Source organism: Benincasa hispida, chromosome 12 (genome assembly GCF_027475165.1).
Source record: "Benincasa hispida cultivar pf3 chromosome 12, pf3_genome.v1.1, whole genome shotgun sequence".
NCBI classification, from domain to species: domain Eukaryota; kingdom Viridiplantae; phylum Streptophyta; class Magnoliopsida; order Cucurbitales; family Cucurbitaceae; genus Benincasa; species Benincasa hispida.
Genome location: NC_143489.1, coordinates 51,190,782 through 51,261,927, shown reverse-complemented (window position 1 = coordinate 51,261,927; position 71,146 = coordinate 51,190,782). Strand labels below are relative to the sequence as shown.

The following is a 71,146-nucleotide window of genomic DNA, read 5'->3' as shown; positions in this document are numbered from 1 at the left end:
AAATGTTCAAATTGACAAGAGGTAATTCGATTATATATGATGTGATCGGTGTGATGTATGAGATACATCAAGTGGAGGATTAATGTAAATGAGATTTACATTAAGGACCATGGAATAGAAAAAGAGCTATGGTTTATATGTTTAATGAGATGAAATATTAAAACTATAGGTTATAAATATAGTATGGTAAGTTGGTTATCATATATATTTATAATAATATTAATTATTGAATAATTATTTCTTTTTCTCTAATAACCAACTGAGTGGGGAGTTATTGGTGGTTTCATGGTAACTGTGAGATAAAAAAAATATTTTCCTAAATTTAGAAGTTGTTGTATTGAGATTTTCATTCTCGGAAAGTTCTCGCGGAAAGGTTGTCAAGTAAATACGATTTACTAAACGAAGGCTTGGAGAGACTAGACGATCGTGGAGTGTTTCTATACGATAGGCACTCAACTAGCCAATTAGCTAAATGATCGTGCAGCTTCTGCTAAACGATCGCATAGCTTCTATTAAACGATTGGGCATCGTCTATACGATAGACTTTGACATCTCCCACTTGCTCAATCGTTTACACGATTGTTCTCCTCCGGTCTCTTCCTCTAACCAAGTCCACACAGAGCCCACACTTCTGGATTCTCACACCGAGAATAGCAAGGTAGCCATTGTGGTGATGTCGTACTCAACTCGACATAATCAAGGTTCTGTGGAGGCCGTTCGTGGTGTTCGTGATCTTGGATATCGCGGTGTTTGAGTTCTTTGTTGATCGTGCTGTGTTGTGGTCGTGGTGAACGAGCATTCGTGAGTTGCAGTCTTGGACTCTGTTCGAGCATTCGTGATCAAGGGTGTTGAAGATAAGTCTTCAAAAGTTATGTGAATTCTATCCCTTGATCTTTAGAAAAGCATGCTGTAATTTCGATTTATGCATAGCCTGTTGTTTCCGTTTGTGTACTGTAATTGTTATTGTTCATATACAATTAAAATTTGGAACGATCCTTCCGCTGCTCATGGAAATCCTCTTGTCTGATTTCCTTCAGAGGTGAAGTGAAATTAGGTTGTTAAGTTGTTTTGTTAACAGTTGTCTGTCATGCACATATTATAGACCTAGAATAGTTTGGAGTTGGGACCATAGTTTGTATATGAGTTTGTTTACTGTTTGTATGTATAAGCTTGGCATCCGTTTAACCTATCTTGGCTAGTTTGTTTGAGGAGATAAAATTTTATTACTACTTATATGGTGCTTAAGATGTTGTACAAGTTGAGAGTTAATGATGGGCAGTTTATGTCATAAGACGGTTGGCATCAGATGTCTTCACATCTTCTCCTAAAATAGAAAGGAGTTTTAGGAGGGGGTGTGACAGAAAATGTCCATACTAATTTTAGTCTGTTTCTATATTCAATTTTTTTAACCAATTTTCAAAAGTTTTCATTATTTTCCCTTCTAAAACACTTTTTGGAAAAATATTTTGAATTTAAATATTTATGCTCCTCAAATTTGATTTTAAAGAAAAATGGGAAGTTTTCCTTTCTTACAAGCTTTTATTGTCCTTGAAAAATCTATATAATAATCCTTGGTTCTAAGCCTTTTTTCCATACCTCTTACTTGTTTTTCTTTTACTCTAAAGCAATTCCATGCACTTTATTTTTTATTCCCATGTCGAACAACTTAGCCTTCGAGCGATTAGTAATGATAGCTCATCAAATTATGAGTTCGAAATTTCTGACAACGGATTATCCCAACAGAATAATAGAATAATTCCAATCAACGACCTAAGATATTCTCGTCACCACACTCCTTTGACTGCAAAATCTTTGGAAGTGTTGAGGGCTCTATACAACAGCTCTCATTCTATTCATATGAGGATTCCCTTTCTAGAAGAGAGAGTTGATCGACCTCTTCTTGGTGAAGTAGCATTCTACATTGTTGCATTTAAGTTTGGAGTTCAACTTCCGCTCTTTTTTTTTTTTTTTGCAACAATTTCTAGTTTATGTAAAACTTGCTCCTGCCCAAATTATCCCTAACGAATGGAGCTCCATCTTTGGATGCTATATTTTGTGGGCAGAGCTTGTCAAATCCAAGCTAATGATTGTTGAAGACTTCATGTATTTACACTCATTCAAGGAATGCTATGTCGCCAACCAAACCTTTTATATTAGTCTTCATTACCAATCTAAGCCTATTGTGAAGACCTCTTCCTCAAGCAAGGATTGGCAACTTGAGTGACTCTTCGTTAGCGGTGTCTAGCTTATTCATTGTGAGCAAAATTTTGCCAAATTAATTCCAACCGAATTTCAAGATTGGGGTAAGTTTTCTCTCTCTTTAATAGATTCACCATCTTTGATTACCTTATAATATAAACTATTTTTTTAGATAAAAAGAAATCGGAGCCATCCATTATTGCCACCAACTTCTACCTATCAACACTGTCACTTTCTGATGATTACCAAAAAAACTCTTCACTCATAACACAGAAGACGTTAGCCAACAATAAGTTTCTCCCAGGTTAGTAACTCTTATCGTAGTGAAATTATTTAGTATTTTTATTTATATATTCTTGATCATATGAAATTGGCTTGTGTAGTCATAACTTTCCATCAAGATTTGCTCTATAGGAACCATCGTGAGGGTGTAACGTTCAAACTTGCTAGGTGGGAAACCTTTATGGGCTTCCTTCTCTGGTGCCACTGACCGTTCTTCTATCTTTTTCTTTTTGTTCTCATGTCGATCCTCATCTTCTCATCCTCTTGACCTTTGATGGTCCAGACGAGTAGTTTTCTCTTCCTAACCACCTCTCAAGCGAAGGAGCTCTCTGGCGCTCATGTACTTATGTGCCTGATAACGGGTAGAAATACACGTTATTACAACTCAAATAAGTAAAACAATGAGAGAATACGACGGTAAAAATAAGCAATATCATGTCCAAAAGCACTAAACTGAAGAAATTGCGATCGCATGCGCCTATCGCATAAAAGCAGTTAATTTACTTATTTTGTGCAGGAAAAATGCATTGGCGCAAGGGAAAATGTGATCCAAAGTAATTAGGCATTAGCGCGCTTGAATATTGCAATCGCAATGTCATGCGATCATGAAAAGTTGCTCAAAAAGTTGGCCGCATAAAGACTGCACATCAAGGTGACAGCATAATAAATCATGATGGGAGGGAAAGCTGATGACGGTCGAATCCGAATTTAGTTGACAAGCCGTTAAAGCCACACTGTAGCAAGTACACTCAACTTTTGGTGACCATTAATCGGCACTTCAGAGCGGTGGATTTAATGACCACCCATCATTGCAATCATTAGAAAGGAATGGTGTTTCACCTTGAGCTCTATAAATACCGAAGGCTACCATTATAACAACAAGATAGATATGGGGAGAGAGATAGAAGAAGTTTGAGAGTCGTTAGTCTGTTCATGTACATACCCATACTTATAGGACGAAGACGAGCAAGGAGACGAGGAGGTCAAGAGATCATTCCCGGACAGATCGAGAGACTGTCGGAGAGCGTTACAAAGGAGAAAGGGTCATCACTTGCGAGAGCAAGAATATATATCTAGACAGAGTTGGAGTGAAAAAAAACAATGTAAAAGGCCACAGGAAGCAAGACATTGCTTACCGGGCTTCTTATCTCTAAATTTCATTTGCTATTCTGTATTCAGCACTTTATTTATATAAAATGGAAATCTGATTTGAATCTATGTTCAATCTCTCCATACTTCACATTAGTAGCTAAATTTCTAAATGGGTTGAGAAGTACTTAGCTAGCATGACTTAAGATTTACATTTTATGTGATCATCTTGTCTTATGTATGCGTCATTTACCCTTTAGAGATACTTGAGAGAGTAGTCTAAAGATAGAATCTAGACTTGAGAGAGTCATATTAGAATCTAAGCTTAAGAGAGTCAGATTAGAACCGCATAAGCAAGAAACAGAAACTTAGACATAAGTTCTATTACTATTAACACATCGCATGCACCCTAGAAATAAGATATGATAGTATGCGGTCACCTTGTTTATGTGTGCATCATTCATCATCGCATAGACAAGAATAGAGACTTAGTCATAAGTCCTATCAACTTTTTCGTATACATCGCATGTGTCCTAGAAATAGGAATTATGGCATTTTGCATGGAGAGATGACGTATTGTCATTTGTGTGTAGCATGATCGCATAACTTGTGCATAATCTTAGGAAGTGTTAGCTAAACCCCTTCTGAACCACTTCATCGTATACTCATTGTAACTCTCGATTTCATCAACTTTGCGATCAAACTTCGTCGCATAGGAAATATTCTTAATCAAAACACCATCCAACTCATTTGTTTTCACCACCGCAAGAGAATCAAAGTAACTGTCGCATATTTACTCAATAGTCCATATGTTCGACCCTAGACTTACCAGGAAACCTAGTGAGACTTATACTTGGGTCTCATTATGAAAACTTGCATGTTCACCGCATAACACATCACTGCAAACTCACACCATAATCGCATCACAATTCACACGCATCAAGTTTTTGGCGCCGTTGCTGGGGATTACGATACATATTGCGCTAACAGTAAACCTTTTTTATTTTCTTTGTAGCCTTTGACCTCTATGCACTGCCATTCCTTTGTTAAGGGAAGAAACAGGCGTCGCATGAGCGAAGAACACACTCCTGAGCCCAACTACGACCCAGAGATCGAAAGAACGTTCCAAATAAGATAGAGAAACAACCACCGACAACAACAAGAAAGAATCCCAGAATGGCGAAACAACCGGAAGAAAGAATCGCAAATGCGAACAACATTATGGAAAATCCTATCCTCCTGGTGAATGACCGTAATAGACCCATCCGGGACTATGCGTCACCAACCTGTATGATTTCTCCCCAGGAATCATGAGGCCAGCTTTGGACGGATCAAGGTTTGAGATGAAGCCGATTATGTTACAGATGATCTAGATAGCCAGACAGTTTGGTGGATGGCGTGGCGAAGATCTACACGCCCATCTCTGGAGTTTCATTGAAATCTGTAACACTTTTGTGTTCCTGAATATCTCAGCTGAAGAAGTTCGACTCACGCTATTTCCATTTTCGTTATGCGATCAAGCAAGGAAATGGGCATATTCCCTCGAACCAGGGGAGATCACTTCGTGGGAACAGGTTGTCGAGAAGTTTATGAAGAAATATTTCTCTCCTACCGAGAATGAAAGAAGGAGGAAGTTAATCACAAATTTTGAACAGGAAGAAGACGAATCACTCAGCGACGCGTGGGCGAGGTTTAAGAGATTAGTGCGAGATTGTCCACACGACAGATTACCAGACTAGCTCCAGATGGAGATATTTTACCATGGATTGAATCCTGCATCGCAGACGGCTACCAATGCGGCAGCAGCAGGTGGTCTGCTTGATAAAACTTATGATGAGGCGAAGAATATCCTTGATTTCATATCAAAAAATCATGAAGATTGGCAGGAAAGCGATCACCGAGTAAAACCAAGAGAAGGTAACGCAACACGGTGCCATCGCATCTTTGCAAAATCAAATGAATGCGATGATTAATCTGTTGTAGGGCATCACAATCAACAACCCTGGAACGCAAAGAGAGCAAGTCAACACAATTGGACAGACGAGCACGAGTTGTGCTACATGTGAAGAATCGCATCCGATTGAAGAGTGTCCAGGGAACCCGCAGTCAATCTACTTTATAAAGAACAGCCCTTTCTCAAATACATACAACCCCGAGTGGAGAAACCACCCTAATTTTGCTTGGAAAAATACCCAACAACAAGGATATCAATCTATGGCGCAAAAAGAAGGACCGCCAGGATTTTTCCAACGAACTAACGGTCAACAGCAACAACAAGCCAGCAACTCGCAAGCACCGCCATCATCCTCTCTAGAGAACCTATTAAAGCAGTACATTGAAAAGAATGAGATGGTCCTTCAGAACCAAGTGACTTCCATCTGTAATCTAGAAATCCAAATAGGACAGATTGCGATAGAGCTGAAAAATAGACCGCAAGGGATGCTGTCGAGCTCAACTGAGCTCCCATGCAACCCGGGGAATACAAGGAAAGAGCAATGCCTAGCAGTCACCCTGCGAAATGGAAAGGCGGTGGTGGAAGAAATGAAAGAGCCTAATCCGAATGCGATGGAATCCAAGAACCCGTTGACGCAAAATGAATCAGAAGAGCCCGAGACGATTGAACCGAAAGTTGCATCCACCTAACCAGAAAAGGTACAGCTACCACCATTCCCGCAAAGAATGGAAAAGAAGCAAAATGATGAAGGAAAGATCGCTACAGTGGCATTGACGCAAAGATCAAACACTATAATCCCACCGAAGATGCGCGACCTAGGAAGCTTTACGATACCCTGCTCAATTGGAGGAGTCTACATCGATCAAGCACTATGCGATCTTGGGGTGAGTATAAATTTAAAGATAGAATCTAGACTTGAGAGAGCCAGATTAGAATCTAGGCTTGAAAGAGTTAGATTAGAACCGCATAAGCAAGAAATAGAAACTTAGACATAAGTTCTATTGCTATTAACACATCGCATGTGCCCTAGAAATAGGATATGATAGTATGCGGTCACCTTGTTTATGTGTGCATCATTCATCATCGCATAGACAAGAATAGAGACTTAGTCATAAGTCCTATCAACTTTTTCGTATACATCGCATGTGTCCTAGAAATAGGAATTATGGCATTTTGCATGGAGAGATGACGTATTGTCATTTGTGTGTAGCATGATCGCATAACTTGTGCATAATCTTAGGAAGTGTTAGCTAAACCCCTTCTGAACCACTTCATCGTATACTCATTGTAACTCTCGATTTCATCAACTTTGCGATCAAACTTCGTCGCATAGGAAATATTCTTAATCAAAACACCATCCAACTCATTTGTTTTCACCACCGCAAGAGAATCAAAGTAACTGTCGCATATTTACTCAATAGTCCATATGTTCGACCCTAGACTTACCAGGAAACCTAGTGAGACTTATACTTGGGTCTCATTATGAAAACTTGCATGTTCACCGCATAACACATCACTGCAAACTCACACCATAATCGCATCACAATTCACACGCATCAAGTTTTTGGCGCCGTTGCTGGGGATTACGATACATATTGCGCTAACAGTAAACCTTTTTTATTTTCTTTGTAGCCTTTGACCTCTATGCACTGCCATTCCTTTGATAAGGGAAGAAACAGGCGTCGCATGAGCGAAGAACACACTCCTGAGCCCAACTACGACCCAGAGATCGAAAGAACGTTCCAAATAAGATAGAGAAACAACCACCGACAACAACAAGAAAGAATCCCAGAATGGCGAAACAACCGGAAGAAAGAATCGCAAATGCGAACAACATTATGGAAAATCCTATCCTCCTGGTGAATGACCGTAATAGACCCATCCGGGACTATGCGTCACCAACCTGTATGATTTCTCCCCAGGAATCATGAGGCCAGCTTTGGACGAATCAAGGTTTGAGATGAAGCCGATTATGTTACAGATGATCTAGATAGCCAGACAGTTTGGTGGATGGCGTGGCGAAGATCTACACGCCCATCTCTGGAGTTTCATTGAAATCTGTAACACTTTTGTGTTCCTGAATATCTCAGCTGAAGAAGTTCGACTCACGCTATTTCCATTTTCGTTATGCGATCAAGCAAGGAAATGGGCATATTCCCTCGAACCAGGGGAGATCACTTCGTGGGAACAGGTTGTCGAGAAGTTTATGAAGAAATATTTCTCTCCTACCGAGAATGAAAGAAGGAGGAAGTTAATCACAAATTTTGAACAGGAAGAAGACGAATCACTCAGCGACGCGTGGGCGAGGTTTAAGAGATTAGTGCGAGATTGTCCACACGACAGATTACCAGACTAGCTCCAGATGGAGATATTTTACCATGGATTGAATCCTGCATCGCAGACGGCTACCAATGCGGCAGCAGCAGGTGGTCTGCTTGATAAAACTTATGATGAGGCGAAGAATATCCTTGATTTCATATCAAAAAATCATGAAGATTGGCAGGAAAGCGATCACCGAGTAAAACCAAGAGAAGGTAACGCAACACGGTGCCATCGCATCTTTGCAAAATCAAATGAATGCGATGATTAATCTGTTGTAGGGCATCACAATCAACAACCCTGGAACGCAAAGAGAGCAAGTCAACACAATTGGACAGACGAGCACGAGTTGTGCTACATGTGAAGAATCGCATCCGATTGAAGAGTGTCCAGGGAACCCGCAGTCAATCTACTTTATAAAGAACAGCCCTTTCTCAAATACATACAACCCCGAGTGGAGAAACCACCCTAATTTTGCTTGGAAAAATACCCAACAACAAGGATATCAATCTATGGCGCAAAAAGAAGGACCGCCAGGATTTTTCCAACGAACTAACGGTCAACAGCAACAACAAGCCAGCAGCTCGCAAGCACCGCCATCATCCTCTCTAGAGAACCTATTAAAGCAGTACATTGAAAAGAATGAGATGGTCCTTCAGAACCAAGTGACTTCCATCTGTAATCTAGAAATCCAAATAGGACAGATTGCGATAGAGCTGAAAAATAGACCGCAAGGGATGCTGTCGAGCTCAACTGAGCTCCCATGCAACCCGGGGAATACAAGGAAAGAGCAATGCCTAGCAGTCACCCTGCGAAATGGAAAGGCGGTGGTGGAAGAAATGAAAGAGCCTAATCCGAATGCGATGGAATCCAAGAACCCGTTGACGCAAAATGAATCAGAAGAGCCCGAGACGATTGAACCGAAAGTTGCATCCACCTAACCAGAAAAGGTACAGCTACCACCATTCCCGCAAAGAATGGAAAAGAAGCAAAATGATGAAGGAAAGATCGCTACAGTGGCATTGACGCAAAGATCAAACACTATAATCCCACCGAAGATGCGCGACCTAGGAAGCTTTACGATACCCTGCTCAATTGGAGGAGTCTACATCGATCAAGCACTATGCGATCTTGGGGTGAGTATAAATTTAAAGATAGAATCTAGACTTGAGAGAGCCAGATTAGAATCTAGGCTTGAAAGAGTTAGATTAGAACCGCATAAGCAAGAAATAGAAACTTAGACATAAGTTCTATTGCTATTAACACATCGCATGTGCCCTAGAAATAGGATATGATAGTATGCGGTCACCTTGTTTATGTGTGCATCATTCATCATCGCATAGACAAGAATAGAGACTTAGTCATAAGTCCTATCAACTTTTTCGTATACATCGCATGTGTCCTAGAAATAGGAATTATGGCATTTTGCATGGAGAGATGACGTATTGTCATTTGTGTGTAGCATGATCGCATAACTTGTGCATAATCTTAGGAAGTGTTAGCTAAACCCCTTCTGAACCACTTCATCGTATACTCATTGTAACTCTCGATTTCATCAACTTTGCGATCAAACTTCGTCGCATAGGAAATATTCTTAATCAAAACACCATCCAACTCATTTGTTTTCACCACCGCAAGAGAATCAAAGTAACTGTCGCATATTTACTCAATAGTCCATATGTTCGACCCTAGACTTACCAGGAAACCTAGTGAGACTTATACTTGGGTCTCATTATGAAAACTTGCATGTTCACTGCATAACACATCACCGCAAACTCACATCATAATTGCACCACAATTCACACACATCAGTGCCCTAGAAAGGAGTTCGACATAGATCCAGTTGCTTTCTTGCCTAAGGATCAGATGAACTTCTTGTCCTTAAAGGTTAGGTCTACCTTATCTAACAAATTATCAAGGTTTAGCCCCCGTGATCCTGTGCCTTCTTGATATCCTTAGTTGGTTCTAGATTCATCATAACTCAACTGTCCACGGTCGACTCTCTACTTCTTTGCCATCCTCGGTTTGCTTCCTTCGCCTTTGGTTGATGAGATCCAGTAAGTTGATACCTCCGTTAGATTTTTTTCGTTTGTTCCATCCTTCGAGCTTTTGTCCCCTCGCCCCTTCGAACCGGCGATCACCTCTGGTGTGTGTAAGATCTTCTGGGCTGACTCTTGGCTGTAGCATAATTTTGAACAGTAGAAGTTCAAGAATGGTGATCGACAGGAAGATGCTTCCTCAGGTTCAAATTGTTCGCTCGCCTTTGTTCCCTCCCAATACCAGCTTTTTTGATGCCTTTAGTCCAGGAACCTCAGATTCACCCACCCCTTCAATAGCAAGACCTTTACCCTTGACCATGTCTTGGACAACTGGGATGGTGCTTTGACCCAATAGATTGTGCTTTGGCATTCCAACGCATTTGTTTTCCTCAGGTGGATCCGTCTCATTCTGCCCGATGGCCTCAATGATTAGGTTTGGGTGTTTAAGCATCTCCATGATCTGGTTCAGGTTTTGATCTAAGCCATCAACTTTAGCAGCTAGAGTCGTGTACACATCAACAGGCTCATTCACAAGATGATGGGTTTCACCCCCTGAGTTTCTGGAACACATGTGGGTTGTCGCCTTAGTTAACGTTCATGGTCCAAATCATCCCCATCAGTTGGGAGAATCTCTCTGTTCACGTTGTTCCTTATGGTTCAAATACAAGATGTAGTTGTAGGGCCACAAGATTTTGGTATTTCTCTCCCCACGACGGTGCCAACTGTTGATACTGAAAATCACGCCAACCGTAAATTTGTATTTATTGAGGGAGATTAGCAAAATATCATACAAGATGAGCAAAGCTAAACATCGGTGTAGTGTTGAGCCAAATTCGCTCCGATACTCAAGTTAGAATCGAGTTTGAAAATAGTCAACTGGTAGAAAATAAGTATGGGTTTTTTGCTTTGCGTATCTTTCTTCGACCACAGCTTAAAGATTATATAGGTCAATCTCTTAGTAACTGATGCTGACATGACCTTTCCTCTTCCAGGCCCCTTTCGGACTTTCCTTCAGTTGTTATCCATTCTAACCATCATTGTTTGAGCTGTCGCACATCTCGACCATCAATGTGCTCGACCTTTGGATAAACCTTTGATGTTTGATTAATTATGTCCCTTTATTATAATCATTGCTATAACTCCTAGCTTGAGTTCTTGTCTTGGCTCGAGCTCCTTTCTTAGCTCGACCCCTTTTCTTTGTTGGGTCGAGGTCACTAGGGTCTCTCCATGGGTGGTCCTCTGAGCCACTCCCCATGGGTTCATTTAGCTCCTCTAGTACTTAAGCCTTTCTAAGCTCCTTGTACCTAGCTTAGGCTTCTCGAGGTTCAAGCCCTCATAGGCTTCTCTAGGCTCGAGTTCTCCTAAGCTACTCATGCCTAAGCTCAAGCTCTCCTAAGCTATTCATGCTTAGGCTTTTTTGAGCTCCTCTTGAGTTCTCTCTTAAGCTCATCTGAGCTTCTACTAGGCTCTTAAAGTTCTCTACTTGGCCCTCTAAGCTCTCTTAGGTTCTCTCCTTGGCACCTCTGAGCTCCTTTTGAGCTCTCTTCTAAGCTCATCTAAGCTTCTCTTAAGCTCTCTCCTTGGCTCCTCTAAGCTTGCATCATGGGTCCCACTAAGCTCTTCAAGCTCTCCCCATGTGTTCTTCTCTTGAGCACTCTCCTAGGTCCATATGAGCTTCTCTTAAACTCTCTCCTAGGCTCATATGAGCTCCTCTGAAACTCTCTCCTAGGCTCCTCTGAGCTTACTTCATGGGTCCCACTGAGCTCTTCAAGATCTCCCCCATGGGTGCTTCTCTTGAGTTCTCTTCTAGGCTCCCCTGAGCTTTTTTTGAGCTCTCTCTGAGGCTCATCTGAACTCCTATTAAGCTTATACCTTATGGGTCCCACTGAGTAGGCTGAATTTTACCTATAACATATACGATATATCACAATATGTAACATATATTAATACACCATTTTCAAAATAAACCATCTATTGCAGAACATATATGTCGAGATCACACATTCACAATTATAAACCTAAATTCTATCATAAATAATAATACTTTAAAAAATAGATTTGAATACATATCAAAAAGGATGCTGAATCGAGACTAGGACGCCAGATATCCACGAATCTGACTAGACGGTGTCAGATCCTCATAGATCTAAATGGGTGGCTGGATCTTGGTGCGGTGACACAAACAGAGGGAGGTGAACCACAAATAGGAGAGAGAAACAACAAGAATACAATCGGTGACTTACCTCGACGATCAACGGCATGCAGAAGTTGATGTTAAATAGTACATAAAATATCTATATTACTATTACATCATGAGTAAGATTAGATTGGTTGAATATCGATGTTAAATAGTACATAAAATCAATACATTAATGACTTACCAATAGGGTATGTTGTTTAAAAAGAAGAATACCTTAGAAAAATTTTAAATTGTACCCATAATTGTGCAGCTCATTCAAACGTCTAATCACAAGTTGTCACATGACAAATATTTTTACGTTATGCTCATTTAGTCTTTCTTTTTTCTTTTGTGATAGAAGAGAAGATGCATGGAGATGGACAATCAAGTATTAATCATTTTAAAATATTTTACAATGTCAATCTTTTTAGTTCTTATCATCTCGACAATCAATTTGTCAATTGATTAAATGAATTGCATATTTTGAAGAGGTCAAACAACACTACTTGTTTGCTTGTCTTTGTTTTGTTTGGTTTTGTTTTTTCAAAATTTTATTATGTTTAACCAAAAATGCATATCCCAATAATATTTTTTTTTTTTTCACTTATTCCTTGTAAACCAATGATTGTAAAATCACACTATTTCATCAAAATTCTATCGAAAGTTATTTCACGAGCCAAAGATAAGACATAGATTGTGTATTATATGTAATAGTAAGGGAAGGAAAAAGAGTATGGCTCACTACAATTCAATTATTGTTGTTAAAGTTGAAATAAAGAGAGGTTTTTGTTAGAAGTACGAGATGAGAAACGAAGAATTTTGCATGTAAGATAATGGAGAAACAACTATGTTAATAGTAATAGAAACTAAAATTAGAAATTAGAGAACATTTAGGGTTTAGGGTATGGTTTAGCTGTCATAGTAAATATCATCTAATCACAACAAAAAAAAAAAAAACACTAACAAATTAATAGGTATTGGATGTGTTGTTGTATTGTCTGTCCACTGCCTCCATAACCTTGTTGGCTATGGCACTTGCATACATTGATGAACCTTCATATATCTAATCATTTCCAAACACATTCACTATCATTATCATCATCAAGGAATTATTATTTTATATGATTAATTAATGTTTAAAATCAATTATACCAACTAAATTTTATCTCAGTTTTTCTTAACTACAGATGTATTGGTTTAACACATATTTTATGTGCTAATATGAATATAATTCAACTAACATAAAGTATGAACTATCGATCAAGATGTAAGTATTTGAAATCTCATACCTCCAAATTGTTGAACTATTAAACACCTACTTTATGTTAGTTGAACTAAGTTCACTTTGCCCAATTTTTAGTTATTTTATTTGAATTTCATTTAAAGAAAAGTTGCATGACTTTTGTTAAAAAAAAAAAAAAAAACTGGGTTTTCATCCCTATCTTAAAAAAAAAAGGATAATAATAATAGAGTTGTCATTTGCTTAAAACATATTCTTTACGACTTTATAACAACCTTTTATAAAAGCTTCAAAACTCTACTTAGTGTAGAATTTAAAATGGATCTAGCAGTTAGCTTCGAAACATTTATGAAATATCACAAGATTTTTAAAGAGTATAAGTTTAAATATTCTATTAGTTCTTCTACCTTTGTCTTTAGGTCATTTTGGTTATTATATTTTCAAAATGTTCATTTTGTTCTTTTATATTTTCAATTTTGGTTCATTTTTGTTCAACTTAAAAATAGTAACCATTTTGATGAAACAAAATGAAAATTAAGAGACTAAAATAACCACTTTTTAAAAGTAGAAAGATCAAGATTTTTTAGAGCGGAAACTTTAAGCATCAAAATTAAGAAAAAAAAAAACAACAAAAGTATATAGACCAAAAAGTAGAATTTAAATCAAGAATATATATATAATTTGGGAGGTGGAATTACCTTGGTATTGAACAAGAAGCTGTAGTAATCGCCGATATGACCACCGGCGACATGGTGAAGATCAAGCTGAAGATCATCAAGCAATCTAGAGACAAGCAACAAGCAGTTGAGTTTACGCTGCACAAGCTTTATAGTAACTTCATCATCAACAATTCTCACATCAACTTCAGTATCTTTGGTCTTTCTCTGCAGCCATGAGCTTCTCAAATTGTAGCTTTGATCTTCTACGCCGTCTCCCACTACACCACCTGCTTTTGCATTTGAGCTTTCAACATCCCACGCGCCGCCGCCCTCTAATTCCTCCGCCGTCCGTACCCTTTTGCTCCTCTCTCTGCTGCATCTCTTCTTCTCCACCAGTTGTTTCAGTTCTTTCACTTCTCTTAGAAGCTCTTGGATGTAATTTATGGCGTCTCCCACAATTGATGCTCTATCAGTCTGGTTTAATAATTTTGTTGTTTGTCATCAAAATGGAATCAGAACAAACAAAATCAGAGAAGCCTGATTAAAATTGGTAATACCCAGAAAGTGAATTGAAGTTTTGAACTATCTGTTTTTAGTTCAATTTGTTGTTTAAGATTGAACAAAAACAAAAATGGTGGGTTAGAGAGAGAGATAACTTGATTTGGGCAATACCCAGAAAGGAAAGTTTCATTAAAAATGGTGAATCTAATCTTCAGTCTAGACTGTTGGTTGCGTATCAAGAGAATTCCCAAAACGCCTCGCGAGAACACCGATCTCAAGCTAATTAAAGTTCAAAAGGAGTATACTGAAATAATCAGTTTAGTTTGTTGTTCAAGATCAAAGGATAGTGACAATAAATGGCAGATTATTCAGAGAGACAGAGCTTGATTCACAGGCCAGAAATCAAATTAAAGTCCAAAAACAGTGAACCCATAATCAAGATCAAAGGAAAAAGACCAAACAGAGAGACAAAAAAAAAAAAAAAGAAATAATAATCATAATAAAGCTTTGATTCAGTCAAAAAATGGCGGTATAATGAAAGAAAATGGAGAAGAAAACCTTAGTAGGAATAGGAATCAAACTTCTGAGAGCTACATATTTGTCATTCAATTGAACTCTTCTATGGCGTTCAGTGGCATAATGTTTAGTCATTTTCCCATCTCGTCCTTTCCCAATACAATCCGCCATATCTCTACTGAACTCCAAAACACCGCTTCCATCGCCGTCTTCATAAACTCCGGCAGTTCCTTCTCTCTCCATTATCTCCCCTTCCGGGAACAAACTCCCTCCTCGGACTCTGGAACTCGCCGCCGGTAAGCCATATCCATGAGGAAGAGAGTGAAACAGTTCCTTGAACAGCGGCGGCTGCGGTGGAAGATTCAAGTGAAACAGAGGATCGTAGAGTATTGAAAGCGAAGTCGATGATGAGGTGCCACCGTCTCCGGCGGGAAGGTCTCCAAGATACCCTCCCATGGCGGAGGTGTGGAGATTGGAGAAGGAGATGGAAGAATTGTTGGAGCATCTGGCAGCGGCCGGCATGTTTAAGAAATTCAAGAGGTCTGGAGCTTGAGTGTAGGCAGTGGCCATGGCGGAATCAGAAAAGTGGTGCTGCTGATGCTGATGATCTTGAGATTGAATCTGATGGTGGTGATTAAACCCCATTTCCTGAATTTGAGTTCCAACCCAATTGGATTGATCGAGACACACCATCCGATTCGAATCAGAAGTAACTTCTTGACCAAAATTATGGGTGTTATCAAACGCTCCCACCGCAGCTGCCGCTGCCTGTTGAAACTCAAGTTCCATAGCGTCACCACCGCTGGTACGGTGGTGATGATAAGAGACCTCGTCCATGGAAAGATTGAGATCATTGTCGTGAAAATGGCCATGGGTGGTTTCTTGGGGAGCACCGGGAATGAGGGGCGGAGGAAAAGAAGGCAAAGAAGCAATATGCGCCATGGTTTGAGGAAACCCATTTTCTGAAGCATCCGGTGTAGGTTCAGCTGACATGGAATTGGGATCAGAGCACCCAGTTTCTTCATACATATTTTCGTACGAAAACTCTGCTTCCGCCATTAATAAGAAGCAAGCAAACAAAGAAACAAAGAAACATGTCAGAAAAGAAAAAAGAAAAAGGAAAGTAGAAAGAAAACCCAATGATTCCCACAACATTTTATCTGTGAAGCAAAATGAGAAAAAGGGTATGGAGATCTTCGAAATTCACATCGGTTGATCGTTAATTACATAAACAATAATCCCAAAAATCTCAGAAGGAACTTGAATTTGAAAGGAAAGATTAGGAGGAAAGAAGAAATGAAGTTTATATATAAAGAAGAAGTTGATTGAAACTTTTGAGAGTTAGAAAGTTGAAAGAGAAGAGTTTGTTAGAGAGAAAGGGAGTAAGGGTGTGGGGCCCACTCATAATCTCCGTATTCTTTTCTGATACATAGCTGCGTGATCTGTCCTCTTACTCTAACTCTAACTCTCTTCCCTCTTTTCTTTCTATTTTCCCCTCCCTTTTTTCACCTTAATTACCTTTATGCCATTACTTCTTTTTTTTTTTTTAACAAAATTACACCTTCCGTGGTATTAAATTTTGGAAAAATTATAAAACTCAAATGTTGAAAGAAATATCGAAATCTGATTTTACGCAAATATTGATATAGATGAAAATTTTAGAAAAAACTATGGAAATTTATGGAAGTTGATATAATTAGTTAATGAAACTTTCATCATGGTTTAATTAGATTATAATTTACCATTTTAATTACAATTTCTATAAAATATAAAGTACAGAACATTTAAATGTCTGTTATAAATGATCTGTGCATAGGTTGATGTTTTAAAAAGAATTAGAAAATAATTATAAAATAATATAATGTTTAAGACTATTTTGAGATGAAATAATGTGAATTTTATGAAAGTTTTGGATAAGAAAAAAAATTCACATCAATTCAATTTTGAAATGAAATGATGTGAAAATTTAATGGAAAAATTTGAATGAGGTTAAGAATAAATATATGTTTGTCTTTTGGGGTTTTTTCAAATTCAATTTCTTTAAAAATGAATGTTTTGGGTTGAAAATAAAGCTAAAGATTGAGAAAAGTTGGAAATTAGAAAAAGTAATACATAAAAAAAAGGCTTAATCCTTTGTTGAAAATGAAATTGACATTGACATGTGAAACTATAGACTTATCAAGACCATAAAATTGAAAATTTTGAATCGAGCCAATCTATTAATTAAACACTCCAAACATGTTACATATCAATTCAATGAGTTAAATATTTTTCAAAAGCCAACATGTTAAATTCGACCATTCAACATTATTGACATGTTTGAGAGTGATTCTAAAATCGTTAAAATTATTTTTAACATTTTCAAAATCATTTAGAAAATATTTGTAATCATTCAAAATCAATTTTAATCGTATGAAAAAAAATATTTAAAAGAATCGATTTTGAGTAATTGAAGGTGTATTTCAGAATTATTTTATCCATGACAAAAGTTATTTTAACAATATCAAAATCACTCCAAAACATGCTATATATCAATTCAATGAGTTAAATATTTTTCAAAAGCCAACGTGTTAAATAACTCTCTCTCTAACATGTGCTCATTAAATTTGTTCTCAAATTATTTTTTTAGCATGTGGTAAGAATGAAAGGAGGAGTAAATTTTAACACAATCGAACTAGTTACACGTGATAATTTTTTTTTTAAATAAACGTATATATATTAAAGGAATAAAAAAGTCACTAGAACTCAACCGCCAATATAGCGTTCAACACATCCCATAATCAAATGAGAAAATAAGAATTCCAAAAGATATGAGACTCATCAAGAGTCGAAAAACAGAAAGGAAATCAAAACTAATCGCAAGAGACTTCACGAGTCAATTAACTAAAAGATCAGATATCCAAATATGACTTCAAATCTACACGCATTGAACCTTTAGACAAAAGATGAGGGATGAATTGGCTATTATGTGAAGTTGTAAGGGGTAAAAATGGAAATATCAAAAAATAAGTACGAACGAAGGTGGGGGGCAGTGCAGTTATTTGTAGATGATAACAAATAGTTAAAAAGAAAAAAAAAATCCATAAGTGGGACCCACAATGAGTTACCCATGCAATCAGCCAATCCAAACTAACCCATTTCCAAAATGCAACTGTTTTTGTTACCCTTTTTCCACCCTTTTCTCTCTTTCCCAATAATAAATTCATTTCAATTTTTTAAAAACTCCAACTTTTGCCCCCAAACTTACATTAAATTTTAAATTTAGACAACTATTACAAGTTTGGGAATAATATCTTTTTGATGCTCAAGTTTGTATTTGGTTCCTACATCTTACAATATTATACATTTAGTCTTAAATTTTGGATTTTGTTTTAATTTGATCTCTAAATTTCAATATATTATAATTTTACTATTGAGATTTAAATTTTGTTTTAATTTAGTCATTAGATTTTAAGATTTTTATTTTAACCTCGAATTTTTATTAAATACTCGCTTACAATCATTAACGTCAATTTCTATTAATTAATTAAAAATACTTATTAAGTGAAATTTTAATTTTAATTTTCAAAGTGATGAAAGTGAAACTTAATCAAATAGAATTCTTTTAATAGTTTTTCATTTATTTTTGTTGACAATATGTAGGATGAGAGATCAAACTTTTGATCTCACAACCTATAATACATATTTGTTGTCAGTTGAATTACGTTCATTTTGACATCGAGATTCAATCTTTAGAGGGGAATAGTAAACTTCCAACCCCTTGTGAATTCTGTAGATATATATAACTAAAACATTTTTTTTTTATAAAAGAAATTGGAATGAATGCATTAAAAAGGCACTTTAGAGAAACTTTTTTTTATCTAATTTTCTTCAAAAAGTAATTATACATGTACTTATTAAGTACTTACAACATCGAGGCTAAGGAATCATATGAGCCTCAAGATTTTGGATGTCTTGATCAAAGCGATTCTAAGACAAAGACCCTCCGATAATATCTCATGGCAGAGTAAGTACAAATCTCATAATGCTTTTATAGTTCAGCCTTCACAGAGAGATTCTCGACCAAGTCTAAAATTCATATGTCCCAATCAGACTGAATGGGCCCAAAATTATATGGTCTACAAAGCAAATACACCCTTCTTAATATGCCTCATTTTCCAACATTGCTAGGTTACATGCCATTTCTCCAAATAACAACAATTATATTCACTCCACTACGAAAATCTTTTGAGTTCAACGATCTTTTGACCTCTTAGTCGAGAGTATAAATCTGAACTACTTGACTTTTGAGTTCAACGATCTTCTGACCTCTTAGTCGAGAGTATAAATCTAAACTACTTGAGTAATATTCAAGTTAACATTCCACTATCATAACTAGAACCCTAACTGAACAATAATCTCACAACCATGTTTCTTTCAAGACCCAAAAAAAGAAAAAGAAACTTGACATACATAAAGAAGAACCGTTTATATTGAACCAATAATATAGGAATTATGTATTATATAAACAAGATGGAGAAACAACTCTAATAAAGAAATAAAAGGAATCAGGAAACAATATTATTGTTACTTCATTTATTTGTTAATAAGTTGTTGAAGAATGAACACATAATTATTCAAAAATAAGACAGACAGGAAGCAAGAGTTAAAGCCTGTTGTCTATTTTCCCTAAGTTCCTTGATCTTCTTCTTATAATTGCTTTGATATGTGTCCCAATGCAGTGTAAGAGGCAGAGGCATACCACAAAGACAACAGAAGGCAAAGATAGGTAGCCATATATGTTTATTTACAGTAGAGATATCAGATATTGCCTGTTTTGAGTGGAAAACCACTGAGTTTGCTGTTACTTTTGCCATTAATGTTAGCATCCAAGCTCCTCTTCTGTAAGTTTCTGTTGTTCCCATGCCCCTATCCACCATGAATATGGAAAGATCCTTCTACTGGCATTATTAAAATGCAATATCTCCACCATATAAATTTCAGACCACGGAGTTTCAAATAAACGATAAGAAAATCCCCATGAGAGTGGTTTAATCAGTGGCTTTTAAATTAAAAAAAATTGGTTTGTATCAATTTTAAATTTTTTTACTTTGTTTCATTTTGATTCCATTATTATACGTCAAAATATATTGCTTTGATCTCTAAACTCCATACAAAATTTGTTTGATATTCTAAATAAGGCATATTGAATTTGATATCAAACTCAAAATAGCTAGCCCAAGATGAAAATAGAATACTTTATCTACTACAATCTGAACAAGTATTTATGAAAGCTTGAAACCAAATACTCAAAACAGTACAGAACATATGGAAGGGCCAACATATGTATAGAAAGAAAGAAAGAGAACTCCAAGGATCAAAATAGAATCTAAACATTAAAGTTTACATAGATTAGTATCAAGCATTCAAATATAAAACTTTATAGCAGACCCAAAAGTTAACTATAAGAAATTTAGACCAAGGGAAAGCACCAGTATAAGTCATTCATGAAGATAGAGAAGAAAAGGAAACTCATTGAACATATTTGGGAATTTCTCCCTTCCTTAAAAGAGAGAGGGAGTACTTAGCAGTGTCAATGAGTTCTTCAATATTGTGAAGAGATCGCTCTTCAGAAGCAAGCAAGAAAATGCCACGAACCTCCACCTTCTTTGCTAATCTAGCTGCAAAGCTGAGAGGCAAATTTGGGGAGTTGAGGCTCCGCAATATCTGGCGATAAAGAGATATAACACGCCCATGGTTCCTCGCTAAATCCTCTGTTGTTGCCCATACAAAACCTTTCGCCATTTCTCAAACTGAAAAGAAAATTGAAGACATCAGAATGAAACTAAAAAGACTGTGTGGCACCCTCACAGAGGAGAGTTCTCAATTACAGGTCAATTTCTCTGCGGCATTTCTTCAAACCGTTTGTGCTCACGTCTCAAATCAAACTGAAACTATCATGTACATTTCATGGATAGAATTGCGCAATAGTGAAACGTCAGAGCTATGAAGAATTCTTCAGATTTTGGGGGTTTTCGACCATAATTCAGCCATCAATACACAAACCCACTAACTAATTTCTGCCCTTTCACTAGATTCTCGGCGGCGATTAGGAGTAAAAAGAACTATAGAATATGAATATATGTTAACCTGGATCAGTCTGGAGTTTAGAGCGTGCGGAAGAAGCACTGAACGAGCGGATGAAGGATTGAAGAATGGTGGCGGTGGCGGTGACGGTGGCGGTGACGGTGGCGATGGCGATCGGGTTCGGAGAGCGGGAGAGACATAGCCTTGTTTGATCAAGTAAGGGTAAAAAATTCTATTTTGGTCCTACACTTTGAATCCAGGTTCTATTTTTTTTCCTAAATTTTCATTTTATTAATTTTTAACGATAAGATTACTTTGAATTTTTTAATAATTATTTTGTCAAATAAGTTAGTGGACGCTAAAAAAATCTAGTTTCAATTATGAATTAGGTGGTAAAGTAATTTTTTTTTTATAGATCATTTTGTATTCAAGATTTTGGCCATTTACTATTTTGGCGTGTTGGTAGTTGATATTTTACTTCAACTTCATCTTACTCAATTCATGCTAGATGTAATTTCATCCTTAAATAGATTTAATCCCTAAAGAGTTAGTAAAATCTTAACATCAAGTACCACAATAAACATTTTTTAAAAGTTTAAGGGCTAAAACGAACGTTTTTTAAAGTTTAGAGTGAAGGGATTGAATCCGTGCAGAAGCTATGAATGCTTGTGCTTCGATATCCTTGAAGAAAACAAGAACATAAAACAAATAAGCATGTTGTAATTTAATAACAATAAAAAAATACTAATTGTTGAAGACTGTTCTTCAAGTTGTTCTCCCGTCAAGATGTTCCGAATACCATCATCTTTGATTGTCTAATCTGGGGCAAGGGAATTGATTTTTTTTTTTTAACCATTCATGTCTTTCCATAAACAGTATTGAAAAGGTCGATTAAGGAAAATTGGATCGATGCCAAAATGGTCCACTATTCGAGAGGAGAATGCGCTCTTAATAGTAGTACAAAATCGAAACCTTCTAGATGGGATGCCTAGAATTTGTTACCAAGTCAATATGACTAGGAGTTGATCTAAGAAGGGAAATTTCCTATGTCAAGCAAGGTAGGTTGAGTCACCGAGGGTCCAAGTTTTGACTTTCTTTCACATCTTTCAACGCTATTTTAAATGATTTCTTCTATTCTTTCTCTCCAGCTGACTTCATTTATTTTCTTCCCAAGTTGTCTGATCGAAAGAATAAAAGAAGCGCATGACACAGGTTATCTTTGGCTCATAAGAAGTGAAATCTGGTATTTCTTTGTATGCTTTTGTTTTGACACTAGCTTCAAAGGCATGAGAAAAGAAAGATCTTTCTCACATTTCCTTCTTAAATAATCGATATGAAAGTAGGGATGGCAATGGGGTCGTGGCGGGGTGGGGATGCACTCTCCATCCCCGTCTCCATGGAAATTTTTAATTCTCATCCCCGCCCCATTCCCCGTTTTGGAGAGTCGGGGTCAGGATCATGGAATCCCTGTTCGAGGATTCGGGTCCCATGGGGAAAAATCCCCACTTTTTATTTTATTATTTTTATTATTTAAAATTAACTAAATTTAATATTTATATTGAAATTGTAAATTTTATATAAGAAATTAGTATTATTGTTACATAGAGTTGTTTAAATTAAACATTCATGTTTTTTTATTATAAATTAATAAAAAAAATTAAATTTATTATATTAGATTTTTAAAAGAGAAAAAAAACTGAAACATATTATTATTATTATTATTATTATTATTATTATTATTATTATTATTATTATTATTATTATTATTATTATTATTATTATTATTATTATTATTATTAATTAAAGAAATCGGGGTGAGAACGGGGATTGGGTTCGAGGTCGAGGACGGGACAGGGGTCCCTTCCCCATCCCCGACCAAGGACCCGATTTAAATTCCCTGTTTGACTCCTGTCCCTTGTCAAACCGGGAATTCCCTGCCCCGATCAGGTTGGAGACCCGCGGGGACCCGACCCTGTGGGAAATTTTGTCATTCCTATATGAAAGTGCTTTCATTATCTCTACTATTCTCCGGGAATTGTGACTTGTAAGAGTCGTTTTGGAAGTATGAAGGAATGAGAAAATTTCTTGAGAGAATGAGAGAGTTAAACTAGAGAGGAAGAAGAAGATGGAAAAAAACAATTTTTTTTCTTCATTTGAGATCGAGTTACCCCTCTCCCACTAACTCTCCATATAAAGAGTTATTTTTTATATTATTAATATAAATTAAATCAAAATTTAATTTAAATTAATCAAATAATATTTAATAAATCTAATCTATTAAATATAATTAATTAAATATCATATATTTGAAAGGAATCGAATTCCTGTAGAAGCGTGAGATCGTCATGCATTTAGTTTTTCAATTTAACAGAAACAAAATACAACAGTCTACACGAGACGAATAGAGGATAAACACCAAAATCAGCATGCTATAAAAGATGGGGGAAAGGGAAAAAAGAGCTCACCTTTGTTAAATCTCGATCTTCTTGTAAATTCCTCTTACTTGTCTCACGAACACTTCCACAACGATCAAGGACACCACCAAGAATAACCTTGTTATTATCTATGACTCCAAGGATTAGATGTGTGGTCTCTAACACTTAGAAAAAGAAGTAGAGAGACTTTGTGAGAGCGAGTAAAGAGAAATTTGGTGGAGACTAGGGCCTTTTTTTCTACACAATGAAAATCCTTGCCCTAAATGGGCTATGAGGATATATTTATATGGAGTGGGGTTATCTTACTCCATTTCTACCCTTAATGCTAATTAATTAAATAACTCTTATTGAATCCTATATGTATATATATTTGGCAAAATCCAATGTTTATTGATTTTGGATGTCAGTTTAGTTGATTAATAACACAATAACAAGTTTTGTTAAGGTATGATAAATGTGGTTGATGAATCTATAAATCAAAAGATTAATTTTGTTGTATTGATTTTGTCTCGAGCGTTTACATATATTTTAAAATACTAGTATTTCATAAATGTCTTAGACTTTGAATTATTTTGTTAAGACTTTTAATTTTAATTATGGACCAAGCTAATCTTTTCACTACTATTTAAAAAAAAATATATATAATTCTTTCCATAGAATATTGTTTTTGTTATTTATTAATTTCAATTGATATTTATTCAATTTAGGATCACTTAAATTAATGTTTCCTTCGAGATTTTGTTTATTTTCTTTCATATTCCTAGCTGAAAATCGATATCTCTCCATTCAAATTATATATCAAATATGCTTGTACTATATTGAAAAATGTAAATATACATTACATATACCATCCAAAATCGATAGGATAAAACACATTGGATCTTGAAAAAAAAAAGATTCAAATAGCATAATTTTCATCCATTTTGCAACTTGGATTAAAAGTTTATAAATTAAACTACAACAATCAAAATAACATATCATTAGCTCAATATTGTCAAAAGAATTAAAATTGAATTTTAAAAAAAAAAAAAAAAAAAAAGAATGGGGCCCACGGGGACCCGTTTCCCCGATGGGGAATCCCCACCCCCGTCCCCGCCTTGGCCTTCAAATGGTAGGGATGGGGGGGAATTTCCCCTATGGGGCTGGGGACGGGGACCCTCCCTCGTCCCGCCCCGGCCCCGTTGCCAACCTTACCATCTTTGCTTACCTTAGAATATAAAATGTTTTTTTAGATAAAAAGAAATCAGAGCCATCCATCATTACCACCAACTTCTACCTCTCAGCACTATCGCTTTCTTATGATTACCGGAAAAACTCTTCACTTATAACATAGAAGACGTTGGCTAACAATAAGCTTTTCCCGGGTTGGTAGCTCTTATTGTAGCGAAATTATTTAGTATTTTCATTTATATATTCTTGATCATATGAAATTGGCTTGCATAGTTATAACTTTCCATCAAGATTTGCTTTACAGGAACCACTGTGAGGGTGTAACGTTCAAACTTCCTAGGTGGCAAACTTTTGCGAGTTGCCTTCTCTAGTGCCACCAACTGTTCTTTTCTCCTTCTCTTCTTGTTCTCATGTCGATCCTTATCTTCTCATCCTCTTGACCTTTGATGGTCCGGAGAGGTCGTTTTCCCTTTTTGACCACCTCTCGAGCGAATGATCTCCCTAGCACTCATGTACTTATGTGCCCTAGAAAGGAGTTCGACATAGGTCGTAGCTATTTTCTTGCCTAAGGATCAGATGAAGTTTTTGTCCTTGAGCCCTACTACAATAGTTGTTAAAGCAACATCATCAGTATAACCTTCAATCTGCAAAGCTTCACTGTTGAATCTTACAACATACTCTCTTAGTATTTCATTCCTTCATTGCTTTTTGGTGAACAGATGAATGGGAGGTTTTCTCTAATCTTGACTTCCTAGGAACTGGGTAATGAATGCTCTTGTCAACTCTCGGAATGAGGATATTGATCTTCTTTTTAACTTTCTAAACTATTTTTAGGTGGGACCTACAAGAGTAAATGAAAATGCTCGACACTTGATAGCGCCTCGGACTCCATGGAGTTGCATCCATGATTGAATCGTATCTAGATGCTCTACTAGGTCTTTCGATCCATCATAAGGTTTTATAGTAGGTAACTTGGATGTATGGGGTAATGGTTCCTGTATGATCTCATTGGTAAAGGTTGGGTTTACTTGATCTAACAAATTATCAAGGTCCAACCTCTCATGGTCCTATGCCTTCTTGATATCCCCTAGCTGGTTATGGATTTGTCGTAACTTAACTGCCCAAGGTCGAATCTCTACTTTTTTGTCATCCTCAGTTTGCTTCATTCGCCTTTGGTTGATGAGATCCCGTAAGTCTGTACCCAGGTCAAAATTTTCCGTTCGTTCCATCCTTTGAGCTTTTGTCCCTCCACACCTCCGAACTGTTGATTGCCTCTAGTGTGTGTAAAATCTTATGGGTTGACTCTTCGCTGGAGCATAATTTCGAACAGTAGGAGTTTAAGAATGGTGATCGATAGGTAGATGCCTCCTCAAGTCTGGATTGTTCGCTCACCTTTCGTTCCCTCCCAATATAAGCTTTTCTGATGCCTTTGGTTCACCCACCCTTTCAATAGCAGGACCTTTACCCTTGACCGGGTCTTGGACAACTAGAGTGGTGTTCTAACCCAATAGATTGTGCTTTGGTGTTCCATCACACTTGTTTTCCTTAGATGGGTCCACCGTTGTTGGGGTTAATGCCCTAAATATCGTAGGGTCCTATAGTTTGTAAACCTTGTATGAACAAACTCTTATGTGATTAATAATATATGATATTTTTATTCACTTTGTATATAAAATATGTGATATTTTAGTTGCATTAACCACAAACCAATAAACTAATATCCAAGGTTATCATTGTAACTTGAACATGTATGTGGAGACATATAGGTGAATCATGTTTAAGTGATAACCTAAATGATCTGTAGTATATGGATAAGGCTAGATACCTTATCCTGGTGACACTACGAGTATGACCTGTTTTGTAGTTGTTACAAATATTGTAAAGTACTACAAATGATCTAATCCCGATAATTCATGTATTAGATATGCGAGCGGGGATATTCTATATAAAAAGGTTTGTATTAGACTGGACCACGAAATGCTTAGTCTTATTATATAACACAGTTCATAATAAAGACTTTCATTTCACCAGGAGGACCATAGGTAACATGACCTTAATCCTAAGTGAGTTGTGAATTCCTGCCTATGAGGGCGGTCCTTTGATTTGTATGGGTGAGAATGGCCAGATCGCCGACTCAACAAGTCTACTATTTTAGGGATTCGTCTGATTGTGTAGTGCGGAAGGCAATCGTCTAGCTCCATCACCTTGTGTTGTGAAAGGGTACACGATCGCTTAGTGTTTGCCTTAACTAAACGATCGTTTAGCTCTATCGCATAGAACTACACGATCGCTTAATGTCTGTCGAAGCTAAATGATCGCTTAGCTCTATCGTATAGAACTATACAATCGCTCAACTCCATCACCTAGCTATAGTTTAGCTATTGTTTAACTCTATCGTATAGAACTAAACGATCGCTTAACACCATCGTCTAGCGCTTTTTGTCATCGTTTAGTATCTATTGCAGCTAAACAATCACTTAGCTCCATCGTATAGAACATCATCGCATCGTTCGACATCGTAGGTAAGCGATCGTTTAGTTCCATCGCATAGAAATTTCAATGCATCACTTAGCACTTCATCTATACGATCACTTAGCGCGCATCGTAGCTAAACGATCGTGTAGTACCATCATATAGTAAATTCAACGTATCGCTTAGTTCCCATGCCAAAGCTAAACGATCGCTTAGTGTTATCGTATAGCAAATTGAACACATCATTTAACTCCTATAGATACACGATTGTCTAACGTTCAACATCACAACGACCAGTGCCCATTGCTATACGATCGTCTAGATTTTCTTCACATCATGTAGCGTCTGGAACTAGACGATCGCTTAGCAACTAAAACCTCAACAACGATTTTGAGTAGAAGCTGAAAAAACTGGAACAGCAGCTCGGCCTCTTCACTTGTTTCTTCAATTACATCTTAATTTCAACTCTAATGACTCCAAATAAATTATAGACTCTTAATAACACATAAAATCTCATCAAACAAAGCCAACTACAAATTTGAATGAGAAATTAAAGAGAAAAAACCAAAACTCATAAAACCATATTAGTGCATCAGTTTCATATCTCTCATATAAAACACCTACCAAACCAAAAATAAACCTAATTGAATGCTTATTTGTTACTCTGATACCAATTGTAGAATTGTATCAGCAACAGCGGAAGTACAAGGATCATTTAAGCACTCTAATTCACTAATTTTGGCAAAATATAAAGCATGCTCTTGTAGAAAACAAGTGAGTTTCAAGACATATCTCTTGTATAACTTCTTCAAAGCTCCTTCTTCAGCTGCTATCTTCTCCAAATCTTGTTGCAGACCACCTCAAGATCTTCTCTACTATTCTCTTGGTATTCTAGACTGAGTTGTGGGACTCAAAACAAGCTTGAATCAAGGGATGAAAGAGAAATGCTCACTGCAATAATCTTGTTGAAGAACCCTTTCTTCAACCTGAATTTTCTCTAAAATTCTCTATATATTGCATGCCCGATTTTCACTCCAATCTCTTTATTATATTGCAGATCAACCTGCAAAGGAGAGAGTTGTATGAGTTGTAACTCATGCTTGGAGAAGACAAGGCAAAGTGAATGCATTCTTGTGTGAGCTAGTGAAGAGATGGATAATGGAAAATCAACGTTTTCCATTTGTATTTTGCTTTTTCCCCCTTTTTAATTTTATCATAAAATCAAATTTTGATTTTAAAAAATCTATTTTGATTTTAAAAAATGAAAAATTTAATTAATTTCATAAATTAATTATTAAATAAAACTTAATTAAGTTAATATCAAATATTAAATTAATTTTAACACATATCCATCTTTATATATTTAAATCATATTTAAATATATAAATTCTCCTAGTCCATTTAATTCTCAAATTAAACATATAATTATATCTCATATAATTACTAATTTCCTTAATTCTAATTTGAATGATTCAAATTAATTTATCATGATATTCTAGAGCTAGTCCGTTACGAGCTAATAGGGGGACCTCGCGGACCTACAGATCATGGGCTCTAACGATCCGAGATTAATTAGCTAAACATATTAGACCAGATTAATCCCCATTCATCAACTAATGGGTCATTCCACTAAAGCTCATAGTGCACTCCCCTCACTGCAGATATATTATATCCATATAATATAAGTTTGTGTCTTCATTTTTTGTTCGAGAGTTCTTGAAGAAAGTCTTCAAGGTTGCTAAGTTTGAGGTTCGTGATAGTTCGAGGGGTTTACGTGAAGAAACATTCTTCAAAGGTATAATCTCCTGAACTCTTTTTCTTTATAAAAGCATGCTGTAATTTTTCCTTAGAATGCATAATCTGTATGTTTTACTGTAAATTTGTGTTTTCAATCAAAATGGAATTTGGACGATCTGCTTTCTCTCAAGGATCTCTTTAAATTGAGATCCTTCAACCGTATTCTACCTGGTGGCCTCAATGATTGGGTTTGGGCATTTGAAAATCTCCATGATCTAGTTCAGGTTTTGATCTAAGCCATCAACTTTGGCAACTAAAGCCGCGTACACATCAACAAGCTCATTCACAAGCTGATGGATCTTACCCCCTTGAGTTTTTAGAACACGTGTGGGCTGCCGCCTTGGGTGACGTTCATAGTTCGAATCATCCCCATAAGTTGGGAGATTATCTCTATTCATGTTGTTGCTTATGGTTCAAATACAAGATGTAGTCGTAGGGCCAAAATATTTTGCTATTTCTCTCCCCACGACGACGCCAACTGTTGATACCGAAAATTACGCCAATGGTGAATTTGTATTTCTTAAGGGAGAGTAGCTCCGTATTCTACAAGATGAGCAATATTTTTCTCTTAGCTCGAGCTCATTTCTTAGCTTGACCCCCTTTGTTCGTGAGATCACTAGGGTCTCTCCATGGGCGGTCTTCTAAGCTGCTCCCCATGGGTTCACTTAGCTCCTTTAGTACTCAAGCCTTCCTAAGCTCCTTGTACCTAGCCTAGGCTTCTCGAGGTTCAAGATCTCCTAGGCTTCTCTAGGCTCAAGTTCTCCTAAGCTACTCATGGCTAGGCTCAAACTCTCCTAAGCTACTCATGCTTAGGCTCTTCTGAGTTCCTATTGAGCTCTCTCCTAAACTCATATGAGCTCTTCCTAAGCTTTTAAAGTTCTCTTCTTGGCTCATAAGCTTTTAGTCACTCTCCTTAGCTCCTCTGAGCTCCTCTTGAGCTCTCTCATAGGCTCATCTGAGCTCTTCTTAAGCTCTTTCCTAGGCTCCTAAGCTCTCTTAGACTCTCTTCTAGGCTTATCTAAGCTCCTTTTAGGCTATCTCCTAGCTTCATCTGAGCTTCTCTTAAGCTCCTTTGAGCTTCTCTTAAGCTCTCTCCTAGGCTTATTTAAGCTTACCTCATGGGTCTCACTGAGCTCTTCGAGCTCTCCCCCATGTGGGCTTCTCTTGAGTTCTCTCCTAGGTTCACATGAGCTCCTCTTAATCTCTCTCCTAGGCTCATCTGAGCTCATTTGAAGCTCTCTCCTAGGCTCCTCTGAGCTTACCTCATGGGTCCCACTGAGCTCTTCAAGCTCTTCCCCATAGGTGCTTTTATTGAGCTCTCTCTGAGGCTCATCTGAACTTCTATTGAGCTTATACCTTATCGGTCCCACTGAGTAGGCTGAATTTTACCTATAACATATACGATATATCATAGTATATAACATATATTAATACACCATTTTCAAAATAAACCATCTATTGCAGAACATATAGGTTGAAATCACACATTCACAATTATAAATCTAAATTCTATCATAAATGATAATACTTTAGTAATAGTTTTGAATACATATCAAAGGGGATGTTGAATCGAGACTAGGGCACTAGATATCCACGGATATAGACTGGAGGGTGTCGGATCTCTAGGGATTTGGACTAGGGGCATCAAATCTCCATGAATCTAGACTGGTGGATGCTGGTTCTCCACGGATTTGACTGGGCGGTGTCAGATATCCTCAGATCTGAATGGGTGGCTCGATCTTGGTATGGCGATACGAACAGAGGGAGGTGAATTGTAAACAGGAGAGAGAAACAACAAAATTACAACAGGCGACTTACCTCGGGCGATCAATGGTCAGTGGCATGTAGAAGTCGTCGATGATTGAAAACGGTTGATGAATGAGGACGAACAACGCGCAATCGATTCAGACGAATGAACGACTGATGAACAAGGACAAATGGCGCACTGCTGTGGACGATAGTGGACCGGAGACCGGTTCCGACGGGCGAACCGTGACAATGACAAACAAGAGCGGCAGAGGGATGTGAAATCGTGTGGAAGAGATAGAGAAAGAAAGGGGAAGAGGGCGAGAGAGATGGATAGAGAGTGTGGCGTGTGAGAGGTGTGAAATGCTAAAGGAGGAAGTGGTTGTTTTGAAAAAAAAGGATTAAATTAATTTTGTGCATGAATTAAGGAAATCTTTGAGTTTTCAATAAAAAAAAACCCTTCAATTCCTTTTTCTTTCTTCTAAAAATTCGTAATTAATTGTAGAATAGGGACTAAAAAGTAATTAAACTTTAATTTTTATGTAATAAAGAAGTTTATTTAGACCTTAAAAAAACAGAACCAGACATAATTGAAATATAGGAACTTACTTTAGCCCTTCTACAGAGAAACCCATTTGTTAAATAAAAACAAATATGGGCCTATTGGGCTTTCTCATCGCAGCCGGAAACCCAGTCGAATTACAATTTCTAGGTTCCATTTGCCCCACGTATAAAACCAATAAACCACCATAGCTTTTGTTCAGCCGCGCACGAAAGTGTTGAAGATTTCTAGGGTTTCTGCTATCTCCCTCTAATTCGCCAAAATGGTAATCCCATCCGCCTGTTGCTCACATATCGATTTTAGTTTGTTCTTCAAATTTAGAATTAGGGAATCCTTCGAGATTATTTTGTATATTCAAAAGTCGAATTTGATTAAGCATTTCGTAATCATCCCCTTGGACTTCTGACCATGGTAGTTTCTTGTTAGCGATCAAGTTATTGTTGCTTTATCTGTTAACAGGGAAATTTGAAGGGATTAGATTAATGTAAGATTTCATGAACGTGGTTAATTGACCTTTTGATTTAGCGCGATACTTTTCGTTTTTTTAAGAAATGCAATACCCTTATTTAGATTCCGGCAATATAGTGATGTTCAGGATATGAAATGCGAAGGTTAAGCTTGTAAGATATTGGTTTTACGTAATGTATACTAACTTAGTTATTTGATATATAAGTATAACACTAGCAGGCTTATACAAGTTCTGTTGTAAATCTAACAAGATCAATGCTGTTCTACATTTTGATTTTATTTATATACTTTTTACGTTCTAATTAAATTTAGACTAATGGCAACAATCTTTTCAATTCATTTAATCATTGCTGGTTGTTAGGGAAGATGAATAAATATGCTGAATCTAGAATTTATCTGTAAGGCGTTCACTCATCCTCCTTATGAACCAGATGCCCGAGTTTGTATTGTTTACATTGTCTAGCTAAACAAGTTGTCGACCAAAGTTTATGTGATTGTTTATTCATTCGTATTTGATATGTCTTTAACTCATTTTTTCTTCATGATGGTTTGATGTGTGACCTTTCTACCTTTTATGATGTTATGTAGACAAAGAGAACCAAGAAGGCTGGCATCGTTGGCAAGTATGGTATGTGCTACTATCGTTCTTGTTCCTAAGATAAGATTCAAAGGAAAAATGTTGGATGAGTGAATTTGTATAAGTCTTTGGAATTTGGTTGAAGACCTTGATAGAGGAGAATATTCTGGTGTTTGCTAGTTGATAATCCCCCACTCATAAAAAAGCTCAATTATAAAAAGTACTCATAAACTTCGCCCATTGTTTTAATAATACCCTTCATTTTCCTGAAGTTTTTATATTATCATCGACAGTTCATAAATGTTTTAAAACTACTACCCTTCAAACAATTGGATTAATACGAACTCCTAGGCCATAGCTTTTTACATTTGTTGTCCTTATTTTTTTTTTCTTTTTTCTTTTTTCTTTTTAATTTCTTGCACTTTTATTTTCAAGCATTTTATTTTTCTGTGCTACTTTCTCTTTCTTTACCAAAGCCCCCGTTACTTCTTTAACTAGGAACTTAGGTCATCAAAACGATCCAAGTGTTTGAATTTTAGGTGGAAGAGCTGATATGGAAATTTCAGTCCTAGGTCACTGCCACACTGTTTCAGGACCCGGTTTTTATCCAAACTTCTTAAGCATTTTTACTACAAGGTTGAAGGTAGTTTTGAAATGAAAAATTAAGGGTAATATTAGAACTTTTGAATGAATGAGGGTAATTTTTGAATGAAATGGCAATGTTGAAGTTTTTTTTTTTTTTAAAAAAAAAAATTAACAAAAAAAGAAGACCGATCTTTTTCTGTGAAAACTGGCTCCTGTCTCTTGCTCTTTTATCTTGTCATACAGTAAGCATGTTAAATTGCTTTCTTGATTATAGGCACTCGTTATGGTGCTAGTTTGAGGAAGCAAATTAAGAAGATGGAAGTAAGTCAGCACAGCAAGTACTTCTGCGAGTTTTGTGGAAAGGTACAACATTGTTTAGAATGCTCTCTATGTGATGGGGTCCTTGCTGTTTTAATGACCTGAGGTTGATTTGAAGCCGTGAATCTGAATTATTGTAACTTTCGTGTATCCTTTCACAGTATGCTGTGAAGAGAAAGGCTGTTGGAATATGGGGTTGCAAAGATTGCGGCAAAGTGAAAGCAGGAGGTGCTTACACGTTGAAGTAAGGATTCTTAATTGCTCTCTCGATTTTTTCAATTAACATTTTCAATGTTTCTAATTATGCTTGTAAATGACAGTACTGCTAGTGCCGTCACTGTGAGGAGTACCATTAGAAGGTTGAGGGAGCAGACAGAGAGCTAAATTAACTTCCAGATTTATCGTTCTATCTTTGCAGGGAGTAATTCGTTGAGGTTCTCGAGTTGTCTTTAGTTTCCATATATTTTTGCTGAATTGAAGTTCAGAAATTAATCAGTTTGTTGAATCTACTTTTGACGATAATGAATGTGGGATATTTATTCTGGAATTTGTATTTTAGTTTAGTATAAGCTATTAGTTAGCTATATTATAGAAGTTTAGTTGGTTATTGTTGTTTATGATATGAAATATTGTCATGATAATTTATTCCTTGCTGCAAAGCCCTCCAGTCACATCTTAGGTCGTTTTGATTTAGGGGCACAGTTATTTGGTTTTGAACTTCAAAATCTTTGTTAGAAATTGAATCGATTGAAAATAGAAGGATTAACCAAGGTTTGATTGTGATACATTTTTGTTCTTATGAAACCTGGCTTCATTGACATCATTTGTATAATGAACCACCTTTTGCTTTTATTTCTTTTGGAGAAAAATGAACATATTTTACTTTTAATAGGGGTCATTAACAAGTCTGAAAATGGATATGGAGGGGCAATTTTAGAAGTAGCTAGTGGGCACAATTGTTGATTGGAAGTTTTGGAATGTATTTGATGTATTTTCTAAAAATGAACCGTTTCTTATTGAGTTCAGCATAGGGCGTGTTTAAATCTATCATTGTACACGTTGACTACTTTGAGTTTAGGTGCTTTGCTTCTTTTGAGTTTGAATATTTTGGCTTCTCACTCCATTTTCTTTCACTAGTTGAGAGTGTCCTGATCATTTTAACTGACTATGAAATAAGTAAAAAAAAAAAATTCAAGTTTTAGAAATAATAGACTCCATTTTAATTTTGGTCAAACTTACAATTATCTCTTGAACCTTTGGAAAGTAGGTTAAATTATAAATTTAGTTGAAATTTGTGTTAGAATTGGCTAAAAGTGTGATAAATCTTTCAACTTTCAATTTTGTATTAATTGGTTCTGTCAAGGTGAGTTTAGTTCAATGCACCATAATTATTGTACTAAAAATTGTCAATTAGATCTTTAATTTTTAGTAATTTTTAAAACTCACTAATCTATTATAAAATTGAATGTTTTAAATTTCATTAGATATAGAATTTAAATTTATATTAACAGAGTAAATAGATATAAACTTGAAAATTTATGGTTGAACCCTTAAGTACAAGCGAACAACTTTATACGTAGAAAAGGGAAAAGGAAAATATACGGAGAAAAACAATGATTAAGTGTGGTCTTGGCTACACCTATCTCCTCCTTCATTTATCACATGATAATAAAATAATAATTTTGCTGATTTTTAATTGGACAACTAGATTGGTGAATTCAGCTCGAATCAAAATATTTATCATAGATGAATACCCAATAGGACGAGATATTGTCTCTAACGTCTTCTTATGTTTCCTTTTAATATATTATTATTACTTCCGGATCTCTCTCTTCTTTTCCTTCCTAATTCAGTCTCTCCTTTACTAATTTTACTTTCCTTTCATTTCTAATTACTAATACTTTTATTTAAAACAGGAACATATACATAAGTTTATGAACTAAAGTAGAATAAATATCTATATTACTATTACATCACGAGTAAAATTGGATTGATCGAATGTCGATGTTAAATAGTACATAAATCAATACATTACTGACTTATCAATAGAGTATATGTTTAAAAAGAAGAATACTTTGGGAAAATTCTAGTCTGCACCAATAATTGTGCAACTCATTCAAGCGTCTAATCACAAGTTGTCACATGACAAATATTTTTACATTATGTTCGTTTAGTGTTTTTTTTCCTTGTGTGATTAGAAGAAGAGAAGATGCATGGAGATGGACAATCAACTATTGATCTTTTAAAATATTTTACAATGTCAATCTTTTTAACTCTTATTATTTCGACCATCATTCTGTGGATTGATTAAATGAATTGCATATTTTGAAGAGCTCAAACAACATTAGTTGTCTCCTTGTCTTTGTTTTGTTTTGTTTTTGTTTTTTTTTTTTTTTCAAATTTTAATATGTTCAACCAAATCACTTAACCAAAAATGCATTTTTTTAACTTATTCCTTTGTAAACCAATGATTGTAAAATCACACTATTTCATCAAAATTCTATCGAAAGTTATTTAACAAGTCAAAGATAAGACATAGATTGTGTAATATATGTAATAGTAAGTGAAGGAAAAAGAATATGGCTCAGTACAATTCAATTATTGTTGTTGAAGTTGAAATAAAGAGCGATGAGAAATGAAGAGTTTTGCATGTAAGATAATGGAGAAACAACTATGTTAATAGTAATAGAAACTAAAATTAGAAATTAGAGAACATTTAGGGTTTAGGGTATGGTTTAGCTGTCATAGTAAATATCATCTAATCACAACAAAAAAAAAAAAACACTAACAAATTAATAGGTATTGGATGTGTTGTTGTTGTATTGTCTGTCCACTGCCTCCATAACCTTGTTGGCTATGGCACTTGCATACATTGATGAACCTTCATATATCTAATCATTTCCAAACACATTCACTATCATTATCATCATCAAGGAATTATTATTTTATATGATTAATTAATGTTTAAAATCAATTATACCAACTAAATTTTATCTCAGTTTTTCTTAACTACAGATGTATTGGTTTAACACATATTTTATGTGCTAATATGAATATAATTCAACTAACATAAAGTATGAACTATCGATCAAGATGTAAGTATTTGAAATCTCATACCTCCAAATTGTTGAACTATTAAACACCTACTTTATGTTAGTTGAACTAAGTTCACTTTGCCCAATTTTTAGTTATTTTATTTGAATTTCATTTAAAGAAAAGTTGCATGACTTTTGTTAAAAAAAAAAAAAAAAACTGGGTTTTCATCCCTATCTTAAAAAAAAAAGGATAATAATAATAGAGTTGTCATTTGCTTAAAACATATTCTTTACGACTTTATAACAACCTTTTATAAAAGCTTCAAAACTCTACTTAGTGTAGAATTTAAAATGGATCTAGCAGTTAGCTTCGAAACATTTATGAAATATCACAAGATTTTTAAAGAGTATAAGTTTAAATATTCTATTAGTTCTTCTACCTTTGTCTTTAGGTCATTTTGGTTATTATATTTTCAAAATGTTCATTTTGTTCTTTTATATTTTCAATTTTGGTTCATTTTTGTTCAACTTAAAAATAGTAACCATTTTGATGAAACAAAATGAAAATTAAGAGACTAAAATAACCACTTTTTAAAAGTAGAAAGATCAAGATTTTTTAGAGCGGAAACTTTAAGCATCAAAATTAAGAAAAAAAAAAACAACAAAAGTATATAGACCAAAAAGTAGAATTTAAATCAAGAATATATATATAATTTGGGAGGTGGAATTACCTTGGTATTGAACAAGAAGCTGTAGTAATCGCCGATATGACCACCGGCGACATGGTGAAGATCAAGCTGAAGATCATCAAGCAATCTAGAGACAAGCAACAAGCAGTTGAGTTTACGCTGCACAAGCTTTATAGTAACTTCATCATCAACAATTCTCACATCAACTTCAGTATCTTTGGTCTTTCTCTGCAGCCATGAGCTTCTCAAATTGTAGCTTTGATCTTCTACGCCGTCTCCCACTACACCACCTGCTTTTGCATTTGAGCTTTCAACATCCCACGCGCCGCCGCCCTCTAATTCCTCCGCCGTCCGTACCCTTTTGCTCCTCTCTCTGCTGCATCTCTTCTTCTCCACCAGTTGTTTCAGTTCTTTCACTTCTCTTAGAAGCTCTTGGATGTAATTTATGGCGTCTCCCACAATTGATGCTCTATCAGTCTGGTTTAATAATTTTGTTGTTTGTCATCAAAATGGAATCAGAACAAACAAAATCAGAGAAGCCTGATTAAAATTGGTAATACCCAGAAAGTGAATTGAAGTTTTGAACTATCTGTTTTTAGTTCAATTTGTTGTTTAAGATTGAACAAAAACAAAAATGGTGGGTTAGAGAGAGAGATAACTTGATTTGGGCAATACCCAGAAAGGAAAGTTTCATTAAAAATGGTGAATCTAATCTTCAGTCTAGACTGTTGGTTGCGTATCAAGAGAATTCCCAAAACGCCTCGCGAGAACACCGATCTCAAGCTAATTAAAGTTCAAAAGGAGTATACTGAAATAATCAGTTTAGTTTGTTGTTCAAGATCAAAGGATAGTGACAATAAATGGCAGATTATTCAGAGAGACAGAGCTTGATTCACAGGCCAGAAATCAAATTAAAGTCCAAAAACAGTGAACCCATAATCAAGATCAAAGGAAAAAGACCAAACAGAGAGACAAAAAAAAAAAAAAAGAAATAATAATCATAATAAAGCTTTGATTCAGTCAAAAAATGGCGGTATAATGAAAGAAAATGGAGAAGAAAACCTTAGTAGGAATAGGAATCAAACTTCTGAGAGCTACATATTTGTCATTCAATTGAACTCTTCTATGGCGTTCAGTGGCATAATGTTTAGTCATTTTCCCATCTCGTCCTTTCCCAATACAATCCGCCATATCTCTACTGAACTCCAAAACACCGCTTCCATCGCCGTCTTCATAAACTCCGGCAGTTCCTTCTCTCTCCATTATCTCCCCTTCCGGGAACAAACTCCCTCCTCGGACTCTGGAACTCGCCGCCGGTAAGCCATATCCATGAGGAAGAGAGTGAAACAGTTCCTTGAACAGCGGCGGCTGCGGTGGAAGATTCAAGTGAAACAGAGGATCGTAGAGTATTGAAAGCGAAGTCGATGATGAGGTGCCACCGTCTCCGGCGGGAAGGTCTCCAAGATACCCTCCCATGGCGGAGGTGTGGAGATTGGAGAAGGAGATGGAAGAATTGTTGGAGCATCTGGCAGCGGCCGGCATGTTTAAGAAATTCAAGAGGTCTGGAGCTTGAGTGTAGGCAGTGGCCATGGCGGAATCAGAAAAGTGGTGCTGCTGATGCTGATGATCTTGAGATTGAATCTGATGGTGGTGATTAAACCCCATTTCCTGAATTTGAGTTCCAACCCAATTGGATTGATCGAGACACACCATCCGATTCGAATCAGAAGTAACTTCTTGACCAAAATTATGGGTGTTATCAAACGCTCCCACCGCAGCTGCCGCTGCCTGTTGAAACTCAAGTTCCATAGCGTCACCACCGCTGGTACGGTGGTGATGATAAGAGACCTCGTCCATGGAAAGATTGAGATCATTGTCGTGAAAATGGCCATGGGTGGTTTCTTGGGGAGCACCGGGAATGAGGGGCGGAGGAAAAGAAGGCAAAGAAGCAATATGCGCCATGGTTTGAGGAAACCCATTTTCTGAAGCATCCGGTGTAGGTTCAGCTGACATGGAATTGGGATCAGAGCACCCAGTTTCTTCATACATATTTTCGTACGAAAACTCTGCTTCCGCCATTAATAAGAAGCAAGCAAACAAAGAAACAAAGAAACATGTCAGAAAAGAAAAAAGAAAAAGGAAAGTAGAAAGAAAACCCAATGATTCCCACAACATTTTATCTGTGAAGCAAAATGAGAAAAAGGGTATGGAGATCTTCGAAATTCACATCGGTTGATCGTTAATTACATAAACAATAATCCCAAAAATCTCAGAAGGAACTTGAATTTGAAAGGAAAGATTAGGAGGAAAGAAGAAATGAAGTTTATATATAAAGAAGAAGTTGATTGAAACTTTTGAGAGTTAGAAAGTTGAAAGAGAAGAGTTTGTTAGAGAGAAAGGGAGTAAGGGTGTGGGGCCCACTCATAATCTCCGTATTCTTTTCTGATACATAGCTGCGTGATCTGTCCTCTTACTCTAACTCTAACTCTCTTCCCTCTTTTCTTTCTATTTTCCCCTCCCTTTTTTCACCTTAATTACCTTTATGCCATTACTTCTTTTTTTTTTTTTAACAAAATTACACCTTCCGTGGTATTAAATTTTGGAAAAATTATAAAACTCAAATGTTGAAAGAAATATCGAAATCTGATTTTACGCAAATATTGATATAGATGAAAATTTTAGAAAAAACTATGGAAATTTATGGAAGTTGATATAATTAGTTAATGAAACTTTCATCATGGTTTAATTAGATTATAATTTACCATTTTAATTACAATTTCTATAAAATATAAAGTACAGAACATTTAAATGTCTGTTATAAATGATCTGTGCATAGGTTGATGTTTTAAAAAGAATTAGAAAATAATTATAAAATAATATAATGTTTAAGACTATTTTGAGATGAAATAATGTGAATTTTATGAAAGTTTTGGAAAAGAAAACTTGTGAATATTGTTAAAGAAATATGATGAAATCAACTTATACAATGTTTATTGTAACCGTTGTACTTGAACAAATTTTTGTATAATTTCATATTTAGCTAGATACAAAAATGATGTACTGAATATAAAAGAAAAACTAGCTAAACTCATTTATAGTTCTCCAAGAAAATCTCCAAAATTTGAATGCAACTTCTCCGTGGACGTAGGCATATTAAGGTCGAACCACATTAAAAAAAAATTGTGTCTTCCTTCTTCTCTTCTTCTTTTCTTCGGTCATTCTTCTTGTATTGTCTTTGATCTTCATCTTTATCAGCTCTCTTAAGCAAATCCGACAACATTTCCCCATCAATTCTCTCCATTTTCTCTCGAGCACTCTGATACAAAAAGAAATAATTTGGAATAGTCATTCAAGACTTCAGATTAATGAAGTGCAAAATTCTAATCTTGGTCATTAATATATAGAGCATAAGATTGTTTCACACGGATTGTGCTTTCAGCACATTGTTTTTGAATCAGCTGGTTTTTCATTAAAGATCAATTGGTTTTCTTTACTTGGGCCTCTAGTTTTCTTTAAAAAAGCTTACATTGTTTCAATATTAGCCCAACAAAGTGGTATCAGAGCCTGCAAGAAATCTTCAAGATCAGACAAGAACCAAAGAAAGTTGATATTGAAGCATTCAAAAATCTTAAAGAAAATAAAGATGGCAGTAGCAAGATATGACATTGAGAAATTTGATGGGAAAGGAGATTTTAGCTTGTAGAAAGCCAAGATTAAGGTGATTTTGGGGTAACAAAGGGCACACAAAGTCCTTGAAGACCCAACCAAATTACCTACCACTGCAACAGAAGAAGAAAAGGAGAATACGAAGCTAATTGCTCATGTTCTCTGGTTCTAAACCTATAGGACAGTGTACTAAGACAGGTCATTGATCAAAAAATAGCCTTCAAGATGTAGACTAAGATGAATGAATTGTATGAAATAAAGAACTTGTTGAACAAACTCTTTTTGAGAGAAAGGTTTTTCACCTTCAAGATGAGCTCCTCAAAGACATTAACAGAAAACCTTGATGTCTTTAAAAGAATCACAACAGAGTTTAAGACTCAAGGTGAAGAGATTGAGGCTGATAATGAAGCTTTTATGCTTCTTAACTCACTTCCAGATTCTTACAAGGATGTTAAGACAACTTTAAAATATGGAAGAGATTCAGTATCGACCGATATAATCATTTCAGCCCTAACAATCAGAGAAATGGAGATTTTAATCAACAAAAAAGAGAAACCCGGTGCTGAGGGTTTATTTGTTAAAGGAAAAACTAAACAAAACAACAAAGAAAAAGGCAAGCACAATTCTACAGAAGAAGGTAAAGAAAAAACCAAGGTTAGATGCAAGTATTGTAAGATGTTGGGGTGTCTAATCAAGGGTTTCAGAACCTTGAAATGGAAAAATGAACAGAAGAACAAACAACAACAACCACAATTACAGCAGAAAGGTCAGTCAAGTCAATCAGGAGAAGCTTCAGTCGAGGAGGACTCTTATTTCTATTCAGATGCCCTAGCTACATCAAATCAAAGGGTTGATGTTGAACCAGCTAAGAACCTAGATTGAGTTCTAGACTCAGGGTGTTTTTTCATATGACACCTCAGAAGGACTGGTTTAGCACATATAAAGATCTGGATGGAGGTTCAGTATACATGGGTAACAATAACTCATGTCCAGTGATTGGAATTGGCTCTGTCTCACTTAAGCTAGAAGATGAAACAGTCAAGTTACTAAGAAGTGTTAGAGATGTGCCTAAATTGAAGAGAAACTTAATTTCATTAGGCATGCTTGACTCAATCGACTGTGAATACAGAGGAAAGGAAGGCTACTGTGAAGTATTGAAGAATAGTAAGCCTATTTTCAGAGGGGTCAAAATAAATGGGGTCTATGTTGTTCAAGGAGTTCATAAAATTCATTCAACCCTAGTTGTGACTTCTAAAGAGCCTACTGAAGGAGATCTTTGACACAAAATACTTTCTCACATTAGTGTCAAAGATCTTCAAGTTCTTGCCAACTAAGGAATTCTGCCTAAAGGAATTCATCAAAGCCTATCCTTCTGTGAGCATTGTGTGATAGGCAAAGTAACCGACAGGTTTTGTCAAGGCTCAGCACACAACCAATGTCATCCTTGATTATGTGCATTCAGACCTTTGGGGCCCTTCACCTTTCCAATCCTTAAGTGGAGCCAGATATTTCCTAACCTTTGTTGATGATTATTCTAAGAAATGTTGGATATTCTTCCTTAAAACTAAGGATTTGGTGTTTGAAAAGTTCAAAGATTGGAAGGTTATGGTTGAAAAACAAACAAACTATCAAATAAAGTGTCTAAGGACCGATAATGGGCTTGAGTTATGTGTAGAAGAGTTTAATGTTTTTTGTAGGCAGCAGGGGATTATTAGACACAAGACTGTGGGGTACACACCTCAGCAAAACGGGGTGGCAGAGAGACTAATCAGAACAATCATGGAAAGAGTAAGGAGCCTCTTATCAGATGCTATCTTTCTTGAGAAGTTTTGAGTGAAGCAGTATCCTATACAGTCTATACTCTCAACAGATGCCCTTATGCCTCACTAGATCTGCTTACTCCATAAGAAAGGTGGACCAAACATCCTTCTAACCTAAATAACCTAAGGGTGTTTAGTTTCACAGGCTTTGTACACTAGAACAAGGGGAAGTTAGCAGCTCGTGCAATAAAATGTATGTTTTTGGGATTTACTGAAGGGGTGAAAGACTTTAGATTGTGGCATCCTACTGAGAAAAAGTGTGTAACAAGCAGAGATGTCATTTTCAGAGAGACGGGAATATTTATGCAAAAGCCTAATTCAAATGATTCAGCACCACAAGGAAAGACTGATACAATTGAGGTGAAGCACTTTCTAAATCCTACTTCTGATCCCTCAAGCTCAAATTCACATACTGATCAGCTGCCTCATCATGAAGAAGATGTAGAAAAGGTTGCTTTTGATCCTAAGCAAGAGGAACCATACCTAAGGGATTATAGCCTAGCAAGAGATAGGCAAAGAAGAACTATAGTGCCACCTTTAAGATATGATGATTACATCAACCAAGCTTTAAATGCTTCAGGTCTAAATAATAAACTAGAACCTTCTACTTTTGAAGAGGCAGTGAGTTGTGCTAAAGCTAGAATGTGGATAGAGGCTGTGAATGAAGAGGTTGAATCTCTTTTAAAGAATGACACCTGGGAGTTAGTTCTTTTACCTAAATGGTCAAACCAATTGCATCCAAATGGGTATATAAATACAAAGAAGGTATCCTTAATGGACAAGGACCTAGATATAAAGCTAGGCTGGTTGTAAAGGGATTCACTCAAAGATAAGGTGTTGACTACAATGAGATTTTTTCCCTTGTAGTCAAGCAAACATCTATCAGACTTCTACTATCCATTGTGGCTCAACAAGACCTAGAGCTAGAGCAACTTGATGTCAAAACAGCTTTTCTACATGACTTCCTAAATGAATATGAGCCAACTTAAGGGCTATGAAGTGTTGGAAAGGTACCAGCACGCAACGAAAGCAAACAGGATGAATAAGCACTCTAATTCATTAATTTTGGAAGAAAAGAAAATATGCTTAAATAGAGTTTAATGGGTTTCATGACATACCTGTGAAGAACCATTGAAATCTCTATTTTCAGTTGTAAATTCCTCCAAATCTTTGTGTAGACCACCACAAGATCTTCCCTATTATTCTCTTGGTACTTTAGATTGAATTGTGGGACTCGAAATAAGCTGGAATCAAAGAGAACCTGGAGAAAGCTCACTGCAACAACCCAAAAATGAAGAACACCTTCTTCTTTAAGAATTTTTCAGAAAAAATCATTCGGTTGCCATGCTTCAACTTCACTCCAATCACTTCAATATATTGTAGACTATCATGCAAAGATATTTGTTGCATGAGATGCAACTCATGGTTGGAGTAAATGAAGGTTGAAGATAATGGGTTTCATGGTGAACAACTTTTAAAGATGAAGATGAAAATCTCATTTTCCTTTTGTGTAATTTTTAATTTCCAAAATCTATTTTTATTTTAAAATCATATTTTATTTCTAAAATCAAAATTTATTAATTTTTCAAATTAATTTCATAAATTAATTTTCTAATAAAATCAACAAATAATTATTTAAACAATTCTAATTAATTTAATATCCAATATTAAATTAATTTATACACAAATTAATCTTCATATATTTAAATTATATTTAAATATATTTTCTACAATTCCATTTGATTCTAATTTGAACGTTTCAAATTAACTTATCACACTACTCTAGAGCTAATCTATTTCCGAGCTAGTAGGGGGACTTCGTGGACCTATAAATCATGGGCTCCAATGATCCGAAATTAATCTACTAAACTCATTAGATTGATCTAACTCCATTCGTTAACTAATGGGTCACTCCACTAAAGCCCATAGTTGAACTCCTCTCATTGTAGATATATTATGTCCACTCAATATAACCATGATTAGTAACTCAACCCTTCACAAGTTGTTCATAATATTGATTAGGTCAAATCTCTATTTTAACACCGAAATTACCTCTTGTTCCTTAAGTCCCCACTGATCCCCTAATGAACAATTTTTTTGTGATCCGATCACAAAACCGAGTCCCTCTCGGGCCAATGAGAGGGCGGGCCCCCTTGTTCAAGACCCAGAATTAGCACTTAAGGGAACAATCTCTTTACTATCCCTAAAGAGGGTAGGAGTGAATTCCTTCTTGCACCTTATGTCCCCAACTATCTATCCGGTCTTACTCTTGAAATGGGAGTCTTATTGAGCCGGAGTTGTTAAGCCAACCCTTACCTATGATTTTTAAGGGTAAACCTCAATAAATAGGAGTTTATAGTTGGCTCAGGATTAAGGTCAAGTTACCTAGGTCATCGCTTTGAAATAGTCAGTCTTAAACAGTAAACAACATTATAAAGTAAGAGTAACTCATTTCGTGGTCCGATCTTGTACAAACCCTTTTGCACAAGGATACCCCCACTCCCCATGCCCAACATGAATGAATTAGGATCACTTCGTTTGTAGCACTTTACAACTCATTGTAACAACTACAGAGTGTGCCGCATCGAATAGTGTTACCAGAATAAGGTACCCAACCTTATTCATATACTATAGATCATTTTGACTATTTACTCGAACTTGATCCACCTTTATGTCTCCATATAAAGTTCAAGTACTCATCCAATAGTCAAGGGACTTTCAGGTTTATTGGATTTCTTATTAAACAATAAATCTATTCAATAACACCTTTATTGAATTTTCAGAATAAGTTCCATTGTTTACATACTACGAGTTTTAGGACATAAAACCCAACATGAAGTCAATGGGAAAGAAGACCATTACTGTCTACTTAAAAGGTCTATTTATGGCCGTAAATAGTCACCTCGGTGTTGAAACATAAGATTTAATGATTTTATACATAAGAATGAGTTTATTAAGAGTTTTTATGATAGATGTGTTTATATAAAGACTAAAACCTATGCTCATCTTATCTATCTACTTCTTTATGTAGATGATATATTGCTATCAGGAACTACTATGAAGGACTTAAAACAAGTCAAAGACCTACTGAAATCAGAATTTGAAATGAAGGACATGGGCAGTGCAAACAGAATATTAAGCATTGATATAAGAAGAGACAGAATATCATGCAAACTATGTATTGATCAGACTTAATATTGTGAAAAACTAATCAAAAGATATCACATGACAGAAGCTAAAGTAGTCAGTACTCCAATTGCACATCATTTCAAACTTTCAGCAAAGAACTCACCAAAAGAAACAAACATTGTACACTTAAAGCTAATGTCAACCATTCCTTATTCTAAGCTGTGGGAAGTCTCGTGTACTTAATGATTTCTACAAGGCTAGATATTGCCTATGCTACAAGTTTGGTAAGTAGGTACATCGCTAATCTGGGTAAGAGGCATTGGGAGGCAACAAAATAGATCGTGAGGTACCTTAAAGGCACTTCAAGTGCCAAACTACTGTATCAACAAGCTCTAAGCAGTGAACCATAATTGATAGGTTATGTTAACTCTGACTACGCAGGGGACTTAGATAAAAGGAGATCCCTATCTAGTTATATATTCATATCTGGAAGTTGTGTATTAAGTTGGAAGGCAACATTACAATCAATGGTAGCTCTTTCTACCACTGAGGCTGAATTTATAGCATATCAGAGACTGTAAAGGAAGGATTATGGCTAAAAGGACTCCTATTTGATTTTGGTATTAAACAAGATACAGTAAAGCTATTATGTGACAATCAAAGTACCATACATTTATCAAAGCATCCACAATATCATAACCGAACTAAACACATTGATGTTAAGTATCATTTCATACGAGAACAGATAGAGAACAAGTAGGTAGAAGTTCTTAAAGTTCATACCTCTGAGAATGGCTCTGACATATTAACCAAAGCTGTCACCTAGCTCAAACTTCAAAAGTGCCTCGACATCATTGGGTTTGAGCTGAGAGACAAAGGTTGAAAAAGAAAAGGGTTAACAAAAGAGGAGCTGGAAGAAACTCATTGAAGTTAATTTCAAGGTGGAGATTGTTAAAGAAATATGATGAAATCAACTTATACAATGTTTGTTGTAGCTATTGTACTTAGACAAATTTCTGTATAAATTCATATGTAGCTAGATACAAAAATGATGTACTGAATATAAAAAAAAAAACTAGCTAAACTCATTTGTAGTTTTCCAAGAAAATCTCCAAGATTTGAATATAGCTCCTCCGTGGACGTAGGCATATTAAGGTCGAACCACGTTAAAAATTTTATGTCTTCCTTCTTCTCTTCTTCTTTTCTTCGGTCATTCTTCTTGTATTGTCTTTGATCTTCATCTTCATCAGCTCTCTTAAGAAAATTCGGCAGCATTTCCCCATCGGTTCTCTCTATTTTCTCTCGAGCACTCTGAAACAAAAAGAAATAATTTGGAGTAGTCATTCAAGACTTCAGATCAGTGAAGTTCAAGATTTTAATTTTGGTTGTCAACGTGTAGGGCATAAGATTGTTTCACACAGATTGTGCTTTCAGCACATTGTTTTTGAATCAGCTGGTTTTTCATTAAAGATCAATTGGTTTTCTTTACTTGGGCCTCACGTTTTCTTTCAAAAAGCCCACATTGTTTCAATATCAGCCCAACAAATATTATAAAAGTTTTGGATGGATGAGAAAAAAAGTTCACATCAATTCAATTTTAAAATGAAATGATGTGAAAATTTAATGGAAAAGTTTGAATGAGGTTAAAAATAAATATATGTTTGTCTTTTGTGGTTTTTTCAAATTCTATTTTTTTAGAAATGAACGTTTTGAGTTGAAAATAAAGCTAAAGATTGAGAAAAGTTGGAAATTAGAAAAAGTAATACATAAAAAAAAAAAGGCGCTTAATACTTTGTTGAAAATGACATTGACACGTGAAACTACTTATCAGGACCATAAAATTGAAAATTTTGAATTGAGCCAACCTAGTTAATGAAACACTCCAAACATGCTACATATCAGTTCAATGAGTTAAATATTTTTCAAAAGCCAATATGTTATGTAACACCCTAAATTTTTATTATCTATATAATTTCAGTAATCTTTATTAATTGAGGGTATTTTTGGAATTTTTGGACTTAAGTGTATTTGCGGGAATTTAATTATTGACGTTGAAATTATTTAATTTGGAAATTAATGGCAAGAATTAATTTTATTTTGGGAAGGAAAGGAAGTTAATAAAATAAAGTAGAAGAAGAAAAAGAATAAAATAAAAGTTTATTCTATTTCTTTTTAAGTTATTATTATTATTATTATTATTATTATTATTGTTGTTGTTGTTGTTGTTATTATTATTATTATTTTTTTATAAAACCAAAATCCCTTTCTTCTTCTTCTTCACGTCGCCCGAAAACCCCAACCCCTTGCTGCCGAACCTCCCAAACTGTCGTGTCTTCCGTCGAGCCTAATACCCACGAGCAGTCGCCGCGTCGACCCCACCCTCGCTTGCAACCAATCACCCCAGCTGTCGATCTGCACTCCAGACGCGTCGGTCGTCGTTCGTGGAATTCGGCCGATTAGATCTCGCTAGTCAAACCTCACCGCTCACCGTCGTGTCACCCCCTTCAGTCGATCGTTCCGTCCACGAGCAATGAGATGCCTTCCAGCCGCCGTCGCGAGCCACTCGTGCACTGAAGCCGAACGCCACCTAGATCGGATGTCGAGCGACCACCGTGAGCCTTCGTCCAGTCGAGCCGCTTGTCCAGATCCCCTCCAGTCGTGCGTCTGCCGCTCCAACCACACGTCCCTACCCCAGCCACACCACTGCCAGTCGCTGTCGTCCCTATCGCGTCGGGTCCGCTTTATTCTTTGTCGGAATCTTAGATTAAGGGTAAGTGTAAATTGTTTTGATTGGATTTTTTGAGGATTTTGAACAGTCACTATAGTTTGGCCTTGATTTTTTGGTACTCGTCATATTTTGGATGTTAGGGCAAAATTTTAGGTTGTTGAAGTTGTCGTCCAGCCGATTAAAGGGGTAGTCGACGAATCTTAGTGAAGGGTAAGGCTCTAAACTCATGTGGGTTGTTAAGCATGTTGTATGTTTATGAATTACTCGATTTAAGTTTGACTGAACCATGGACTGCGGCCTAAAATAATTTGCCATGATGTTTGGGTGTTAGGTTTGGATCTTGAGGTTTCCTGGTGTCTTTGTTTTGGATGATTTAAGTTTGATTTTGTGGGTTTTCGGTAAGTTGTTGAGAAGCTTTTGGTTTAGGATTGGTGATTTTGAAACTGTGCTTAGAGATTAAAATTTCGTATTTGCTTGTTTGTTACTTTGGTTTGATTCAAGGTTTCGTTGGGCAAGGAAGAGGTTGAGCTTGCTAGTTTCTAGAGTTTGCAATTAAAGGTAAGTAAACTTACTATTGGAACTGCCCACAGGCCAGACACTAGATATATGCTAGCATGATAGATGAATATTATGATAGAACGATAGCATGATAAACGGATAGTATAGTATGACCGATATATGTTCTTGTATAAGGATCTGAAACATTTATTTGTGCACGTAGATACTTGCATGCTAGCATGAGATGATACTTGATTCCATAAGGTTGTATTTGATATGAGGATATTGAGGCATATATGTATGTTGTAGAGCCATGATGTTGAGGTGTATATGTATGTTATAGAACCATGTAGTGATACTTGTGATGTTGAGACTGTGATAGTGTCTTTACTGATTAGTTAGATGCCCATTATATGTTGTGTTTCCTTCGGGATTCACCAGAGATTGTGTTTCCTTCGGGATTCACCAGGGATTGTGTTTCCTTCGAGATTCACCAGGGGTTGTGCTTCCTTCGGGATTCACTAGAGGTTGTGGGTCCTACGGGACTTACTAGAGGTAGTGGGCATACTTAACTACAGTAGGATAGAAATCAGTTTTTCATGTATGTATGTGTCACATGAGGACTAGAGCAATTAATATGTTCTACCAGAGGTAGACATCTAGAGGACATAAATGTCTAGCCTGACCTCAGTAATGAGGTTACTTACTGAGTATTTTATACTCATCATTTCTCATGTTGTTGTTTCAGGTAAAGGTAAAGATGCACCAACGAATGACAAGCGAAATTCGTGATCGAGCCACTGAGACCAGTTTTATGCTCCCGCTCATGATATTTAGATTTTTTTTCATGTTTTTTTCAATTTTCAGTTTTGATGTTTGAAACTTACAATTAAGAATTGTTTTCAAACTTATTTATTATCATTTATGATTTATGGGTACCCTATTGTTTGTTTTTAATATTTGAATTTAATGAATGATTTTTGAATTTACCTTATTTATTTAGAATTCATTTCACCCAAAAAAAGGGTATCGTCTTAAGTTCCATGCATACATGTATTTAGTAACGGCCTAACCTGAGTCCTAGGGGGTCGGGTTGTTACATGTTAAATTTGATCGTTCAACATTATTGACATGCTTGAGAGTGATTCTAAAATGGTTAAAATTATTTTTTTCATTTTTAAAATCATTTAGAAAATATTTGTAATCATTCAAAATCAATTTTAATTGTATGAAAAATACATTTAGAAATGTAAAATTAAACATTGAATTGATTTTGAGTAATTGAAGGTGTATTTCAGAATAATTTTATATACGACAAAAGTTATTTTAACAATATCAAACTCACTCTAAACATGCTATATATCAATTCAACGAGTTAAATTAACTCTCTCTAACATGTGCTCATTAAATTTGTTCTCAAATGATTTTTTTTAGTATGTGGTAAGAATGAAAGGAGGAGTAAATTTTAACACAATCGAACTAATTACACGTGATAATTTATTCTAAATGAACGTATATATATATTAAAGGAACAAAAAAGTCCACAAAACTCAATCGCCAATATAGTGTTCAACACATGTCATAACCAAATGAAAAAATAAGAATTCCAAAAGACATGAGACTCATCAAGAGTCTAAAAACAAAAAGGAAATTAAAACTAGTCGCAAGAGACTTCATGAGCCTATTAACTAAGAGATCAGATATCCAAATACGACTCTCGAATCTACTAACATTGAACTTTAGACAAAAGATGAGGGATGAATTGGCAATTATGAGAAATTGTAAGGGGTAAAAATGGAAATATAAAAAGGGAAGTACGAACGAAGGTGGGGGCAGTGCAGTTATTTGTAGATAATAACAAATAGTTAAAAGGGCAAAAAATCCATAAGTGGGACCCACAATGAGAGACCCATGCAATCAGCCAATCCAAACTAACCCATTTCCAAGATGTAACTGTTTTTGTTACCCTTTCCCACCCCTTTTCTCTCTTTCCAATAATAAATTCATTTCAATTTTAGGTAAAACTTCAATTTTTGCCCCGAACTTACATTAAATTCTAAATTTAGACAACTAGTATAAGTTTGGGAATAATCACTTTTTAGGCTATTTGGTCCATAGGTTTTAAATTATTATCAATTTAGTCTTTGAATTTCAAAATATTACAATTTTACCATTAAAATTTGAGTTTTATTTCAATTTGGTTATTGGATTTCAAGATTTACATTTTAACCTTAAATTTTTAATAAATACTCACTCTCAATTATTGATGTCACTTTCTGTTCATTAATTAAAAGTACTTGTCAAGTTAAATTTTAAATTTAATTTTCAAAATGATGAAAATAATGAAACTTGACCAATTAGAATTCTTTTAACGGTTTTTAATTATATAAATTAACTCTAAAGACAAAAAATGCATATTTAGTAAAAAAATTGAGGTTAAAAGTATAAATATTGAAACATAGGAACTAAATTGAAACAAAACTCAAATGCCAAGGGTAAAATTATAACATTTTGAAACTTAAAATTAAATTGAAATAAAATCTAAATGTATAACACTATGAAACAAGAAACTAGACTCAAAATCTATAGACAAAAAATGTATTTTTCCCTACGATTTTTTATTTTTAGTCAATTTTTACTCACTTAAAAATTTATAGTCAATCAATCCAAAATATCCATAAACTTACTAATTTCAATAAAATTAAGTTTTACACAAACTATGTTTGATCATTATCCAAGTAGACTAAGATCTCGTTTGATAAACCATATAAATACCGTAAGCTTTGAAAACTATTTTCAAATTTTATGACTTGAATAGTGCAAATTCTAAAAACAATATTTATATATTTTCAATAATTCGAATTTAAAATTTAAAATTTCAAAATTCAGAGCTATATTAAAAAAGACAAAGATTTAATAAATATAAACTTGATTTATTTTTCTTTATATGTTACTATGAAATAATAATTATACCAAAAAAAAAAAAAATCAATTTTTTTTTATATAAATTTATTCATAATAATTTATATCTAACCTAAGATTTAGTGAGGATTCACTCCCAATTTTATAGTTTGTACGTATAGCAACAAGCAAATTTTTAGTAACGGATTAAATTGTGATCCGGTTCTTGAATCAACTACTCAACTCATATTTGAAAGCGTGAAATATAACTCTATTTTAATCCAATTTCTTGGTTTCAAATTAGAAGAGCAAAAAATGAACCATTATCTTATTTGTTTTTCAATTTTGTTATGACAATATGTGAGATGAGGGATCAAACTTTTGATCTAGTCGATAGTACATATTTGATGTCATGTTCGTTTTGGCACCGAAATTCATTCCTTAGAAGGTAGTAGACAACTTCCAACCTTATGAATTCTTTAAATACATATAACTAAAACATCTTTTTTTAATAAAAGAAATTGGAATGAATAGATTAAAAAGGCACTTTAGAGAATTTTTTTTTAATCTATTTTTCTTCAAAAAGTACATGAACATACTAGAGGTGAAGGTTAGTTCTTCTTCGATTTCAGTTTTCATTCATCTCCTCACCCAGTCACCCTCAGTCCGCTCCCATCTTCACTACCATCCCTAAAACTCATCCTCTGTTACACATCAATTGCCGTCTCTCCGTCCGCATCAAGTTCTTTCCGTCCGCCGCTCCCCTCTCTCCCTGTCCGTTCGTCAGCGTCGCTCAGCTTTGCCATCAGCGTCGATAAGGTTTGTTTGATCTGTGGGTTTTGTTTATTTTTTGATCTGAAATTTCTTCTAGGTTTATCGTGGACTTCTTCTGAAATTTTGTGATCTTGATTTCTGAATGGACCCCATATTTTGTTTGGGGTTTTTGATCTGTTAATTGGGGTTTCTGGGCTTTTTTTTCATGGTGGGAATTTTTGAGCAAAAAAGCAAGGGGAGGGGAAGGAACATGGAAGGTAGAGCAGAAAACAAGCTTCATTACAATTTGTCAATCCTTCTTCCATCTCATTCACATTCTCTTCTCCTTCCCCTTTTGCCTATAATGTAGCTCAAACAATTTCCCATTTGCTCTCTGCCACTATTCCCTCTTCTGTAAGTTTTTTCCTTTCTTTTATTCTTATGTTTTCATATTTGATTTGGGTTTTAGTGGAGATTGTTGGATTCACTCAAGTTTCTGTTTATGGGATCTAGGATTTAGTGAGCTAATTGAATTTGTTTTTAACTTTTTAGGGCTTAGATAGATTACTCTGTCTGTGATACTAGGATTTGGTTTTGGATTAGGGGTTTTTTCTTTTGGCTTGTTGAGTTGTTTGTTGCTTCTTGTTAACTTTATGAACTTGAGTTATTCAATATTCAAATCTATATTCTAGTACAAGAAAGAACACTGGAGATGGTCTTGTTCCCTGTTTTTTATTCTTCTTCTTGAAGATGAAAGCTAGATTGGATGGTAGTGGTAGTTTTTATGGGGTTTCATATTTCACTATTATCTTCACATTCTTCACCACTACATTGTTGCAGCTATTATCTTCACATTCTTCACCACTACATTGTTGCAGCTATTGATCACAACATGACTTTGTTGGCTATTGATTGATGTTAACCCATTTATTAAGATGTTGTTCGCCCAATTGAATCTTATTGACTGCATTTCATTTGTTAAAAGAGAGAGAGAAAAAAAAAAGTGTAAGCTTGCACCATGTTTAATGTTTCCAGAACTTAGAATGATAATCTTTTGAAAATCATTAGTTTAGAAAATGAGTAATCTATACTTCTAATTATTGACTAAAAGATGGTTATTTTTTTCTTATCAAGAACCCATTAAATGTTCCGCACATTCACTCATTTTTTTCTCTACTTCTAGATATTTTATAACCATCTTGAATCTCTTCGTAGTTTAGGCTTGTTGATTTGGTTTCTGAGACTCCCATAGCTGTACTAATATGCATCAAAGGTTAGTTGCCAACTTCAGTTTTGTTCATATCTTGAGCTGCTTGGTTTAGATTTTTTAATTAGTTAAGTTCATAATCCTTCTCAATTTTAGAGAGAGAGAAGAGAATAGGAAAAAAGACTATCACTCTCTTACAAAACTAATACCCAAAATTCGGCCTACAAATCCTAAACTCACTCCATAAACTTGAACAAACTTCTCACATAACTACATTCCTAACAATACTCCCACTATTTCTCTACTAATACTCTGTAACTGATCTAGATTGTGGTTCAGTCTAATGCCTCAGCCTTCTATCATAGTTTTTCTTTCCGAGAGCATGGTTAAAGCCAGAACATTTTGTGAAAAGTTGAATTAGTGTCAATTAAACTCACTTGCATAAATGCTTTAGGGGAAAAAAGTTTGACTTAAAACAACTAACAAGTAACAATAGATGAAATGTGAAATAGACATGAATTTAAAGTGTTACAGTATTTAAAAGCAAGCTACCTAAAGACTAGCTAACAACTAAAGATTATTAAACTTAGTAATGTGTTTAATTTAAATTTTATTTTTCATAGGATGACTTTATCGTTTGCGAATGAGATTTCAAATCAAAGTTGTTCTAGTTCAGTAAGATTGTTAGGAAAAAGAAAACCTATTAAACTAGCTTCATCGGTATGGGAACATTTTATTAAAGTAGAAGGATGTGATCCTGAATATCCTAGGGTTGCTTGTAAGTACCGTGGGGCTACATATGCTTGTGATTCCAAGAGAAATGGTACAACAAATCTAAAAAGGCATATAGAGTAATGTAAGAAGTATACAAATAAGTCAGAAGATTATGTTGAAGGAGAGGGAGATTCTAAAAGTAGTTTGATGGCTACATCCTTCACTCGAAAATTGTAGAACAATGCTTGCTTGTATGATCATATTAGATGAATTGTCATTTAAGTTTGTAGAAAGTGAAGGATTTCGTAAATTTTTTCAGGTATTAAATTCGAAGTTTGTAATTCCATCAAGAGTAATTGTTGCAAATGATTATTTTCAAATGTACATGGGGAGCAAACAAAAGTTAAAGAGTGCATTGACTCGAAGTGGTCAAAGAGTTTGTTTAACAACTGATATATGGACTTCCGTGCAGAATATTAATTATATGGTTATAACGGCTCATTTTATTGATGGTGATTGGAGTTTACACAAAAGGATTCTTAACTTTTTTCAAATAGCTAATCATAGAGGAGATACGATAGGTTGAGCAATTGAAAAATGCTTAGAAAGTTGGGTATTGATAGGCTTTTTACCATAACAGTCGATAATGCAAGTTCAAATGATGGAGCTATTGCATATTTGGTTAAAAAGTTTAGAGGCAAGAATGGATTGGTGTTAGATGGTGAATTTATTCATGTTAGATGTTGTCCTCATATCCTTAATTTAATAGTTAGTGATGCTTTAAAAGATTTGCACATGTCTATCATTGGAATTAGAAATGTTGTGAAGTATGTTAGCTCATCTCTTGCAAGATTGCAAATATTTAAAGATTTTGCTAAAGAAGATAAAGATGTCAACAAAAACTTGTCTTACAATGGATGTTCCAACACGATGGAATTTAACTTTCACTATGTTGGACGGAGCGATTGAGTGTCAAAAGACATTTGAAAGATTAGAGGAGCATGACCCAAGTTATTTGCCAAAGGATGATATGCCTATTATTGAAGATTGGGATAATGCAAAAGTGTTTGTAGAGTTCCTAAATACTTTCACAGAGGTAACGATAAAGTTTTCAACATCTATGTTTGTGACTTCAAACATATTTTTTTCATGAACTATGTTTGATCCAAGAAATAATTTGTGAATACTTGTTGTATGAGAATGCATTATTGAGTTAGATGATATTAAGCAAGCAGACAAAGTTCAACAAGCATTGGGTATAACTACAAGTGAGAAGACCAATTTATTGTTATACGTTGCTGTAGTTTTTGGCTCTAGATACAAGTTGACTTATTTGAGTCATTGGTTTAATGAATTTTTGGAGGAAGAAAGTGCAAAAAAAAGATGGATGAATAAGGTTGAATTCCCCTTCTCAGGTTAACTCCTAGTCAAACTGACTTGGTAGCAGATTTTGGGCATCCCATCTCAGAAGGTTTCGATTTTGCGCTACTATTAAGAGCGCATTCTCCTCCCAAACAGTGGGCGATTTTGGCATCAATCCAATTTCCCTTAATCAACTTTTTCAATACTGTTTATGGAAAGATAGGAATGGTTAAAAAAATGTCAGTTCCTTTGCCCCGAGATTAGACAGTCTAAGATGATGGTGTTCTTGATGGGAGAATGACTTGAAGAACAGTCTTCAAAAGTGAGTATTTCTACATTTTTATTAAATTATAACATGTTTATTTGTTTTATGTTCTTGTTTTCTTCAAGGATATTGAAGCACGAGCATTCACAGCTTCCGCACGGGATTCAATCCCTTCACTCTAAACTTTAACAAATGTCTGTTTTAGCCCTTGAATTTTTAAAGAGTATTTATTGTGGTTCTTGCTGTTAAGATTTTGTTAACTCTTAGAGATTAAATCTATTTTGCATCTAGCATGGGTTGCGTAAGATGAAGGATGAAGTAAAATGTTAACAACTAACATGTCAAAATAGTAAATGACCAAAATCTAGAATGCAAAATGATTTTGATCTCTCATAAAAAATTGTTTTACTACCTAATTCAAAATTGAAACTCTAGATTTTTTTTTAGTATTGACTAACTTATTTGGCAAAATAGTCATTTAAAAATTCAATCATCTTATCATTCTGTTAAAAATTAATATAACGAAAATTTAGGGAAAAAATAGAATCCGGATTCAAAGTTTAGGACTAAAATATAATTTTTTTACTTTGGCTTATCAAACAAGCTACGACTCTCCCCCTCTCTGAACCCCATCGCCACCGCCACTGCCACCATCATTGTTCTTCAATCCTTCATTCGCTCATTCAGTGCTTCTTCCGCATGCTCTAAACTCCAGATGGATCCAAGTTAACATATATTCATATTCTATACTTTTTACTCTTAATCGCCGTTGAGAATCTAGTGAAACGGCATAAATTAGTCAGTGGGTTTGTGTATTGATGGCTGAATTATGGTCCAAAATCGCCAAATTCTGAAGAATTCTACATAGCTCTGATATTTCACCATTGCCCAATTCTATCCATGAAACGTACATGATAGTTTCAGTTGGATTTGAGACATGAGCACAAACTGTTTGAAGAAATGACGCAGAGAAATTGACCTGTAATTGAGAACTCTCCTCTGTTAGGGTGCCACGCAGTCTTTTTAGTTTCATTATGATGTCTTCAATTTTCTTTTACTTCTTTTCAGTTTGAGAAATGGCAAAAGGTATCGTATGGGCAACAGCAGAGGATTTAGCGAGGAACCGCGGGCGTGTTATATCTCTTTATCGCCAGATACTGCGGAGCCTCAACTCCCCAAATTTGCCTCTTAGCTTTGCAGCTAGATTAGCAAAGAAGGCGGAGGTTCGTGGCATTTTCTTGCTTGCTTCTGAAGAGCGATCTCTTCACAATATTGAAGACCTCATTGATACTGCTGAGTACTCCCTCTCCCTTTTAAGGAAAGGAGAAATTCCCAAATATATTCAATGAGTTACTCTTTCTTCTCTCCATCTTCATGAATGACTTTAGTTACCTTTAAAAAATTCCCAACATAAAAAATTCCCAAATTACTGGTGCTTTCCCTTGGTCTAAATTTCTTTAGTTACCTTTAATGTTTAGATTCTATTTTGATCATTGGAGTTCTCACTCTCTCTATATATATGTTGGCCCTTCCATGTGTTCTGTTTGATTATTTGGTTTCAAGCTTTCATAAATATCGTTCAGATTGTAGTAGATAAAGTATTCTATTTTCATCTTGGGCCAGCTGTTTTGAGTTCGATATCAAATTCAATATGCCTTATTTATAATATCAAACAAATTTTGTTTGGAGTTTAGAGGTCAAAGCAATATATTTTGACATATAATAATGGAATTAAAATGAAACAAAGTAAAAAAAGTTCAAAATTGATACAAACCATTTTTTTTTTTTTAAAAAAAAAAAATTTGAAAGCCACTAATTAAACCACTCTCATGGGGATTTTCTTATCGTTTATTTAAAACTCTGTGGTATGAAATTTTATTAGGTGGAAATATTGCATTTTAATAATGCTAGTAGAAGGATCTTTACATTTTCATGGTAGATAGGGGCATGGAAATTAGGGTGGTCATTCAAATCGTAAAAATCGAACTTGAAATTGGACTGAATCATTTTTTTGTTTATATATTTTTTTAAAAAAGAGAGAAATCAAATTTAAAATCGAACAGTTTTTAATTTAAAAAACAAAATTGAATCGAATTGAACCGTTTTTTAATTAAAAAAATATAACAGATTTTTTTAAAATATCAAAATTGATCAATTTGGTTTAGTGTCACATATTAGAAAATTTGGTTCGGTTTAGTTTGACTACCAAATCGAACTGAACCAAATTGTTTCCCGCCCTAATAGGAACAACAACAAACTTACAGAAGAGGAGCTCAGATGCTCACATTAATGGCAAAAGTAACATCAACTCAGTGGTTTTCCACTCAAAACAGGTAATATCTAATATCTCTGTTGTAGAAAAAAAATATCTGGCTTCCTATCTTTGCCTTCGCCTTCTGTTGTGTTTGTGGTATGCCTCTGCCCCTTACATTGCATTGGGGCACATACCAAAGCAATTATAAGAAAAAGATCAAGGAATTTTGGGGAAAATAGACAACTGGCTTTAACTCTTGTTTCCTGCCTGTCTTATTTTTGAATGATTATGTGTTCATCCTTCAACAATTTATCAGCAAAGAAATGTAGTAACAATAATATTGTTTCCTGTTTCCATTTTCCTTTTATTTCTTTATTAGAATTGTTTCTCCATCTTGTTTATATAATACATAATTCCTATATTATTTGTTCAATATAAACGGTTCTTCTTTATGTATGTCTAGTTTCTTTCAGCTCAACAGGATCCTTTTTCCTTTTTGGGTCTTAAAAGAAACATGGTTGTGAGATTATTGTTCAGTTAGGGTTCTAGTTATGATAGTGGAATGTCAACTTGAATATTACTCATGTAGTTTAGATTTATACTCTCGACTAAGAGGTTAGACGGTCGTTGAACTCAAAAGATTATCGTAGTGGAATGAATATAATTGTTATTTGGAGAAATGGCATATAACCTAGCAATGTTGGAAAATGAGGAATATTAAGAAGGGTGTATTTGCTTTGTAGACCATATAATTGAATACATTTTCTTTTGGGCCCATTCAGTCTGATTGGGACATTTGAATTTGAGACTTGGTTGAGAATTTCCCAGTGAAGGCTGAAATATAAAAGCATTATGATATTTGTACTTAATCTGCCATTATGATATTTGTAGTTGTTTTAATTAATTTCCAGCATTATAGAGTTTAATTTGGTGGTTAAAGATGTGGCTGCTATTCGAGAAAATGCATTAAAATTGGTGGTTGAAAGATGGTGGCCGTCATTAATAGAATTGCATTGAATATGGCGGATGAAAGATGGAGGTCAAGAAGATGACTACTTTAATGGTTTATGTTGATTTTTGCTACTTTATATTAATTGTATTAGAATCCTTACAAGGCTATATAAAACCTCCTATCATTTATGTAATAAATAAGAAATTTGATGAATGATAATAGAAAATTCTAAAATGTAGAATTTTGTTTTTTGTGTGATCTTGTGATAGAATGCATGAATATTTGGAGGATTCAAGTGAGACTTGATCTATCTTACTTGTGGAATGCTTTGAAGATCGATGGTCGATGGGAGTTTCTAACTTTGTTCGATCCTTGGTTCCTTAGATCACCTAAGTAATATGAATTTAGCCTATCTTAGAGGTTGAGATCAAATTGGTTTTGAGGCTATTGGGGTCGAGTTCTTTGGGTCATGTTGAACGTTCAACATGGTTCTTGGATTCGATGCCTAGGGGTCTCATATCATTTGGTATCAAAGCTTTGGCTCTAGATCAATATATCTTTCCATTGTTGCAATAACTTTCTTATTCTTCTGTCCATTAGATAAAAAAAAAAAAGTGTCAGTTCTAGTTTTCATTTTACATTTTTGTCTTCTTCAAAGTTTTAGATCTGAGTGTCATCTACAAAATTGCTTTCTTCAAGATCTTCCAATTCGATTTCCTTCAATGTCAAATGTTCTTGTTTGGAAAATGTAAAAAAAAAAAAAAATGGTGTAATCCGAGAGATTTTTTTTGTTGAATTTTGTTGTTCATGGATTCAAGTATAAGAAGATGACTACCAAAAGCTGCATTCAAAAGAGATTCTATAGATTAGAGGACGAATATTCTTGAAGAAAGGGAGAATGATATGAATCGAGAAATCATATTTCCATGAAATGAACTTGAAGATGATATGAATCAAAATCATTAAGTTTCCATGTAAATTTAGTTGTTTTTAATTAATTTTCAGCAATTTAGTGTTTAGTTTAAGTATTGAAATTATGAATATTGTGTTTAAAGATAGTTGTTGGAAATTTAGAGTTTACTTTTAATGAGGATGCATTGGAGAAGAAGACTAGTCAAAGATGGTGGCTGCCATTAATAGAATTGGAATGAATATGGTAGATGAAAAATGGAGGTTGGGAAGATGACTATTTCTTTAATTTTTTATGTTGACTTTTGCTACTTTACATTAATTGTATTAGAATCTCTATAAGGCTATATAAAGCCTCATATCCTTTCAATTGTAATAGACTAGGAATTTGGATGAATGATAGTAGAAAATTCTAAAATTTAGAATTTTGTTTCTTGTATGTTCTTGTGATAGAATGCATGAATATTTGGAGCATTCAAGTGAGGCTTGATCTTCTATCTTGTTTGTGGAGTGCTTTGAAGATCAAGGGTTGATGGGAGTTTCCAGCCGTTCGCGTCAAATTTGAAGACCCCACGCCATTCGCGAGTCTCTAGCTGCTTGATCCGTCAGCGTCGCCTCGGTTTGCGTTGCTTTACCTGTTTCGTGCGCTTCAGGTCTGTACGGCGTCGAAGTCCTAGCCATAAGTCTTCAGCCGCCCTACACCGCGCACTCGGCCGTCTACTAGTCGCCACTCGCTGCACTAGCACCAAACTTCAGCTCGACTTCGCCACACTAACGTCGTTCGAGCCAGCCTTCCGTCGCCGTCGTTTGGGTTTCGTTGGATTCTTGAATAATTTGGGTAAGAGCTGAGTTTTGGATTTTTTCTTTGAGGGGTTTGATTATCCCATTTGGTTTTGTGTTAAAATTGATAACTTCTCTTTATGTTTGGACTATAGAATCAAAGATTGAAGATTTTGAGATATTGCTTTGAAGTTTAAGACCAATTTCGGTGGAAAATTTGTTAAGGTTGGTAAGTCTTTGTGCTTTTTGAAAATTAACCTTGGACCAAGCCATGATTTCAATAAAATTAAAATTGGAGACCTTGAGTATGGTTAATTGGAAAGGACTCAAGGGATTAATTTAAATATTGGATTTATTATAGGTGTCGGTTCAAGGGTCTGCTTGGCAAGGAGGAGATAAACTTGCTTGAACTATTTTTGATTTACTTTGAGGTAAGTAATCTTTCTACTAGAACTGCCCTAGTGCCAGGCAATGATAATTATGATTTATTGAGAATTATTAGTTAGCATGATATTTATGTATGCCTTCTTTGACTGAGGTTTGAAAGGACTAGAGTCAGGTATTAATAGTCATGGTTACTGAGGATATATTGATGGTTTGATGTTTATGTATGCCTTGCTGGCATGAGGATTTAAAAGACTAGATGCGCATAGAGATGTTTGAATGCTAGGATGATTGAGTATATTATTATTCTTGAAGATCCTGCTGAATCTGAGGATGATGAGATGTATATGTATGTTATGGGACTAAAACGATAAGATGTATATGTACGTTGTAGAACCATGATGATGAGATGTGGTGTTTTCCTTCGGGATACACTAGAGGTGGAGTTTTCCTTCGGGATTCACTAGAGGTTGTGTACCCTTGGAGATTCACTAGAGGTTGTGTTTCCTTCGGGATTCACCAGAGGTAGTGCTTTCTTTCAGGATCCACCAAAGGTTGTGTTTCCTTCGGGATTCACTAGAGGTGATGCTTTCCTTCGCAATTCACCAGAGGTTGTGTTTCCTTCGGGATTCACTAGAGGTGGTGTCTTCTTCGGGATTCACCAGAGGTTTGTGGGTTCTTTGAGACTTAATAGAGGTAGTGGGTATACTTAACTATAATAGGATGAAATTTAGTTATTCATGTATGTACGTATCCCATGAGGATTAGAGAAGTTTATATGTTCCACCAGAGGTAGGCATTTAGAGGACATAGATGCCTAGCCTGACTCCAGTAGTGGGGTTAGTTACTGAGTATTTTATACTAATCGTTTTTCATGTTGTTGTTTCAAGTAAAGGTAGAGATGCACCAGCGATTGACAAGCGAAATTCGTGATCGAGCCATTGGGACCAATTCTATACTTCCACTCATGATATTTAGATTTCTTTTCATGTTGTCAACTTTCAGTTTTGATGTTTAAAACTTACTATTAAGATTTGTTTTCAGACCTATTTATTATCATTTATGATTTATGAGTACCCATCATTTATTTTTAATATTTGAATTTAATGAATGTCTTTTGAATTTACCTTATTTATTTAGCATTTATTTCACTATAAAAGGGTGTCGTTTTAAGTTACATGCATGCATGTGTTTAGTAATGGCCCGACTTGAGTCCTAGAGGGTCGGGTCGTTACAAAACTGCTAGAAAATTTTAGACTCAGGACTATTTTAAAATTTTCTTTTTTTCTGACTTTTATGCATATTGCAAGTCTTGTGAAAAGTGTCAAAAATTTGGATCCTTGTTAAAAAGAAACTAAACGCCACTTAATTCCATTCTTGTATGTGAGATTTTTGACATTTGGGGCTTAGATTTTATGGGCCCATTCTCTTCTTCATTTGGCTATCTATATATTTTGCTTGCGGTAGATTACGTTTCCAAGTGGGTTGAGGTAATCCTCACTAAAACAAATGATCATTCTGTTGTTTCAAAATTTCTAAAAAATCACATCTTTTATAGATTTGGAATTCCTAGAGTCATTATAAGTGACCAAGGAACACATTTTTACAATAGGACCATAGAGTCATTATTAAGAAAATACGAAGTTCACCACCATGTTGCAACTCCCGTATCATCCTCAAACAAATGACCAAGCGAAAATTTCCAATAGAGAAGTGATGAAATGCGTTCTAGAAAAACGATCAACTTGAAAAGAAAAGATTGGAGTACCCGTCTTAATGATGCACTTTGGGCTTATAGAACCACTTTTATGACACCTATAAGAACAACCCATACATAATTGTATATGGAAAAGTGTGCCATCTTCCCGTAGAGGTTGAACATAAGATATATTGGGAGGTAAAACAATATAATTTGAATCTAGCTCAAGTTGGAGAGGAAAGATTTCCAGAATTGCAACAATTAGAAGAATTGAGATGTAATGCTTATGAAAACTCAAAGATTTATGAAGAGAAGACCAAATTTATTCATGATAAAGGTTTGATAAGAAAGGACTTCAAAATAGGACAAAAAGTATTGCTTTACAATTCCAAATTACAATTGATGCTTGAAAAACTTAAGTCCAAATAGTTAGGTCCTTTTGAAATTACTAATGTTTTCTCTTATATGGTGCAGTTGAAGTCAAAAGTCTTGAAACAGGAAAGACTTTCAAGATGAATGGACACAGGCTTAAGGTCTTCAACGAAGGGCATGTAAACCAAGTCCAATTGGACTTACTTTTGACTAATCCTTCGTATATTTGATATCCATCTTCACCAACGTTGAGCAAACGACGCTAAAAATTTGTAAAACAGGACAAAATTTTCTTCTTTCTTCTTTTGTCTTTTTCAATTCTGTACTCTCTTTCTTATTTTGATTCTTCTTTTCCTTTATAGCTAAACTCAAAAAAATAAGAAAAAGGAAAACAAAACAAAAGCAAGGAATTCTCTCTCAAGTAAATAACAAGCAACTACGAAAATCAGGGAAGTTTCTCTCTACATCCCTTACTTTTTATCCTTGAACATATTTGCATAGTTTAAACATTGAGGACAATGTTCAATTTTTAAGTTGGGGGTGGGAAACATTGCATGTTTTTGGCATTCTTTGATTAAATTTATAGTTTAGAAAAATGAGCCTTACTAAAATTTTTGCTCTATGATATGTCTGGAACCCTTGAGCATCTTAGCTCGGGTTAGCTAACTAGTTAGTTGATTAGATTTTGTGACTCCGATCTGACATATTTTAATATATTTAAGGTTCTGATACATTTTGATAACATGATTTTGATTCCCTGAGAACATAACCATTCAATTCTTAATGCTCAAGAAGACTATTCTTTGATTCTTTACTCATTTTGCTTTGAATGAATAAATGCATGAATGATTGAATGCGTCAATACACACAATAAAATAATCACATTCACTTTGTTTTATGCATCATTTGATTTATACAATCTTTTGATTCTTATCAATGAAAATTTGATGACACACTCTTTTAAGTAAAGATACAAACAAAATTTTAGACCTCTTAAAATTTTTAAACAAAATTTTGAAATCATTTTTCAAAATAAAAATTCTTTTCCTCTTAATTTTATAAAAAAAATCGAATACTTAGCATTTAGATTTATTTATAATCTTAAAACTTTTAGAAATGTCATATCTACTTAATTTTCTTTGTCACCCTAATATGACACTTTTTGATCTAAGAACAACCATCTTGTTAGAGTAGCAAGTCTAGACAAAGAGGATAAAATAGGGCCTAAAAAAAAAGTTAATTAAGCAAGTTTGCAAAACAACATAACCTTCACTAACATGTGTGTGAGTGCATGAATAGAGGAGCAAAAACTACCTCCATCATGTCTTGTTAGGGCCTGTGAAAAAAGAGTGATAGGTTCCTGACAGTGTGAGTGTGAAAGCTATCCCTCTAAGTAAAAGAAATGCCAATTAAAATTTGTGTGCATGAGTTTTTAAAGACAGCCTTGCCTTAGAATTGCCACTCTCCAATGTAATTTAGGTATATCTTAGACCGATAACCGAGCCGGTGTAGGGTGAAGAGGAATTGAGAGTTAGATATCACTTTTCCATTAGTTTTAGCCTTTAAATAAACTAAAATTTTGTGGTCTTTTCTTTTATGGCTTTGCAAGAAAAAGATATTTTCTCTTCAAAAATAAGTTTCAACTTTTTGTTAGCAAAATTTTAAATTTCTAAATGGATGTTTGTATCATTACTTCCTTGATTGTTGAGAAAAGAGATGAGAATCAAATTTTTGTGTAAAGACAATTGAACATATGAACAATTTGAATAAATGAATGTAAATTTGAAAAGTCACAATAAACAAATTCACATTTTGCTTGAATGAATACATATTTCTAGTTTTTAACTTGCTCGGGACGACAAAGACCTAAGTTGGGGGTATTTTGATAGGTCTTGAAAAGAGTTATTTTCTTAGTATTAAATTCCTCAATTCTACTTCATTTATTTGCTTAAAATGTCTATTTTCTAGGTAAAATCCAATCCCGACATTTTTATAGTCGTTACGGGAAGTTTCGAGTTTAATGGAGTCAAAAGAATCAACTTAGAAGAAAAACAAATACAAATTACCATTCTTCCCCTCAATCGAACCAATTTAAGACACTTCAACACTACTTAGAGTGTCACAACGCTTTCTCCAACACTAGGTCCAATGCTACTCCAACACTATAAGATAGAATGCTTCAAAATTCTGCAAAACAGGGCAGCGTCGCAATGCTCTATCTAGGGTTGCAACACTCCGGACATTGAGAGAAAAAAATAAAAGTGTGCGCGTGCCTTGTGCAAGCCAGCATCAGACCAATGTTATCCTAGGGTCGCAGAATAGATATAATCTTTAGATTTTCCAGATTTCACCAATGGAGAGATATCAATTTTGACGGATTTGAGAGCTTTTCATCGTAATTCTTGAGAGATTCTATCAAATTTTTATCAATCTTTTTAAATTTCAATGCAAGATTCAATGGATTTCTTGAAGAATTTTCCTCTCCATGAGTAGGTAATTTCTTTCTTGGGGATTATATAGATTTACAAATTCTTGAGACTTTTCTTCAATTTCTTTTATGCAATTTGTTGTTCTTAAATGTTCTTGTTGAGATTTTTAATGAAATCAACTAAAATTGATTTGACAAATCAGATTTAATTAGTTTTTGTATACAAAATTACATGACTCTATGGCAAAATTGTAATTAGGTTGCAAGAATTAGTGATCTTAATTGAAAATTTGGACTTATTTTCCTATTTTCTTGAAAGAATCCACTAATTTAGAACATTCATATAATCATGCTTGAATTTTTAGTTTCTTGAGTTTCAAGAATGTCATAGTTAAGAAAACCCAGGAGATTAATGCAATTTAGGGATTAATTGTGGAGTGTCTTTAGGAATAAATTAAGAACTAAACTAGGGCTAATTGTTTATTTGACTAATTAGGGCATTAAGGGTAATCCTTAATGAACTATGGAACAATAGATTGCATGAACTTTATTAAGTCTATGATAGAATTGGTTCAATCTACGTAAATTCCCCAAGATTCTTTTCCATTGAATTTTGTTACATAATTTCTCTTTTCTCTCATTACTAAAATTTCCTATCAAATCTTGTTCTACTTTTACTTTCAAACCCAACTATCTCCTCCCCTTCCCCCTCCCCCCCAATTCCCCCATTTTTCATTACAATTTGGAATTCAAAAGTCAAATCTTGTCAATTAATATAGGTTCTTTGTGGATCGATCGCTTACTTCCACTATAACTACTTATTAGTTTTAGTTGTAGTTTGAGCATTATAAATTTCATTTGTTTTTGGTTAATTTGGATTAATGACATCCATTTTATCACGAAAAACCACCTCCAAATTTTGGGAGTCAGCAAGGTCCTCATTGCAGAAAATCAAATGCTAGGCTGATTTAGAAAACTTTTGAAAAAGATATTTGATCCAAGACTTGCCATCATAAAAAATTGAGACGCATAACTTTGGGAAAGTTGGAAAGTTTGCGATCAATGGAATCCTAGTGATTTTATAATGGTGGTTGAGTTTTATGTCCTAAAACTCTTGGTTTGTAAACAATAAACTTATTCTATTAATCAATAAAAATGTTATTAAAGTTTGATTCAATAAAGTTGTTATTGAATATATGAATTGTTCATTTCGTTTTAGAAATAAATCCAATAAACTAAAGATCCATAGCTAACACATGAATACTTGAACTTTATGTGGAGAAATAAGAGAGGATGAAGTTCAAATAGATAGCCAAAATGGTCTATAGTATATAGATAATGCTGGGTACCTTATTTTGAGGATACTATCAAATGCGGTCCACTTTGTAGATGTTACAAATGTTGTAAAGTGCTACAAATGAAGTGATTTTAATTTGTTCATATGAAGACATGCGAGTGGAGGCGTCCTATGTAATGAGTTTGTGTAAGATCAGACCAAGAAATAAGTCACTCTTACTTTATAACGTTGTTTACTGTTTAAGACTGACTATTTCAAAGCGATGACCTAGGTAACTTAACCTTAATCCTGAGCTAACTATGAACTCATGTTTATTTAGAATTATCCTTAGATTTGCATGTGTGAGGGTTGGCTCAACAATGTTGGATTAATAAACCTTCGATTTCAGGGGTAAGACTGGGTAGATAGCTGGGGACATAGGGTGCAAGATGGAACTCACTCCTACCCACTTTTGGGGATAGTAGAGATGTTGTTCCTTTAAGTGCTGATTCCGAGTCTTGAACAAGGGGTCTCACCCTCTCATTGGCCCGTTAGTCGAACGCAACGAAAAAAATATGACCTCCATGAGCGTTTGAATACTCCTCGAACCCAATCAAATCCAACTCGATTCACGAATGGATGTAGAACACCACCACAAGTGGTACCTTAGTATTCTCGGTGTGACAATCCAGGAGTTGTGGGCTCTGTATGATCTTGGATTGAGGAAGATAGGAGGTATGCGATCAAGTAGACGATCAAGTAAGTGAGAGATATGAACACTATCTATCGTATAAACGATGTACTCGATCGTTTAGCAAACGAAAGCCTATCGCATAGACTTTGCTACTCGATCGTATAGCAACGATCAACTAGTAACTATTGTATAGTCAACTCTAAGCGATCTGTATACTCTCAACGACTATCACTTAGTAAAAACTAGTTTTCCTTGATAACCTTTTTTGTGAGAATTTTCCAAATGGATTAACTCCTAATTTTGGAAAACAATTTTTTTTTATCTCATGGTTACCATAAAACTTCCAATAACCTCCCACTCAAAACGATTATTAGAGAAAAAGAATTAATTATCATATAATTAATTTATTATCAATAAACATGATAACCAACTTATCATATTATATTTATAACCTATAGTTTTAATATTTCATCATATGAAACATAAAATATAGTTCTTTTTCTATTTTATGGTACTTAATATAAATCATATTTATATTAATTCCTCTAATTAATGTATCTAATACATCATATCAATTATATCACATATAACTGAATTTTTTCTTGATAATTTGAACACAAACTAACCCAAAATCTGATTCTCAACTTAAACCCATTGAGCTACCAAGGGGACCTCATGGACCTATAGCTTGAAGCTCCAATGGTATTGAATAACTGACTAAACTCTTTAGTCACGAGTCCACCATCCTTAACTTAACTGCTGGTCACTCCACTAAAGACCGATAGCTACACTCTTCTCACTACAGATATATTTCTATATCCATATGACCAATCAACAGTGCGATGACTCTTCACAAATCACTCGTAAGTATAACTGGACCAATTTATCGTTTTGCCCCCATACTTACATCTAACTTCTTAAGTACCACTGATCCCTCTAATGAACAATAAGTCATAATCCTATTATGACTGAGTCCTCTCTTCCAAAGAGAGGGTGTGGCCACTATGGTCAAGACTCGAAATCAGCCTTTAAGGGAGCAATTTATCTACTTACCATGCTTCAGGGAAGGAGTGAATTCCGTCTTATGTAACTGAGTTCCTAGCTCCCCAATAAGACAAATCCCAAAAAAGATAGGCTTGTTGAGTTGGCAATCTGGCTACTCTCACCATACTAATCAAAGAACCGCCCTCATAGGCAGAAGTTCACAACTCACTCAGGATTAAGATCATGTCACCTATGGTCATTTTAGTGAAATGTAAGTCTCAATTGTCAACGATGTTATATAAAGAGACTAATCATCTCGTGGTCCGGTCTTATACAAACTCTTTGTATAGGACACCCCCGCTCGTATGTCTCCACATGAATTGTCAGGATTAGACCATTTGTAGCACTTTACAACACTTGTAAATATCTACAAAGTGCCCGTATCTGTAGTGTCACCAGGATAAGGTATCCCTCATTTATCCTTATACTACAGACCATTTAGGTTATTACTTAAGGTATGATCCACTTGTATGTCTCATATACATGCTTAAGTTACATGAAATAACCACGAATCTTAGTTTATTAGATATGAGTAAATGCAAATAAAATAACATTTATTTTATTAATAACAATGTGTACAAAAAATCTACAAACTATGAGACCATTGGGAGAATTAGGACACCAATCCCAACAATCTCCCACTTGTCCTAATGCCTTGGGAGACTAATGTACAATACATAAAAATAGTACAATATACAATAAACTAGGGCATACTCTGTGTATCATCTCCCACTTGTCCTAGACAAGGTGCTGCATGTCCCGTAGACCTAGACTCTCCAGATGACCCTCAAACATTTTAGCCGTGAGAGCCTTTGTAAACGGATCAATAATGTTGTGCTTCGATGCGATCTTCGTGACTATCACATCACCACGATGCACAATCTCCCTGATCAAATGATACTTCCATTCAATATGCTTGCCTCTCCGATGACTCCGAGGTTCCTTTGAATTTGCCACAGCCCCGTTGTTATCACAATAGAGAGTGATCGGCAAAGACATATTTGGAACAACTTTCAAATCTGTAAGGAACTTCCTAAACCAAATAGCCTCTTTAGCAGCTTCAAAAGTAGCTACATATTCAGCTTTCATAGTGGAGTCCACGATGTATTCTTGCTAGATGCTTCGCCAAACTATAACCCCTCCATTTAGAGTGAACATGACCCTGATGTCAATTTTCGAGAATCTCTATCAGTCTGAAAGTCAGAGTCTGTGTATCCTGTAAGGATCAAATTCTTATCTCCATACATGAGCATATAGTCTCTCGTTCTCCAAAGATACTTGAGAATCGTTTTGACCACTGTCCAGTGATCTAATCCTAGATTGGACTGATAACGACTGAAAATCCCTACTGCATAGCAAATGTTAGGTCTAGTACATAACATTACATACATAAGGCTTTCAACAGCTGAAGCATAGGGAATTCGTCTCATTTCCTCAACCTCTTGAGGTGTCTTAGGACACTGCTCCTTAGACAAAACAATTTCATGCCTGAAGGGTAATAAACCCTCTTGGAATTCTGCATTGAGTACCTGATCAACATCTTGTCAATGTATGATGCCTCAGACAAGGCCAACCTCTTGTTCTTACGATTTCGAACAATCTAGATCCCTAGAACATACTGCGCCTCTCCCAAATCTTTCATTTGGAATTAGGTGTAACCACTTTTTAATGTCAGTAAGAAAACCTACATCATTCTCAATGAGTAGGATATCATCCACATACAATACTAGGAAATCTATTGAGCTATTGATGATTTTCTTGTTAACACAAGTCTCATCAACATTTTTATCAAAGTCAAACGATTTGATTGGACTATCAAATCTAATGTTCCACGATCTAGATATTTGTTTCAGCCCATAAATGAACCTATTAAGCTTGCAAACTCTTTGCTCTTGATCTGGAACAATGAAACCCTTTGGTTGAGCCATATAGATGGTCTCCTCAAAATTACTATTTAGAAAGGCAGTCTTGACGTCCATTTGCCGTATCTCATAATCATAAAATGTGGCTATTGACAGAAGAATCCTGATAGACTTCAACATTACAACAGGTGAGAAAGTTTCTTCATAGTCCACTCTCTCGACCTGGGTATAACCCTTTGCCACGAGTCTAACCTTAAAGGTCTGCACCTTTCCATCTACACCTCGTTTTCTCTTGTAGATCTACTTACATCCTATAGGTTTTACTCCATTAGGCTGATCCACAAGTTCCCAGACAGAATTGAAGTATATAGACTCCATTTCCTGATTCATAGCTTTAATCCACTCATCTTTGTCAACATTCTCCGTTGCTTGCTTATAAGACAATGGATCCTCAAATCCATCATCAGACATGCTGTTTTGGGCTTCAGTCAAACCCATGTTCTGTTTCGGTGGGTTCGTAACCCTCCCACTACGTCGAGGCAGTCTCAACTC

General features: G+C 35.1%; 5 protein-coding genes and 2 long non-coding RNA genes across 12 annotated transcripts; 4 read left to right on the top strand and 3 right to left on the bottom strand.

The window, feature by feature from the left end:
* Positions 1–12,864: 12,864 nt before the first annotated feature.
* LOC120092568 (transcription factor bHLH91-like) lies at positions 12,865–16,377 on the bottom strand. 2 transcript variants are annotated; one of them, XM_039050692.2, is made up of 4 exons: positions 16,131–16,377; positions 15,020–16,023; positions 14,000–14,434; positions 12,865–13,124 (listed from the first exon to the last, which is right to left on the bottom strand). In XM_039050692.2, exons 2-4 carry the CDS (start codon positions 16,004–16,006, stop codon positions 13,029–13,031), a joined length of 1,518 nt encoding a protein of 505 aa, XP_038906620.2. In that variant the 5' UTR covers positions 16,007–16,023; positions 16,131–16,377; the 3' UTR covers positions 12,865–13,028. The 2 variants fall into 2 exon arrangements, with proteins under 2 accessions (XP_038906620.2, XP_038906618.2); XM_039050690.2 differs by having other exon boundaries at positions 15,020–16,377.
* A 3,930-nt stretch (positions 16,378–20,307) lies between these two features.
* On the bottom strand, positions 20,308–21,237 carry LOC120068137 (uncharacterized). Its single transcript, XM_090307735.1, has 2 exons — positions 21,107–21,237; positions 20,308–20,769 (listed from the first exon to the last, which is right to left on the bottom strand). Exon 2 carries the CDS (start codon positions 20,759–20,761, stop codon positions 20,489–20,491), a length of 273 nt encoding a protein of 90 aa, XP_090163861.1. The 5' UTR covers positions 20,762–20,769; positions 21,107–21,237; the 3' UTR covers positions 20,308–20,488.
* A 10,104-nt stretch (positions 21,238–31,341) lies between these two features.
* LOC120092653 (large ribosomal subunit protein eL43) lies at positions 31,342–33,832 on the top strand. Of its 2 annotated transcripts, XM_039050800.2 has the most exons (5): positions 31,342–31,490; positions 32,282–32,321; positions 33,130–33,218; positions 33,335–33,417; positions 33,494–33,832. In XM_039050800.2, exons 1-5 carry the CDS (start codon positions 31,488–31,490, stop codon positions 33,555–33,557), a joined length of 279 nt encoding a protein of 92 aa, XP_038906728.1. In that variant the 5' UTR covers positions 31,342–31,487; the 3' UTR covers positions 33,558–33,832. The 2 variants fall into 2 exon arrangements, with proteins under 2 accessions (XP_038906728.1, XP_090164162.1); XM_090308036.1 differs by lacking the exon at positions 31,342–31,490 and having other exon boundaries at positions 32,276–32,321.
* A 1,993-nt stretch (positions 33,833–35,825) lies between these two features.
* On the bottom strand, positions 35,826–39,369 carry LOC120092806 (transcription factor bHLH91-like). Of its 2 annotated transcripts, XM_090307812.1 has the most exons (4): positions 39,071–39,211; positions 37,960–38,963; positions 36,940–37,374; positions 35,826–36,064 (listed from the first exon to the last, which is right to left on the bottom strand). In XM_090307812.1, exons 2-4 carry the CDS (start codon positions 38,944–38,946, stop codon positions 35,966–35,968), a joined length of 1,521 nt encoding a protein of 506 aa, XP_090163938.1. In that variant the 5' UTR covers positions 38,947–38,963; positions 39,071–39,211; the 3' UTR covers positions 35,826–35,965. The 2 variants fall into 2 exon arrangements, with proteins under 2 accessions (XP_090163938.1, XP_090163937.1); XM_090307811.1 differs by having other exon boundaries at positions 37,960–39,369.
* Positions 39,370–47,717: 8,348 nt separating this feature from the next.
* Positions 47,718–49,732, top strand: LOC120067740 (uncharacterized). The gene is made up of 5 exons (XR_005479014.2): positions 47,718–48,282; positions 48,381–48,450; positions 48,572–48,638; positions 48,742–48,798; positions 49,487–49,732. It is a non-coding gene; the product is annotated as an uncharacterized LOC120067740 (long non-coding RNA).
* Positions 49,733–52,316: 2,584 nt separating this feature from the next.
* Positions 52,317–57,433, top strand: LOC120067065 (COMPLEX 1 LYR-like protein). Of its 2 annotated transcripts, none has more exons than XM_039018448.2 (2): positions 52,317–52,458; positions 57,009–57,433. In XM_039018448.2, the coding sequence occupies exon 2, from the start codon at positions 57,017–57,019 to the stop codon at positions 57,287–57,289; it is 273 nt and encodes a 90-aa protein (XP_038874376.1). In that variant the 5' UTR covers positions 52,317–52,458; positions 57,009–57,016; the 3' UTR covers positions 57,290–57,433. The 2 variants fall into 2 exon arrangements, with proteins under 2 accessions (XP_038874376.1, XP_090164304.1); XM_090308178.1 differs by lacking the exon at positions 52,317–52,458 and adding an exon at positions 55,858–55,997.
* A 1,907-nt stretch (positions 57,434–59,340) lies between these two features.
* On the top strand, positions 59,341–63,754 carry LOC120067066 (uncharacterized). Of its 2 annotated transcripts, XR_016525266.1 has the most exons (5): positions 59,341–60,319; positions 60,509–60,893; positions 60,991–61,060; positions 61,197–61,266; positions 63,393–63,754. It is a non-coding gene; the product is annotated as an uncharacterized LOC120067066 (long non-coding RNA). The 2 variants fall into 2 exon arrangements; XR_016525265.1 differs by lacking the exon at positions 59,341–60,319 and having other exon boundaries at positions 60,433–60,893.
* Positions 63,755–71,146: the final 7,392 nt, after the last annotated feature.

What these genes read in the sequence shown, in the direction of transcription:
- LOC120092568 (XM_039050690.2), bottom strand. Translation starts at nt 16,132, where the DNA reads ATGTTGTGGGAATCATTGGGTTTTCTTTCTACTTTCCTTTTTCTTTTT. An exon ending in TGATTCCTATTCCTACTAAG is followed by an intron (nt 14,435 to 15,019) that starts GTTTTCTTCTCC and finishes TTATTAAACCAG; the next exon opens with ACTGATAGAGCATCAATTGT. An exon ending in GCTTCTTGTTCAATACCAAG is followed by an intron (nt 13,125 to 13,999) that starts GTAATTCCACCT and finishes GGAAATGATTAG; the next exon opens with ATATATGAAGGTTCATCAAT.
- LOC120068137 (XM_090307735.1), bottom strand. Translation starts at nt 20,761, where the DNA reads ATGGCGAAAGGTTTTGTATGGGCAACAACAGAGGATTTAGCGAGGAAC.
- LOC120092653 (XM_039050800.2), top strand. An exon ending in TCTGCGAGTTTTGTGGAAAG is followed by an intron (nt 33,219 to 33,334) that starts GTACAACATTGT and finishes ATCCTTTCACAG; the next exon opens with TATGCTGTGAAGAGAAAGGC. An exon ending in GGAGGTGCTTACACGTTGAA is followed by an intron (nt 33,418 to 33,493) that starts GTAAGGATTCTT and finishes TGTAAATGACAG; the next exon opens with TACTGCTAGTGCCGTCACTG.
- LOC120092806 (XM_090307811.1), bottom strand. Translation starts at nt 39,072, where the DNA reads ATGTTGTGGGAATCATTGGGTTTTCTTTCTACTTTCCTTTTTCTTTTT. An exon ending in TGATTCCTATTCCTACTAAG is followed by an intron (nt 37,375 to 37,959) that starts GTTTTCTTCTCC and finishes TTATTAAACCAG; the next exon opens with ACTGATAGAGCATCAATTGT. An exon ending in GCTTCTTGTTCAATACCAAG is followed by an intron (nt 36,065 to 36,939) that starts GTAATTCCACCT and finishes GGAAATGATTAG; the next exon opens with ATATATGAAGGTTCATCAAT.
- LOC120067065 (XM_039018448.2), top strand. Translation starts at nt 57,017, where the DNA reads ATGGCAAAAGGTATCGTATGGGCAACAGCAGAGGATTTAGCGAGGAAC.